Genomic DNA, 72089 nt, shown 5'->3' with positions numbered 1-72089 from the left:
ATTTGCCTGGTGTGAAAATGGGAAACCACGGAAAACCATCTTCAGGGCTGCCGACAGTGGGGTTTGAAGCCACTATCTCCCGAATACTGGATACTGGCCGCACTTAAGCGACTGCAGCTATCGAACTTGATCCTGGGACAATTCATAACGCGTCAAAAATAAATTACGTTTGCACTCTACCTGAGTGATCGCCAATAAGAATGATAGCAAATGGGACAACAGAGTGGTTTGTTCCGTAGATTGGCTACATTAATCACTAGAAAATACTTTCGTGTCTGATACTCAGTGCGATAATAATGCGTGGTAGCACCGACCTTGGAATTAATATTGGCTGTAATGCAGGAACAATACAACAGGAACTCGATAAACGAGTCGTAAATCACCCATCCTACACATGATAATAGCCCACGCAAAATTTAACTTGCGTAGGTCACGAACACGAGGCTGGATCGTTTGGTCAAGACAGAAACAGGTAAGGTAAGGGGAGGGTTATACTGCCCGAAGGCAGGTCCGAACCTCCGCAGAGGTGTTCCTGAGCCGGAGTTTACGTGCGGTAGGGTGGCCAGTTCCTTTCCGCTCCTCCATTCCCTTACCCCCCACCAACAGCGCGTGGCAACCCATCCAACTCCTGACCACGCCCAATGTTGCTTAACTTCGGAGATCTCACGGGATCCGGTGTTTCAACACGGCTACGGCCGTTGGCACAGAGACAGGAACTGCTTGAATTCAGACTCGTCAATCCTATTATTAGGAAACAAAGTCTATTCTCCCGCAAATTCAAGGACAGGATAAAGGAAAAGCACAAATTTTATTAAAGTTAATAGAAAAATGTAAATGTACATGACAAATATGAAGATTCATAATCCCCACACAATCCCGATGGTGTTGTCATGGCAACTTGCAAAGTTGGGCAATGCATAAGGATAAAATTATAATAAATAAGGGATCCCAGGACAGCGTGGAGCTGAGATTCTCATGAATTCTCCACGATGGCAGCAAACCTGAAATTTGGTTGACCAGCACTACAGTTCCTATCTGGAAAGGCAAAGGTGATATGGGTGAATGCGTATCAGTCCCAAAGGAATCTGGAAAATCTCCTGCAAATTTGGAAAGACCGTTTAGGGGAATATGGCTTCCGCCTTAACATCACTATAACCGAGTACGTGTAATGTGGGTTGCAGACTGCCGATACTGTTTGCATTGACGGGCAAGACCTAGTTAAAGCCAACCAATTTAAATACCTTGGATCACTCATCACCTCAGACGGAAAGACATTACCAGACATCCGAGCACGAGTAAATGCTACGTGTCTGAAGTGGCGTCAGCTCACTGGCAAGCTATCTGACAAGAAAATTCCCACCCACCTGAAAGGAAAAGTCTACAAATCCATGATCCGGCCAGTTGCACTCTATGGATCGAAATGCTGGTCTACAACTAAGAAGCACGAGCCGGTTCTATATGGTATGGAGATGAAAATGTTACGTTGGTCATTAGGTCTTACAAGACTGGACCATGTCAGAAATGAAGATGTCCGAAGGCGATTGGGATTGGCACCTATCCCAGAGAAGCTGCGAGAAGCGCGACTTAGATGGCATGGTCATGTAGGCGGAAGCCCTGCAGACTCAGTGATACATAAAGACCTCAAATTTTATTCTGGAGCTTCTCGATCCGGAGGTCGTTCCATGAAGCGATGGCTCGAGTGCGTCAAGGAAGACATGTGTCTTGTAGGCATCACTGAAGCTGATTCTCTTGACCGTAGGAAGTGGAGGATGGCATCAATGCGGGACTAAACTATAGGAAAGAAGAAGAAAAAGGGACAATAGCGTCATTACAGGCATTCAACTCACGTAACTTGAGATTCCCAGTAGGTATACAGAGAGTTGATACAATTACCAATCAAACGCGACTCCAGAACGTACATGAATAAATCCTTTCCCTTTTACTTGTAGTACTGTGCCAAATGAAGGAACACGCTGGTGAAATAAATGATTTCGTTAGTAAGAAACTCGCAGAATAAATTGCGCTACAAAATGCGTCCAGGACAGAATACGACAAGAGGAAAAGATGTAGTGATGTAAAAGGGTCATCAGAGAAAAAATAAAGCACAACAAAAGAAACAGCCTGAATAAAACTCATAGAGACATCGAAACAAATATGGTTGTTCCTCTTGGGTAGCGTCATAAAGAAACTTTAACCTGAAACATCAAGCAAAATGATAAGTCAAAAGAGGAGAAATTAAACAAAAATAACAAACCGAAAATAGTACGAGTAAAAGCGAAGAATGGAAAAGAATACACACAGAGACTCTCATCCCGCAAAAAACGGTGTATTCACTATTGGACGCGCTAAATGCAGCTTACGCAGACAGAATAATGTCATCTGCTATAACGTCGCACAATGCATACCTCTTCATTAGTGGCGCATGCTGGGATCGAGACGTGGGCTACAATTAGACTTATGTTACCCCTATTCGATGATTGGTTTAGTGAACGTTAAGCCTTCAGCGTTTTGAGCTGCAGTCAATAGCGAACGAAGAAGCCTGCTGTGTTGTCAAGGCTGCTTCACAAGCTACTGCCGTGGCCTCTGCTACTGTCACTACTCAACACCTGATCAGTGGAGACGACAGCCTTCTTCTTCTTTCTTCTTTTGCTACCGCTTTTTCCCACACCCGTGGGGTCGCAGGTGCGAACGGAGTCGTACATGTTTTACGGCCGGATGCCCTTCCTGACGCCAACCCTATATGGAGAAATGTAATCACTATTGCGTGTTTCTGTGGTCGTTGGTAGTGTGTTATGTTGTCTGAATATGATGAGGAGAGTGTTGGGACGAATACATATACCCAGCCCCCGAGCCAGAATAATTCACCAGAAGTGATTAGAATCCCCGGCCTGGCTGGAAATCCAACCCGGGGCTCTTTGAACCGAAGGCCCGTACGCTGACCATTCAGCCATCGAGTCAGACAGTGGAGATGGTAGCCTAAGGTTTAGCAAATTACACTGACTTAGCAAATGTCATGGGATAGTTACCTAATAGCGTGTGGGGCCTCCTCTGGCCCTGCGAACTGCAGTGCGACGCCGTGGAAGTGAGTCTACAAGTCCCTGGTAGTACTCGGGACGCAGCTGATACCAAATCGTTTGCAGAGCGGCCGCCAATGCTGGTCTGTTTGTGGGTGCAGGATCCATGGCACGGAGCCTGCGTTCCAGGATATCCCAGATATGCTCGATAGGGTTCATATCGGGGCTCCTGGGTGGCCATGGTAGTCGTTGGACCTCCGCTTCATGTTCCTGGAACCATTCCCGGGCGACGTGGGAGCGATGTGGCGGCGCGTTATCATCTTGAAACACCGCAGAACCGTCTGGGCGCTGGAAGGCCAAACATGGGTGGAGATGGTCTCCGAGCATCTCAACATACCGCGTACCATTCAAAGTCTCTTCCAGAACAACTAGGAGGCCCATTCCATACCAGGAAAATGCACCCCAGACCATAACAGAGACACCAGCGCCCTGGACCACATCTTCGAGGCAGGCGGGATCCATCGCTTCATGTGGTCTGCGCCATACACGGTGCCTCCCATCGGCATGGTGCAGTTGAAATCGTGATTCGTCCGACCATATCACGTTACGCCATTGTTCCAGTGTCCATCCCTGGTGACTGGCGACAAATGTGCGTCGTTGTGCCCGATGACATTGGGTTAACAGTGGCACCCGTGTGCGGCGCCGGCTCCCATACCCCATAGAACCCATGTTCCTACGGATTGTCCACTGGGAGACGTGTCTAGCACGGCCTGTGTTGAATTGAGCCGTGATTTGTTGCACGGTTGCCCGTCTGTCACTATTGACAATTCGTCTCAGATGTCGCCGGTCACGGTCATCGAGGGTGGCTGGACGGCCGGTCGTTCGTCTGTTGTGGACGGTGACACCCGCATTCAACCATTCACGATACACCCTGGACACGGTTGATCGTGTGAAGCCGAATTCCCGCACCACTTCCGAAATCGCACTTCCCATCCGTCGGGCACCGACCACCATACCCCGTTCGAACGGTGTCAGCTCACGACGACGTTCCATGTTACACCTGTCACATGCACAGCCACTGCTCACAAGGTCTCCTATACAACTGCCGCTGGCACAGGGGGCGTGTGCTGCGCAGACAACACACCTGCGCATCAGTGCTCCGCTACCCCATGACATTTGCTCAGTCAGTGTAAATTCTTTAATAAAAGTCCGGCTTTGTGGCTAAATGAATAGAATGCTTGTCTTTGGTCCGATGGCCCCGGATCAGTTCTCAGAATCAACCCTCTCGTATTAATTTCCCTGACTTGGGGACTGGATGTTCATGACGTCTTCGCCATTCATTTAATCCCCATTAGGTCACCACCAAGCCTATACAGATGACGTGCACTATTATTTTAAATAAAATTTTTGAATTTTACAGCTTTACCAGCGGTCGTATATATAGCTCACTGGTTTATTAGTTTTCCAGGGAGATCAGTGGTGGTGTGCGACCCATGATCACGGGTTCGATTACAACCAACCAAAGAGAACTCTACACGTGAAAGATTGCATTTCATTTAGCAGATCTACGTATAAAAAGGAAACTATTGTACTCCCATAACACCAGCCCTGCTGTGTCTTACTACACGGATGTAGAAGTAAACGGGAGTTAAATACCAGCACCCTGTTGTGTACGAGTTTGCGATGAGGAACATACGGTTGTTCGTTAGCAGTGGTGATCTGATGGAGCCCGCACCTATCGTACATGCAGTAGCAAGCCGCGCGAGGTGGGAGAGGGACGTAGAGCCTTGGCTGCAAGATCTGTCACGAATACTTTTCTATCAGAAATATGTGCGACTTTTTTTCTCACTGATTTCAAGCTTTGTAAATGGAACAATGTATCCGATGCTTACATTATAAAATCCATCAGATTTCTATCGTTCTCATTTGAGGCTTCACCGATACCCTAGACATCAGTATACGCCACTGCTCTCCATTCTCACCTCAAGAGGAAACACCTCTTCGTAGTGAACATAATACTTGTAAGTGAATATATGGAATTCCACAGTTCTTCTTCTTCTTCTTAATCCGTTTACCCTACAGGATCGGTTTTTCCCTCGGACTCAGCGAGGGATCCCACCTCTACCGCCTCAAAGGTAGTGTCCTGGAGCTTCAGACTCTGGGTCGGGGATACAAGTGGGGAGGATGACTAGTACCTCACCCAGGTGGCCTCACCTTCTATGCTGAACAGGGGCCTTGCGGGGGGATGGGAGGATTTGAAAGGATAGACAAGGAAGAGGTATGGAAGCGGCCGTGGCCTTAAGTTAGGTACCATCCCGGCATTTACCTGGAGGAGAAGTGGGAAACCACGGAAAACCACTTTTAGGATGGCTGAGGTGGGAATCGAACCCACCTCTACTCAGTTGACCTCCCGAGGCTGAGTGGATCCCGCTCCAGCCCTCGTACCACTTTTCAAATTTCTTGGCAGAGCCGGGAAGCGAACCTGGGCCTCTGGAGGTGGCAGCTAATTTCACTAACCATTACACCGCAGAGGCGGACCCACTGAGTTTCACCAACTAAAATCAGATTCAGTTGTTATATACACCCCGTTACCAAATCGTCCACAATGTAGAATATGGCTTCCAATCCGCAAAATTTCATCCGTAGATGAAAAACACATTCACACAAATAAGGGAGCATTTAAGTGAGATGCTAACATGAAAAGAAAAATGCCGCTTGAAGTAGCTGACGCACAGAGACAAAAATTGAAGGTATAGTAATACTGCTCAAACGAGACAAGAAGTGCTCGCTAGACACCCAAGTTAAGAAAATCTATAAACTACATATCATTGCTCCCCAAGAAAGGTCATTAAGAAAACGTTACATGGAAACACGTGTTAACTGATTACAAACGTTTCACTTACGGTTCTTCATTTATCCCAGTCAAAGACTCATGGGGTAAAACGTTGTAGGCCTAGATCACAAGAGTGATCCTATCGCCACCTAGCGGAAGAATAGTATTATTTGCAGAGAGTAGAAAATGTCACAGTTATACTCACCGCTGCTTTACTTCTGAATTGACGTTTTGGCCTATTTTGGCAATGTCTGGTGGTTATGCGCTGAAACACAGACATCCAACCAATCCAAGCTGCCATTCATATCGGCTTACCCGGTCTCGAAATCTAGTTGCCTACTGTAAGATTTACATTCACCACGTGGTTAACCTGACTCGCTCAACGTGTATGGTATTCAGTACGGTTCGCAACCTTTTGCATTTTTCTTCAGTAATGTGTGTTTTTCATATTAGTTTAGTATAGTACAGTATAGTAAAGTATAGGCCTAGCGTAGTATGCAGTTTAGCATAGCATAAGTTAGTAAAATATAGGTTTAGTAGTTCGGTGTATAAAAGTAGCTGTAGTTTTATTTACGGTACGTCCGTGTATTGGTCAGTGTACTTGATTCGTGCGTGTTTAGATTGTCTCAGTGTAGTTCGGGAAAGACAAGGGGCAAGAAAGTGACTCTGACATCAGTGGAGTGTTCCCTTTATAGGCCATAACCTCCTTCCTGTGTCACATATTAGTGGTGAGTGATGTGTTATTTCCTCATTCTCTTTTATTCATAATAATGTTGTTAGTATGTGTAGTTTTAGTGAATTTATTTCCAACCCCGACTCATTAGCTTTTCTGTGTACGGTATTACATTATGCGAGAGCTGTTTACCGCGGTCGTATTGTATCAGCTGTTCTCGTGGCGGTAACGCGCTAGCAACAGAGATATTGCGATGCTAATTTATTTTCGAAACGTCAATTTAGAAATAAAGTCGTGTGGAGAATAGGTGTAGTAAATGAAAGTTATTCAATGGAATCAAAACCAATGAAAGAAACCAAAAACTACGCAGGAATGGCGCAGTCGACAAGGCAGAGATTAAAGCAGGAAATATGACCGAAGGTCTCCGATAAATCCAACCCCTAGTCCACATCGTGCCTCAGGACAGCTACGGTAGCTGTGAAGGCCTTATAGGAACTCTGAAAATAGCGGCTAGCGGGACTCTGGTGAAGCTACTGCCTTGTAGGGGAGTTGGTTCTCCAAAGGCTAAGGGAAGAGACCCTGACGGAAAATCAACACGCCTAGATGCTTTAGTAGGCAGCCCGTCCACTGGGCTTTGGGTGCTGTGGGCCAATAACTTGCACACCCGAGAATCAAGTATTACAGAAACACATACAAAAGTAAACCGGACGGATATCTCGAAGACAACTTTTGGAATGAAAACTCGGACTCGAATTGGTTTCTGGAATGTGCGAACAATAAGAATATCAAAACTGTGGCAGCAAATCGAGTCAGATGGAGAGCTCTTGTATGTGCCCTATGCTCCACCCATGAGTAATAGGAATTAAGTCAGGTAAGTGATGACCGACCCGTCAGGAAGACGTAAAATTTAAGAAACGAGATTTCCACTTCCGGAAGTGCATATGGCCCTGAGGTTCACAGCCTACACCAAAAATGAGTACCAGGTGAATTCCTAGGGGCAAAGGCGGCCGGGCGTAGAGCTAACCACTCTACTCCATCACGTACCGAGGTTAACAATGGTGGAAGCTTTTACCTTCCACTCCTCCAACGGCCTTTATGGCCTGTACGGAGGTGACTTTACTTTGCTTTGTTTTGCTTTGAAGTGATGACCGAAGAAACAGAATCATAAAGAAGAAAAAGGAGGCTACGTTTGGATGGTACTCAGGGAAACAAAAAAAAAAAAAAATAGTGTAGTAGCGTGGTGCTCATCTGTGTCTCCATTTATAATGGTATTTTTCTTCCATACTTTCGATGAATTATACAGGGTCGTCGGAAAGAACGTGAACCGTGTATATGAGCGCTGGAGGTTTGACCATACTGATAAATAATGTTATGAATAAAACTACATCTGTTTCATTACTCTAATATATTTCAGGATGACCTAATAAGTGCACACACACACACACACACACACACACACACACACACACACACACACACACACACACACACACACACACACACACACACACACACACACACACACACACACACACACACATTTAAACACAAAAATTTCTAACCAGTTACGAATGGCCACACTAATTACCAGTCTATTTACAAATCTCTCCTCTGCACACACACGCGGGAGTCCCGGCCGGTTGCTACCTGGGAACAGTTATAATCCCTACTTTCACTTTTCCAAAGTCCAGTCACCTCCTACAGCCGCTGTGCGTAGACAGCTGGATTTAAACACAGTGCCACTGGCTATACAACACACGACGACTGTTCGTTGGTTCGACTCCACATATAGCGCAGTGCTTCACACAGTCCCATGCAGTGAACAACTAAACAGCTCAACAGTATTCAACAGCAGGACGATACTCAAAACAGCGAACATTAACGCAGGTCCATTTATCCTCGCACTCATGATAGAGCGTTTGCTCGCTAGTTCACGGCTATCCTCAGTCCACTGAATTACACGAACACACCGTACAGTCTACCGTTCTGTCGCCTCCAGTTCATGCACTCACTGGTCCCTCCAACACCACCACCACAACAACAACAACTCCAGGTTCAAACCTCGGTGGGATACTAGCGGCAGTCAACACCTCTGTCACCCTCAGCCCATTCACCGAACCCAACTTACTGAGTATCACACTGACTCCACCTCGGAGCCCAACTGTCACTCCGAGTCGAACACTCACTGACTGTCCGCGGCTAGCCTCCCTTTTTATAGCTCGCGTGATGTGGACCAGAAATTTCGCGATCTCACATTCCTGTTGAATCGCTAAGAAACTCGCAGTTAAGCCGGCCGCCGAGGACAATACACGAAAAGGCCGGCCCCTCCCCACAAGCCGGCCGGGAGGTTCCAGGTCGTCTGAGTTACCAGACCCTTCCTGGAAGTACCGAAAGGGGCTACCACAGGGCTGACACGTAACAATAATTAGGAAACATTAATGGGAATGCCATGTTGAGAATCAGCATCAAACGTAGATACATCGTGGGTTTGATCCGGTGTCACTGTAGCACACTTGCTACAATATGATTCGATCCTGTCAGCTCGGAGGTCCTCAGACAAACATCAGGAATGCGTGTTATGGTATGCAGGTGTACAGAAGGTTGTTCTTGAGAATATGAATAAATAATGGTGAAAACTAGGCTAGACTAGGATAACGAACAGTGTAGAAAAGTAAAAAAAGAAAACAAAAAACAAAAAAACAGCAAATCCGTTCCCTGACGAAAGTTTTTTCTTCGATTTATGCCTTCAAGCTGGTCTTAAGTCACGTGCAGATTTAGCAAAACCGCCTCGCAATGTTATTTTAATTCGACCGCGAAGCGATCTGATTGGCTTATTTAAGCAGCTTATAAAATGGCAACGGCTCTAGGTATCGAATTATTTTCAAATTACTTATTAGTATGACGAAACCTTTTACGCTCACATCCTGTATTTTCTGACAATAAAATAGTTTTAATTTAAAAAATATCAACAGTTCAGATTAGAGTTTACGGAAGTAGTGATTTAAAATGTTTCTGCAGATGTGGAAAATGTGAAATTGTGGTGAGAAAGGAATTTAGTGACATTCTATGTGGTGAGTGTCCTCAGAGAAACATCAGGAAAGGAATGTAAGGAATGCTTTTTATGGTGTGCAGGTGTACTGAAGGTCGTTCATGAGAAGATAAATAAATGATGGGGAAAACTAGACTAGACTATGCTAATGAACAGTGTGGAAAAGTAAAAGAGCAGCAGAGTGAAATGTACTAAGGGTTAAAAGTATAGGAGAGAAAGAATAGATCCACAAGATGCTACCTCATCACGTACATAGTTTACTATTTCTTTCCCCGATAGGTCTTGTCGAATGCTGTGAATAAGGCTGTCACACTTACGGAACAGAACAGTTAACTCCTCTTACAGGTAATTTTGTGTAAATTATGCCACAGCATAAATACAAACTGATTGCTAGTATAACGACCCCACTGTACATCCGGAACGCTCACTAATGCTGTATTGTGAACGAAGACGTAGCATCAACAAACACCCCTCAACCCTTGTGCAAAGCCCTGGCAAATCATATTGTAGTCATTGGTGGTATGATATTTTGAAAGGATTTTATTTTGAAATCAATTAAAAAATAGTTCTACAAAATTACATTGCGTATTACGTTAGAAAGTACTTACAACAATCATTGATTTACTGGGAAACCATTCTGTACCGTAATAGTATGATTGTCTATGTTTGTTTTAGAAAACGCGATGTTATAAAACATTGAAATAATTAATTTACAGAATTCTTTCTTTCTTTCTTAATCCGTTTACCCTCCAGGGTTGGATTTCCCTCGGACTCAGTGAGGTATCCAACCTCTACCGCTGACATGTGACAGCAAGTGATTTGTGCATCAGTATCACGGTTTCCAGCGTTTCCTGTGATGGGCAGTTCTCCTGCTCATTAACAAGGATCATCTCCACGTCAGTCGTATAAATATTGTCCGGCCAGTTTTTTTTTGTCCACCGGGCGAGTTGGCCGTGCGCGTAGAGGCGCGCGGCTGTGGGCTTGCATTCGGGAGATAGTAGGTTCGAATCCCACTATCGGCAGCCCTGAAAATGGTTTTCCGTGGTTTCCCATTTTCACACCAGGCAAATGCTGGGGCTGTACCTTAATTAAGGCCACGGCCGCTTCCTTCCAACTCCTAGGCCTTTCCTATCCCATCATTGCCATAAGACCTATCTGTGTCGGCACGACGTAAAGCCCCTAGCAAAAAAAAATATTTTGTTCACCTCTACATATGATAATGCCATTTAGCGGTCGTGAAAGTCTACGTCTGTATAACCTTCTTTATTATTTTTTGATATTTCCTTTACGTCGCACTGACACAGATAGGTCTTATGGCGATGATGGGACAGGAAAGGCCTAGGAGTGGGAAGGAAGTGGGCGTGGCCTTAATTAAGTTACAGCTCCAGCATTTGCTTGAGGTGAAAATGGGAAACCACAGAAAACCATCATCTGGGGTGCCGACAGTGGGATTCGAACCCACTATCTCGCGGATGCAAGCTCACAGCTGCGCGACCTTAACCGCACGGCCAACTCGCCCGGTCTTCATTATTTTAACATGCGCGAAGTTGCAACGCTACTGTCTCACTATCGTGCGTTCCTTTACTCACATTGTAAACTGAAGACAAAATACAATCAATACTGATCTGCATTTAGGGCAGTCGCCCAGGTGGCAGATTCCCTATCTGTTGCTTTCCTAGCATTTTCCTAAATGATTTCAATAATAAATAAATAAATAATAAATAATAAATTGGAAATTTATTGAACATCTCCCTTGGTAAGTTATTTCAATCCCTAACTCCCCTTCCTATAAATGAATTTTGCCCCAGTTTGTCCTCTTGAATTCCAACTTTATCTTCATATTGTGATCTTTCCTACTTTTATACACGCCATTCAAACTTATTCGTCTACTAATGTCATTCCACGCCATCTCTCCGCTGACAGCTCGGAACATACCACTTAGTCGAGCAGCTCTTCTTCTTTCTCTCAATTCTTCCCAACTCAAACATTGCAATATTTTTGTAACGCTACTCGTTTATCGGAAATCACCCAGAACAAATCGAGCTGCTTTTCTTTGGATTTTTTCCAGTTCTTGAATCAGGTAATCCTGGTGAGGGTCCCATACACTGGAACCATACTCTAGGTGGGGTCTTACCAGAGACTTATATGCCCTCTCTTTTACATCTTTACTACAACCCCTAAATACCCTCATAACCATGTGCAGAGATCGGTACCCTTTATTTACAATCCCATTTATGTGATTACCCCAAAGAAGATCTTTCCTTATATTAACACCTAGATACTTACAATGATCCCCAAAAGGAACTTTCACCCCATCAACGCAGTAATTAAAACTGAGAGGACTTTTCCTACTTGTGAAACTCACAACCTGACTTTTAACCCCGTTTATCAACATACCATTGCCTGTTGTCCATCTCACAACATTTTCGAGGTCACGTTGCAGTTGTTCACAATCTTGTAACTTATTTACCGTATCACTCTATAGAGAATAACATCATCCGCAAAAAGCCTTACCTCCGATTCCACTCCTTTACTCATATCATTTATATATATAAGAAAACATAAAGGTCCGATAATACTGCCTTGAGGAATTCCCCTCTTAATTATTACAGGGTCAGATAAAGCTTCACCTACCCTAATTCTCTGAGATCTATTTTCTAGAAATATAGCAACCCATTCAGTCACTCTTTTGTCTAGTCCAATTGCACTCATTTTTGCCAGTAGTCTCCCATGATCCGACACCAGTGTTCTAAGTTCGGTAAATGTTCAATGTGCCTCCCTTCTACTTTGATGCACGGTTCAAAACGGCGTAGTAGTGACCTTTGAACTCTGTTCAGGATGTGTAGTGTAGGCACCAACGACCTAAAAAGCTGCCAAGATCTTGGTACAAGTTAGTGTTCTCTTTTCTATGCGGTTCGAACACATTAAAGTCTTCACGTAACCCCACAAGAAAAAAATCATTGGAGTTAAATTGGCCGACCGCAAAGGCCATTTAGCTAACCCGTTACGGCCTACCCATTTCCCTGGATAATGACCATTTAAGCGCTGCCTGACATAGTGAGTGAAATGCGCTAGAGTGTCATCGTGATTCAGCTGCATTCCTATTCTCCTAATAATCCACGCAATGATTTTTTTTACTAGTTGCTTTACGACGCACCGACAGATAGGTCTTATGGCGACGATGGGATAGGAAAGGCCTAGGGGTTAAAAGGAAACGGCCGTGGCCTTAATTAAGATACATCCCCAGCATTTGCTTCGTGTGAAAATGGGAAAACACGGAAAACCATCTTCAGGGGTGCCGACAGTGGGATTCGAACCCACTATCTTCCGGATGCAAGCTCACAGCCGCGTGCCCCTCACCGCACGGACAACTCGCCCGGTCGCAGTGATTCTACAAAGATACAGTAGTATTCCTCACCCTACAGCCGAGGAGGAAGAACGTCCGACCCCAGTAAGTAGTCACCAACAATGCTGGCCGAAACACTAACACGACGATGAAATGTTCTTTGTTGTTGTTGTTGTTTATAGTGGTTTAACGTCGCACTAACACATCGAAGGTTTCCGGCGGGCTGCCAATGGTGGGATTCGTACCCACCATCTCCCAAATGTAAGCTCACAGCTGCACGCCCCTTACTGCATGGTCAAATCGCTCGGTCTTGTTGATAAAGTGCGATAGTATGTAGGCAATAGAGAATACATCTATTCACATAGGGTTGGCGTCAGGAAGGACATTCAGCCGTATAACAGGGCCAAATCCATATGTAGGTCACAGTTGAAACCCACACCATTCACCAGTGTGGAAAAGGCTGTAAAAGAAGAAGAAGATAAATATAAACTATACATTTGTAGTGCTTGTTTCTATTAAAACATGCTTAGAATAATAATAATAATAATAATAATAATAATAATAATAATAATAATAATAATAATAATAATAATAATAATAATAATAATAATAATAATGTTACTGGCTTTACGTCCCACTAAGTTATTTTTGCAGTAATCGGGAGATAGTGGGTTCGAACCCCACTGTCGGCAGCCCTGAAGATGGTTTTCTGTGGTTTCCCATTTTCACACCAGGCAAATGCCGGGGCTGTACCTTAATTAAGGCCACGGCCGTTTCCTTCCACTTCCTAGGCGTTTCCTATCCCATCGTCGCCATAAGACCCATCTGTGTCGATGCGACGTAAAACAAATAGCACTCTTTTAAAATGTTATTTGGAGACGCCTTGGTACCGGAATTCAGTCCCGCAGGAGTTGTTTTACGTGCCAGTAAATATACCGACACGAGACTGACTGTATTTGAGCACTTTCAAATACCACTCGATTGAGCCAGGGTCGAACCTGCCGAGTTGGGGTCAGAAGACCAGTGTCTCAACCGTCTGAGCCACTCCGCTCGACAAAACATGCTTAAAAACACAGTTATCGTCGAGTAATTTGTTCCGTGTCCGCCTCTGTGGTGTAGTGGTTAGTATGATTAGCTGCCACCCCCTCAGGCCCAGGTTCGATTCCCGACTCTGCCACGAAGTTTGAAAAGTGGCACGAGGGCTGGAACGGTGTCCGCTCAGCCTCTGGAGGTCAAACAAGTAGAGGTGGATTCGATTCCCACCTCAGCCATCCTGGAAGTGGTTTTCCATGGTTTCCCACTTCTCCTCCAGACAAATGCCGAGGGAACAAACTGCGTCGTACTTGTGGATTTGGCCCTGTTTTATGACCGGATGCCCTTTCTGACACCAATCCTATATGGAGGAATATAATCATATCGCGTGTTCCTGGCGTGGTTGGTAGTGTAGTATGTTACCTGATTATGAAGGAGTGTTGGGAAAACACAAACACCCAGTCCTCGAGCCAGAATAATTAATCATAAGCGATTAAAATCCCCTACCCGGCCGGAGATCAAACCTAGGACCCACTGAACCGAAGGCCGCTAGGCTAACCATTCAGACAAGGAGTCGGATGATATTAATATAGGTTATTTTCGATTACTTTTACATGTCATCCCCTCCCATTCCCCAACTTTAGCGGGGCTTGGGATGTTCCATCCGCACAGCTCTTTCTTTTCTCCTCATGGTCATATGTATACCAAGTTTCGTTGAGAGCTATTCTGGAACACACCCACATACGTCCATAATCTCGGTCATTTTCAACCCTTTTCATCCTCCAATCTGATTGCGGCTGAAGTAGTACTTAAACAGCATCCAGAATGTTACAGTTCAACTCAGCGACCTCGTAAAAATAGATTTGACATTAATATCAGTCGTTTTCGTTTATTTTTATATTTTACACCCCCCCCCATTTCCTAAGAGTGCTAGGAGTATTTCCCCCCCAACAGTATATTTTCAGATAGTAAGTCATATACGTACCAACACTGCATGAGGGCTATGCTGGAAGAATCACACATGCATGCGTAATTTCAATTAGTTTGGATATTTTCCTTCTCTCCCCCTCTCATCCTCATGCCAATGATGGCCAAACATGGACTTCAAAGACATCTGGAGTATCGTTATTCACCTCAGGGACCCCGAAAACTATGGACTGTACATTAATATTTGTCTTTGTTTATTATTTTCATATTTCACCCCTCTTTCCGTACTTTTTAATATTTCAACTCCGCCGCTAGCGGTGCTAGCTGAATCGCACCTCCCTAGTAATTTCTTCCACGTAATTCATATATGTACCATGTTTGGTTGAGAAGTATTCTGGAACATATACACACACGTCCGTACACTCGGTCACTTTGGACCTTTTCTTTTCTTCACTCGTTCTCACCCCCTCTGCCGTTTGGGACTGAACGTTGTCCTAAACGGCATCCAGAGTGTCACAATTCATCTCAGTGACCCCGAAAACTATGCGTTCGACTGAGATATCGGTCGTTTTCGATTATTTTTACATTTCACCCCTACCCTAGGTGGCTAGGGGTCCCTTACCCCCACAGTATTTTTTTCCAGATAGTAAGTCATACTTGTATCAATATTGATAGAGAGCTCTGCTGGAGCGTACCCACATATGTTCATAGTCTCGGTCATTTTGGAAATATTCTTTTTCACCTTTACTCACCTACGATGCCAAAGGGGGTTGAACTTGTATTTTAAAACATCCGGAGTGTCACTATAATCTCAGGGAGCCCGAAAAGTATGGATTCGACACTTTTTTCGAATACTCCTTTTTCTCACCCCTATACATGTATTTACCCGCTCCATTATGGGTACAATGTACACGATTTCAACTGTCATTAGGTACTGCCACCAATCATCCTTGCGACCCCAAAAGCAGTGGATTTAACACTAATCTCGGTTGTTTTAGACTATTTACTTTTAAGCCCATCTCAGACCCCCGTCTCAATGGAGGCTGAACGTGGACTTTTAACGGTACCCAGAGTGTAACAATAATTCATCTCAGTGACACATAAACAAGGGATTCGACAGGAATATAGGTTCTTCTACCACTTTTCCCACATCTGTGATTTGAGGAAACGAACTGCGTCGTACTTGTGGATTTGGCCCTGTTTTATGACCGGATGCCCTTTCTGACACCAATCCTATATGAAGGAACATAATCGCTATTGCGTGTTCCTGTCGTGGTTGGTAGTGTAGTATGTTGCCTGATTATGAAGAAGTGTTGGGAAAAACACAAACACCCACTCACCAAGCCAGAATAATTAATCACAAACGATTAATAAGGGTGCCAACGGTGTCTTACCCCCACGTGGTTGGTCTTCTGATAGTAAATCATATGTGCAGCAAGTTTAGTTGAAATCGGTCCAGTAGTCCACAGTCTTTTTTAGCCCTATTTAAATTTCACCTACCGAGCTCGATAGCTGCAGTCGCTTAAATGCGGCCAGTATCCAGTATTCGGGAGATAGTAGGTTCGAACCCCACTGTCGGCAGCCCTGAAAATGGTTTTCCGTGGTTTCCCATTTTCACACCAGGCAAATGCTGGGGCTGTACCTTAATTAAGGCCTCGGCCGCTTCCTTCCCACTCCTAGCCCTTCCCTGTCCAATCGTCGCCATAAGACCTATCTGTGTCGGTGCGACGTAAAGCAACTAGCAAAAAAAAAAAAAAAAAAAAAAAAAAAAAAATTAAAAAAAAAAATAACAAAAAAATAAATTTCACCTCTTCCCTTGGAGGTTCCAGGGATGTCTTGTCCCAACAACATTTTTCACAGATAGTACGAAATATTTTACCAAATTTAGTTGTCAGCTATGCTGGAAAATACACACATACATCCATAGTCTCCAATATTTGGGTCACTTTATTTTTTCACTCTTTTTATCCCCCTATGCCAAAGGGGCCTGAACTCACCTCCCCCCTCGCCCCCATCGAAGAGCGGGCAGAACTTGGGCTTAAAAATCCGGAGTGTTACTATTCATTTCAGAGACTCCGAACACTATGGATTCGACACTATTTTCGATTCGTTTGTATCTCACTCCCTCCCCCTCATTCCCTTCCCAAAAGGGGGATGAATTTTGGTATTAAAAATTTCCGGAGTGTCACCATTCATCACAGCGACCCCAAAAACTATGGATTCGATACTATTTTCTATCGCTTGCGCATTTCCCTCCTGTTCTTGGGCCTCCTTGCAAACGTCACCATTTGACGTACCCATGCTTAGGAATTTCCGGGGATGTTGTGGCGTTCCATGCAAATGTCAACACATTCCATCTCCGTGCAAGTGTCGCACCTTCCGTATCAAATTCGTTACGCTTCTGTTTTCATGCCCATAAATTAGTCAGTAGCGACACCTGCCCTGACAGCAAGACCATTATCACTGTTTATTGAACCATCAACATAATTTTATGGTTAATAAAGTTGTTGATAACGACCTGAGACATGTACTTAATGACCTGAGGACATTAAGAAAGTACGTACGTTTCACGATATTGTCATCCGTGAAATTAATGTACTTAATGGATTAGGCAATACTTCTTTTATTCTACGAAGATTAGCCGATTACTTGGTAAATAAGAAATATTCACTTTTTTTTGCTATTTGCTTTACGTCGCACCGACACAGATAGGTCTTATGGCGACGATGGGATAGGAAAGGCTTAGAAATTGGAAGGAAGCGGCTGTGGACTTAATTAAGGTACAGCCCCGGCATTTGCCTGGTGTGAAAATGGGAAACCACGGAAAACCATCTTCAGGGCTGCCGACAGTGGGGCTCGAACCCACTATCTCCCAATTACTGGATACCGACCGCACTTAAGCGACTGCAGCTATCGAGCTCGGTAATATTTTAAGTCACTAACTCCTTTTATAATAATTCCAGTAATAATAATGTATATATGCTAGTGAGTGCTTTACTTGGGAAGGCTGGCCTAAAAGACGATGAGAAGGATGAGAGTAAAATTAATCGCAAGATAATGGGTCCAAAATGGACAATATTGCTTAACAAGATATGAAGAATTGTATGGGGGAAATAAAATACTGAATGACACTATTAGGGAAAGATACTGACATTCTCTGGACACCTGTTCAAAATGGATAGAAAGTGATTGACAAAACAAATCTTGACAAGTAGATCTAAAATGTATGACAAATTGTTCCGGGAGGTGAGGAAAGAATTCAATAGGGTTGGACTAATGCGAAAGGACATCTCAAATCGTGCTCAGTACCGGTTACAAGGCAACAACTTCAAGAGCTTCCATGAACAACAAAAACAGAACAATTGTTGAGCAATGGGAAGACAACAGGCTACCAATGAAAGAATGCAGCGATTCTGGGCTGCAAAAGATAATTCCAAAAATCTGTAACAGTTATTTAACGTGGTCTTTATTGACCTTAAACGGAAAATAATAATAATAATAATAATTGTACCGGGAGGTGCACCTCAACGCCGCACATTCAAAATAAGCGCCTTAATATACTCCTCTATCGACCAAAAGGTGAAACTGATACCACATGAAGTTGGAACTTTAATCGGAATATGTCACTACTAAAATATTTAGTAACTGTGTTATTGTGAAGTTTCCTAAACTGATTGAATTTCTCCATGTTTTGTTTCGCTATTCATTAAGTTTGGACATTAAAGAAGTTTCGTATTTCTAGGGTTTCATAACTAAATCTATGTTCATTTACTTGTGGGTTGGCAACACTTCTTTTCTTTCCGCCAGTTTTGAATCAGGCCAATAATCAATTTTTGTAATTAATGTTCAACCAATCTCGCATTTCTTGTTCACTTTGAATTTACCAATAAAAATTGAGATGGGTGTGTCCGGATTAGTCCTGAATTCTCTCGAACCTTCCCTGAGGGTATATAAGTTGCGGCTCTTCGAAGTTTCCTTGTCAGTTGATCATGGTCTTCCTGGGTGTTAAATGTAGGCTAATTTCTGTCTATGTATTTGCAAAGTCGCATATCTGCAGTTATTGAGGAAGAAAATCTCGATTAATGAAAACTTGCGGAGGAGAAAATAATCAGAGAATACCAAGATTTTGTAAAAATTTAATTTGTTTGTGGAGAGTGCTAGTTGTAATAAATGCTAAAACCTATTTTTAGTGTTCCTTTCATTTGTCGCTAGTCCTTAAAATTTTTTGCATAGCCTGAAAGCGAACGGCCTACGTCTGAGGCTCTCGCTCTCCGGCTGAGCAGCCCGGTAAGAAGGGGGCAGTACATACATACATACATACATACATACATACATACATACATACATACATACATACATACATACATACATACATACATACATACTGTGACATTTAGGTCTAATGTAATTGGCAGTGGATTTTTTGTGACGGGACTATACGCCACGTGTTCAACGCCGAGTGCTCACCGGTGAAATCAAAGGGGTAACTTTATTTTTTATGTAACATGCTGAAGGGTGAAGACCAACGTTATCACCGCGAGAAGAGACGGATAAATTTATTAATACTGCTGGACTCTCCATTCACAAGAAATATTACATTTAAAACTTCCCGTAATATCAAAACTTCAGATTCGGTGTCTTAACAACCATTCCCCAGCGAGTGTGTATGAAAGATTTGATAACATATTTTAGAAAGATATAAATAATAATATTATGAAATCAAATTAAGTATGGAATTAATTAACTAATTAATTTATAAGGAACCATGGGACATGTTATTTACAACATTGAGGAATTTAGGAGATCAATTCAACCATGAGGTATGCTGGAGGTCAGAGCTCGGATTATATGTAGTACACACAGTGAAGGACCCTCTCACTTACCTACGTGTCGTTTAATTTGCTCACTTGCTGTTAGATTCAGCTGACCTGCATCATTCAGCATGCGGAGAAGAGGTCTTGTAGACCTGGATAGCTATTGCTCGCCACCACGAGGAGAACGGTCTCATTTCTCGATCGTTTAACAGACCGTCTAGATTCATAGCAGACGTCAATAGTGTTCATGAAGAAAGTACGTAACATTACGTGTCAATTGTAAAGCTACGAGTTGAGAATCAATACTAATATTTTCGTGTAACTTTCAGTGAACATCAAGAGGTACCAGTTCGTAACCGGACGAGGCGATGAAGACCAGCATTAGGAAATTTATTTACCCCGAAGACATCACCTACCTCATCATGCAGCACCAAGAAGGAGGACCGATGTCGACAGCGTCCTAATGCCAGGAATCCAGCCTAGAAGGAAACCAGGGTCATCAAGACATCCAAATTAAGCCAACAATTCATTTATGCTGGTATTATCTGTTCTATGTAGCTTAATTAGTTAACTTCCTTCTTGAAGGGATTATTGGTTGAACAGTAATTTGAGCAGATTTTAGCAAATTTACCATGTCATTTTCTTGCGTTATACGATATGAGTATGTATTTTCTTCAATTATACGATTTTAATATGCGTGATGACTGAATGTCTAGACCATCGACTGTGTGGGTTTCAGTAATTCATGGCATCGGACGAGTATCTGGTTTAAATATCAGCCATCGTCTAACCTTTAGTAAATATTATTTTTCCATTCAATTATTACGATATTGAGGAATGTGTACATGTAATATTTTATTCTTCGGAGTTTATTTCTCCTATATTTTCCCCGAAAGTGTTTGCTACATTTTCATAAGGGAGTAAGCCCATCTGACGTAGGAATGCTACGCTTGTGATACGGATAGATTTCTTTTGAATCCGATTTCATACTTGTAAGGGAGGACATTGTTTTATTATTACACTCATGCGTGGTTCAAGTCATTTATGTAATTTTATCCGTTATATTTCGGACGGATGTTGTGAATTATATTGATATTTTCCTCTCACATTGTGCCATATGGAGAGATGTTGTATTGGGTTATTATAATTTTATGTGCTATTTGGAGACGAATCTTCACGTCATTATGATCATAAGCACATGTAGTCTATTTTCTGCGATGTTGTGTATAATGATGAATGAATATTTAGAGATAATTTATCGGCATTTAATATGTCTTCAAGTGGTTGTCTTCCCAGGGAGAATCATAGACGGTAGCGTCTTCACAAAGTATTACCGAACCACGAGGTAAACCACATGTCTTCTTATAAAATAAAATTGAGCGTACGAGATTATACTGGATGAGCGTCATCACAATGATATTAAATCGTAGCTGTATGATACTACCCAATTCCTCGATATTCGATAGATCTTCGTAACCACTTGCGTTCGATGTAGGTATTGACGACCTTATCAGTCACTATTACCCAGACTATTTCCATCGAATTAATTACTGTTGTTTAAGGCCATCATTTATGGGATTATTTCACCTCCATTAAAATGGACGAAACGCGTGTGGACACGTGTTGTAATATTTGTAAAATAGTATTTCTAGTCGTAGTTGGTTTGCATTTCTTTCCTTGGTAGATGATGGTAACGGGAGATTTTTTACGTGCATTTTTTATTTCCACAGGCTGAGTGATTTTTATGTTAATGTAATTTATTGATGTGTGTGTCACCATCGTTGCCCTAAGTTTCGGCGTTGTGTTAAGGTTAAAGATTTAATTTTAATTTAGATTTTAACTTTTCTACTTTTGTCACGTGAAGTCACGTTTATTCTGAGGTTACGCTAAACAGATAATAACTGAAATGTCGAGTTAAATTAAAGAGACATTTAATCAAGCAAAATTAAGTGAAACTTAAAAAATTAAATATTTTGTATTCTCACATTTTGAACAGTCATGTAACTTAAACATTTAAAATAGTGTTCCAGATTTTCCGGCATGATTTGACATGCGAACTTAAAATTAAATTTTTTGTATTTTCACATTTTGAGCAGTCATGTAACTTAAACATTTAAAATATTATTCCAGATTTTCCGGCATGATTTGACATGCGTACGAGAATCATTCTCTTAACAAATAAAAATTAACATTCATTAAATTCGAAAGCGATAATTCAATGTAAAAAATTTGTCAGAATGAGTAGGAATTTATTAACTTGTACAGTCCCATTTGTTTTATGTTTGGATTTACATCAAGATTGAGTGTAACATTTGAAATTTTAGTGTTATTACATAATCATAGTTCTGAGGACGACGTAAATTTTGTAATAAATCATCTACCATTGATTTGTATTTGAAGGTTCGTTATTTGTCGATATCTGCCGATTTCCTTTGATCCACACTTTTTTTGGAACATGTCAATCTCTTACTGATCACCCCTGAGGGTGTCTTGTCTTCTGATTAGTTAGTCGCGGCATGAACGGGCAGAATACATACATACATACATACATACATACATACATACATACATACATACATACATACATACATACATACATACATACATACATACATACATACATACATACATACATACATACATACATACATACATACATACATACATACATACATACAGAAACTACAAAAAATTAAGAAGTGCATTTCCTTGTTATTGTGGACACGACCGATACATAAATACCATTCTTTTTCAATTCTGAACTATGTACAGACAAAACTCTTATTTATGTATATATAAAGTTTATAAAATACTTGAAAAATAAAACATTTAACAACAGAACAAACCTGAATATTAATTTTATTTCATTTAATTAACGTGTTCTTTTTCAGATTTCATGACTGCACAATTTGTTGAGATAAGACCATGTTTTAGCGTTTTCTAGAGCTATTAAAATTAAAGCATGAAACTATCAGTGAGGAAACAACTTAAAATTAGCATTTATCATGTTCGTTGATCATTTATTAATTTCCCATTGCCTAAACCATTGACTGTTATTTTGGAACTGTTTTTCGGATCATAGTATTTTTTTGAAACAGGAAAAACCGGAACTGTTCCAGCAAAAGAACAACTTCGCTCATCTCTATTTCTGAGAATTTCGGACAGCTAGGAAGCTAACCGATTGAATTCAGGGATTTCCTGACTGACGGACTGGTTGATGGCCTGCAGTGATGCAATACAGTGCTGTCATGAATGATTGAAACCCGAGTGTACTGAACGATGTAATTAGTAACATTTGTACCATTCTGTTAAAGGCCGCCCATCAGTTAAACATACAGTACGTCTCGAGTGTCAATCGCAGCGAGTATATTAAATCTTAAATCCCATTTAGAAAAGTGAATATTAAAAAATCATTAAAATGGGACAAAGCCAAAAAGGGATCACCTAACCGAAATTTATAGCTAAAAATGTAGCTAATGGGTAAACTCAAAATTTTGTAGTAAGTGAGTTTGTAAGACGGCTAGAACTAACTATAAATGGCCAAAGTGGCAGCACTGCCTGTTGGTTACTTTGCTGTACGGCACTAGAAAAATGCCGAACCGAAGTCGTAAAGCAGTAAACTGATAACATTAATGAGCTGAACGATGAAACTCGCTACTCGGTTGAATTTATTTCGTAATGTGATGACGTTAATGGTAATTGTTTCAGAAATAAGTTGAAGGCCTTCGCGATAACATTCCCTCTTATCACACGTTTTTCTTGCCCTTTCTTCTATTTCCTAACACAGGTTCTCGTGTCTGTGACCTGTATATAAGAGATTGTGTCCAGTCCTTCTCTTCATCAAGAGCACCATGAAGATCGCCACCTATCTCTGCCTGGGTAAGGAAGCTTTCTTCAGTCGTTGTCAAAACAGTAATACCTTGTCAAATACTCTTAAAATAATGGAAGTTTGGTGGGAGGTCAGTTATAACGATAACTAGTGAACAACCTTGCAAAGGCGTGGGGTGTGTTTGAGCAAATATCGTTCTTCGAAGAGAGAAACATCGTTATTACTCTCTTAACACTAATAACTGGAAAATAAAGATCAGTTCCGATTTATCAATGAATTACTGTACGGATAAGTGAAAAAGGGCTTGCAAACAAAAGATTTCCTACACCTCTCTGAAATATAACACTGCCAGGATCAGGAGAAAAAATATTTGACGGGCTGTACAGACCGGACAGCAGAGCGCTGGCTTTCTGGGACAAAGTTCAGGGAATCGATTTCGACTCAGTCAAGAGGTATTTGAAACTCCTCAACTACGCCTGAACTTCCATGAGAGGAACTAATAAGGATTCCTTTTTCACGCCCTTGTTGCCATTCTTTAGTTCTTCCAACTTCTTCATTCTTTCAAGATTCTGTTTCAGCATCTGATCAGACCGAATACGCAGATATCAACCATCGAATTATTATTATTATTATTATTATTATTATTATTATTATTATTATTATTATTATTATTATTATTATTATTATTATTATTATTATTATATGCGAATAAATTCATTAAGACTACTTAAAGAACGTAGAGGCGTGCATTTGCCTTGTCCTGTGCCCATATTTTAGCTTTACTCCTGTTTTCATAGAACTCGACTATTTGTTTGGTAGGTCTATCTGGATGCATTCTTTTAATTTATCCATAGAATCTTACCCCGTGTTTTCTAATTTCACTGTGAATATTAGTGTATTGTTTGATTTCCTGCTTGCCTCTAAGTTGGAATTGTCCGCTGGTGAGTTTTGGGCATAGAAGTTCTCTTATGATTTTGCGTTCCTTTTTCTCAGTGTTTTTAATGTCTGTTTTCCTGTTTAAAATTAGTGGCTCTGATTCATAAATACATTCTGGTTTAATGACTGTATTGTAATATCTTGGTTAGGTGTGCTTGGAGACACATTTTTTGTTATAGATATTTTGGGTTAGTCGATATGCGGTTTCCATCTTTTGGCATCTAATTTCATTGGATTTTGTTTCGAGTCCATTTTCGTGAATTGTTTCACCAAGATACTTAAACTGTGATACTCGTTAAATATTTCCGTATTTTGTTTTCATTAATTTTGGTGCATGATTGTTGCAGATCATGTATTTTGTCTTTTCAAAAGATATCAGAAGGCCAACAATCTTCTTTCAGGATTCCAATCTGATTTTGGGCTGCCGAAATGTCTCAGGTTAATATTGATAGGTCATTCGCAAATGCTAGGCAATCTATCGCTAGTTTTCCTCTGCCTAAGGTGATTGGTTGGTGAATTTTGAGGACCAATCAGTGTGCGCCATTCTTGTATCACTTTTTCAAGGATGCATTTGAAGAGTAAAAAGGTGAGATTCCATCTCCTAGTCTTACTCCCGTGTTGATTTCAAAGGAATCTGAGGTTTCCCCCAGAAATTTAACCTTCAACTTCGTGTCTGTCAGTGTCTGTTTTCTGACTGCAAGTGTTTTTATGTCTAAACTCTTGTTCTTTCAATATTTGTAAGAGTGATTTGCAATCTACTGAATCATACGCTTTCTTAAATAAACAAATGTGCAGACAAAATTTTTGCTACAAATTCTTTGATGTTTTAGGAATAGCTTTGAATCCTGCCTGATAATCTCCGATTTGTGGTTCTGATTGTTTGTTGTTGTGTTGTATCAAGGATATATTGGGATATAATTTTGTATGCAACCGCTACTAGTGAGATTCCTCTGTAGTTGTTTACATCTGTTCTGTCTCCCTTAACCTGGATCCGCCCAAGATTGAATTTTTTGAGAATAAAATTGTAACGTTTAGCGTTGGATACAGTGCGCGCGGTTACAATAATAAGAGTCCAAGAAGACTGTGTAGTTTGCCGTGCCATATATGGCACGCTGGGCGGATTCAGGTTAATGTGTTGCGGGTGAATTAATGCATTTTTGCGGTCTTCTGGAATTTGTTCCGTTTTCCAAATGTCTTGAATGATTTTTTCGTGATTTAATTTATGCTGTTTGGGCCTGCTGATTAAAGGACTTATTTTTATTTATTTGATTGATAAATGGGGTTCAGAGAGCAAGAGCTCTGTCAAGAGGAACAATACATAGATAATCACAACAATGGTAGATTAACGCATAAGGTCTAAAAGTGAAAGAGTAATAATAGTGGTTTTACATATACTTTAAATATCACAATTTACCTAATGGATAGGATTATATTAAGTGGATTATTATCAGAGTAACAATACAGGAGGAACAACTTTTTGACTTTTAAGATTTGGATATGAAAATATCAGAGAAATAACTGTTACACATTTATAGTGCCTAACAGGTACTTCTTAAGCTTATTACGAAATGGCACAGTTTTAGAGATAATTGCTATATTGTCAGGAATGCTGTTATATTAAGATATTAGTAAGTGTTGCACTCCCTTAGTGCCAAACCTTGTTGTATAATTTTGATGAACTTGTAATTTATTTCTTTGCCTTGTCTTATGTGAATGGATGTCAGTAACTTTAGGAAATTCAGAGTTGGTTAACATTTTATTATGCAAGACTTTATGAATAAGAAGTGATGCATTTAATGAGATTAATTTCTGAAGAGGTAATGTATTTGTTTCAGAGTACATTTTATTTCGAGAATATAGTTGATGAAATCCATACATAAATCTAATAAACCTGTTTTGTAAAACCTCCAAAGTATTTAAGTTATTTTGGGCTGCTTTCCCCCAAATGAAACTCAAGTAAGAAAGTAGAGATTGTATCATTGTGAAATAAATTAGACGAAGAGTGTCAATTGTTAGTAGGTACGTAATCTTGCCAATGATACCAACCAAGACAGAGATTTTATTTTTTACGTAAAATATAATAGGTGTCCAGGAGAGGGCGCTATCAATTATTAGTCCAAGATATTTAACTTCTTTAACCCATTGCATCTTTGTAGTGCCAAACAATATATTTGTAGTTGCATTTAGGTCATGTTGTGATTTATCGAACATACAGACAGTTTTTGAGTAATTGGCTGTTAGAAGATTTTTTCTCAGCCATTCATCTAAGATATGACAGTCATTCTGGATATCTGCAACTATTTCATCTTCAGAATTTGATGAATAGAACAGTGAAGTATCATCTGCCAAAAGTGATATTTTACCCTTAAAAGAACACAGGGCTATGTCATTAATATATATGAGATACAAAATTGGAACCAATATGGAACCTTGTGGTACACCAAAGCAGGTATTTTATAGTTCACTTTTATTCATGCCAATCTGAACATATTGTTGTCGATTCCTCTATGATTCCATCTTCACCCGATGCTTTATTGTTTTTAAGTTTTGATTAGTCTTGTGATTTCTTTTTCATCTGGTGGTAATAAATTTGGATTGGTATTTTCAGGTTTATGTTGAGAAAATATTTGTGTTGGTTCTGGACAGTCCAATGATTCATTAAAATATCTGCCGAGTTCCTCGCAGTTTTCTTGCTTGTTCAGTGCCAACTGCCCGTTTTCTTTCTTGAAACAGAGACTTTGTTGTTGATATTCTGCAAGCTTAGTTTTGAAGTTCTTATAGAAATTTCTTGTGTTGCTTCCTTCAAAGTATTTCTCGATTTCAAGTAGTTTCAAGTAATTTATTTTTGGTCTGTCTGTTCAATTGATCTGTCTATTTCCTCACTGCCAAGAATGTTTTGTAGTTATTCTCCGTCTTTTTGCTGTTCCAGTTGTTGTATGCCTTCTGTCGAGATTGGATTGCTTGTTAACATTCTTCATTCCTCCAAGTGTATCTCTACTTTTCCTGCAGAGGAATTAGTGTTTCTGCTGTTGTAATCAGTTTACGTTTGGGTTGTTGCCAATTTCTTGCCTCTTTTCTCTCTAATTCTTCTGTGAGATGCTCGGAGCCTAGTGGGGTCAAATTTTGGGATAGTGACTCCTTTTTTGTGTATCTCTCGGGTTTCAAGTGTAGTTTGATTCGTGTCAGGAGTCTATGTTTGCACCCGTCTTAAACATTCATAATTTCTCTGCGGTTTGGATAAGAGATTGCTGCATGTTCAATTTGGAATTCTCCGATGAGTGTGTTTGGTGATATTCATGTCATTTGTTTTGATGGTTTCTGTGTTCCAAAAAAGGTTTTGCTGTTTGGGGGAAGTTGGCCTGAGATCTCCGACTCTCTCTGTTTGCGTGTCTGTCCAGATTTCTCAGAAGCCGACAGTCTGGTTGAACTGTCCTTGAGAGCAGTGGATTTGTCATCACCTAGGGTAAAAGTTTGATTTCCAACACGCCTTATGGTACTTGCTTATCACAAGTTTGGACCTAGGTCTAGTTCTTAGGACTGGAGTGGTGAGTTTCAGAGCATGAATTTCCAGCCGCACCTCTGACGATCAGACGCTGACCATTTTGCCGCGTGCTGCTAATCAGACGCGAAGTGGATTTGAGTTGGCTCTTCCGTCCTCTCTGCTATTGGGATACGTCCTCTCCACCTTCGAGGCCATTGACCATTTTTCTCTTTACCTCAGTTGATCCGCGGATGCTAATTTGGCTATGCCTTATTCTCACCTGTCCTGCATATCTGCAGGAATTTCACTTATCAGCCATTGGGACGCGCCGTGTCGTGGTTGAGGGTCCCCACCCCCATGTCTCACGCAGGGTTATGCTTAGTTCCTACTTAATACAGGGCTAAACCACGACGTAATCTGACCAGACACGGTATTATTATTATTATTATTATTATTATTATTATTATTATTATTATTATTATTATTATTATTATTATTATTATTATGTCCGACTCGTTGGCTGAATGGTCAGCGTACTGGCCTTCTGTTCAGAGGGTCCCGGGTTCGATTCCCGGCCGGGTCGGGGATTTTAACCTTCATTGGTTAATTCCAATGGCTCGGGGACTGGGTATTTGTGCTGTCCCCAACATCCCTGCAACTCACACCTCACAAACCACACATAACACTATCCTCCACCACAATAACACGCAGTTACCTACAAATGGCAGATGCCGCCCACCCTCATCGGAGGGTCTGCCTTACAAGGGCTGCACCCGGCTAGAAATAGCCACACGAAATTATTATTATTATTATTATTATTATTATTATTATCATCATTATTATTTCCCTTTTAGCCAACTATGTGCTGCATAGAACTTAAGGTTTCCTGGCCTTAGTTCTTTTCTCAGAACCTCTTGATTATTTCACGTCGCATCTTTCTTTCTTCGGAAATGATCCGTTAGGTCTCTTTTTACGGATTCTTCTTCAAATGATTTTCAACTTTCGATACTTCTTCCGAACAATCTTATATTGTGGTTCGTCTCAAGTGTAATTCAGACTATTTCTGCGTCCCTCTTACCTCTTCTATCCACCTGGAGGTGGCGTATGATCCCCTGATGTATCTGAAGATCCTTTTGGTCAGTCATTTTCCATCCACTCTTTCTAGGTGTCCGTAGAATTTCAGTTTTCGTGTCCGCATCATGTCCGTGATATATATATTATAATTTCGTTTCTCGTCGCACCGACACAGATAGGTCTTATGCCGACGATGGGATAGGAAAGGGAGAGGGAAGGAGTTGGCCGTGGCCTTAGTTAAGGTACAGCTCCAACACTTGCCTGTTGTGAAAATGGGAAACCACTGGAAAACATCTTGAGGGCTGCCGATGATAGGATTCGAACCCGTTATCTCCCGGATACAAGCTCACAGCTGCGCGTCCCTAACCGCACGGCCAACTCGCCCGCTCCTCATTACTCGTTTTCTTCATGTCCTACCAGCAGCCTTACGCGGTCCCATATTATTCCTCAGGATCTTCCTTTTTATTTTCCTCGAGTTCTTGCAGCTCCCCTTCTTTTATTTAAAATAAGACACTCTGAAGCATATAATCCTTCCGGTTTTATTACTGATATTCATTATTATTATTAGATAGGTCTGATAGGAAAGCTGAAAAATCATTCAGGGGTAGAGATTATCCCTTCTCGAAATTCTTCTATATCCCATTAACGACTTGTACGCCGAGATGCCAGATTTGTACCTCTCAGCAGTTATTATATTCGTTATTTTATTCAAACATCACCAGATGTGCTAGAATCGAACTCACCACCTTCTGCCCAGAAAGCCAGGACTCTACCATCTGAGCCACCCAGCCCGGCTATTGTTTACAGGGAAAATAAAACCACTGTCGCTTAACGAAAACTAGAAACCAAAAAGTTGTAGGACCAAATTCCTAAGGAATGATGGTGAAATGAAAAGAAATGACGTAGGTATGGCTTTTAGTGCCGGGAGTGTCCGAGGATAAGTTCGGCTCGCCAGGTGCAGGTCTTTTGATTTGACTCCCGTAAGCGACCTGCGCGTAGTGATGAGGATGAAATGATGATGAAGACGACACATACACCCAGCCCCCGTGCCAGAGATTCTTTTTTTTTTTTTGCTAGGGGCTTTACATCGCACCGACACAGATAGGTCTTATGGCGACGATGGGATAGGAAAGGCCTAGGAGTTGGAAGGAAGCGGCCGTGGCCTTAATTAAGGCACAGCCCCAGCATTTGCCTGGTGTGAAAATGGGAAACCACGGAAAACCATTTACAGGGCTGCCGATAGTGGGATTCGAACCTACTATCTCCCGGATGCAAGCTCACAGCCGCGCGCCTCTACGCGCACGGCCAACTCGCCAGCGAAATTAACCAAGACCCTGTGAAGATATAATGTATAAATGTATAAAAATGAAGATATTCGTGGATTAATGAGGCACGTACAGGCATCTTAGAAATTTAAAACTTTGTACCAGAGAAGCGGATTAGCTCAGGATCCCTAAAAAAATCGAAAATTCTCAAAAAATCTCTGAGGGGGCTACGCTGGGGAGGGAGTTGGCGTTTCAAAATTCGGGTTCAGCATAAGAACGGACTCGGGTATATTTAGCCAAAGCGATAACCTAGAGGTTTTTCGAGCTTAAAATGTTAACCAAGAGGTTTCACAGACTTAAAAAATAAATGGCGGTGCAATCTGTCAGATGAGCTAGAAAACTGAAATTTTGCAAATTACTTTTCACTTTTTATCCCCGAAGAATATAGAAATATGGAGGCACTTTCAATGACGGTGCAGACCTTCATTTCGAAGTATTTGGTGGCTAAACGGTAATCCGTATCACAAAACAGATGGCACAACCTTCGCTCAATATGGAGTGATCTACATCTTTGGTCCTATGATAGTTTGTTGTATCTCTATCCCTTGTACATTATATTTGGCTGTACTTTTCAATTGTATGCACATTTTGTACCTTTTACACGTATATTTAATAGTTTGACACACTTATAGTAAGAACAGAGTCATCAAATTCGGCAAAAAGTTTGGCCCACCGAGTGGCAATATGTGAGCCAAGTGCAATATTTATAGCTGTCACATTATTATACGAAATGTAAAGCAGTGTGTGAAAACTGTACCCAAATTTTGTCCTTTTCAGAGTTTCTAACTCAGTCTAGCCCACGAAAAGAGCAGATACGAGAAAATGTCATGGTGTCATCCATATAGATCACTAAACGAGGCGTCTGATGGTGCAATCCGTTTTTCGATATGATGTACCGTTTGGCAGCAGTTAATCTGTAAAAGAAGGTCTACAATATTGTAAACATGCATATACCTTCGTTATCGATCTATATACGTTCATTAAGGTCAATTTGTAGCGATCTAAAAAGGGGATGTCTGCCATTATAATTAATACTTAACAAATCGGTAGTGACTGTCGGGAGGAGTGGCGTCTGCAATTATAATCAATACTCCCAACATCGACTTCGATTGGCAGTATGAATGGGGGTCTTCCCCAACTCCTGTTAAACTGGCATTAGAAAAGTAGGCCTATCCTTGTAATGAATAAGTCCCTCCTCGATTTGACTAGCAGAAGAAAAGGGAGCATGCAATTTTGTCCAAAACTCATCTACGAGATTGTTTCTGGGGGTAGGCAAGGGAGCCCGCCATTACAAACAATTGCCCATCTAAACATTTACTGGCATAGGCAAAGTGGCCTGCTATTATAATCGAAATTCACCATCTCGCGTGTGACTGGCAGTTAGCTGACTGGCATTAGGAAAAGGGGCCTATCGTTATAATGATAACAACACAACTCAAGTTTCATTGGCATTACGGAAGTTGCCTACCATTATAATGAGAACTCCTTAACTGGAATGTGTATGTAAGTAGGAAGAAGAACCTGCCATTGTAATGACAACTTCCCAAATCGATTGACCTGCAATAGGCAAGTGGGGGCTTGTCATTATAGAATAATGAAAACTTCCCAACTCAGTTGTGAATGTCAGTAGGCAAGTGAGCCTGCCGTTATCATAACAACTCCGCAACTCGCACTTTAGATCGGAAACAACGTATGAGGACCTCTACATGTTGTTTCTAGGAGAACGCTAAGATACATGTATTTTTAAAATTCTTCTTCACTGCTGTACAGTAATTTACTGCGTACAACGTAGAATACCGTAGCGAAACACAGTACATTTGCTAGTAATATTATAAAGGAAAGGTTTAAAATACATTTAGAGGATCAATTCGAACCTAAGATATTCCAGCACATGTAGAAATAGCCTAACTAGAAAACAGCTAATTTCAAAATGGATTTATCTTCAAATGTGCTGTCTAAGAAGATAAATGAATGCAGCAGATCGTCTTCACCTCGTTGTTTTACCATTTATGATCCAAAGACATGATGATAATCAGATCTCTTATCATTTACGTAACGTATATTAATTTAAGTATTAGTGGGGTGTTCATAACTACATTTTTCCAGATTCATACAGGAGCGCATATGAAAAAGTGAGGTACATTGAAGCTCACGTTGACTCCCTGAATTAGCCGGGGTTCGAGAACGAAAATTTTATTGTTAGGTCTTTCTTCATTGAAGACCAGAACGGAAGGTAAGCTCAAGATCCGTTCGATTCCTTTGCAATATTCAATTTAGAATATTACTGTATTCTGGGATTTGTACTCGTTAGATTTAGTCTCAATGAAAAAATTGTTCACATATATGGCAGAATAAACTATTGAATCTCTCATCCTTAAAGCCGCAGCGTTCCTGAGACATTTATTGTTATTCACTTATTATATTGTTATTATTTTCATTACATTATGAACAAAAAGCATATCTTTGTAAATATGATATATGAAATAAATGGGGTGATGATAGTTTTATTGGACTATAAATATTCCTTGAACCTTAAGAGAAGTAGATTGATGAATGCAAAATTGAAATTGTAAAATAAGTACATATATTTAATAACCTGCAACCTAAGGCATGATTCATAAAATCCAAGATAGATGAAATAAACTGTAGCAGAACGTATGTACACCACAGTAGTGAAACGGTTGGTGCCACTAATAGTCAATTATGGAGGTTCGGGTTCGATTCGCGGTACTGTCAGACTTTTAAGAATACCAGGAGAGACGGAAATTGTGGTTTTGAAAGAGGTGACCCCGAGAATAGCTGTACCACTTCAAAGAATACGATAACGCATGTTTTTATAAGCATTCTGTGATAGAAACTATTGAGTCAACACAATAATATTAATTTCAATTTATTCGAACCCCACTGTCAGCAGCCCTGAAGATGGTTTTCCATGGTTTCCCATTTTCACACCAGGCAAATGCTGGGGCTGTACCTTAATAAAGGCCACGTCCGCTTCCTTCCCACTCCTGTCCCATCGTCGGCATAAGACCTATCTGTGTCGGTGCGACGTAAAGCCAATAGCAAAAAATAAAAAAAATCAATTTATTTCTATGGGTGAAATACAGTAAAGAGCATCGGAGTTCATCTGGGATCGTGAACACGCGGTTTATACAATCAATATAACAATATTCGCCTGTTCGAGGGTTCCATAACACTAATGACTAGAAAGTTACCATCTCTTCCCTTTGTTGACCTGCCTGCCAAATACGGCGTTGCATTCTAATTTGTTAGTATATACAGACCCGGGCTATAGTTACAACGATCTCTTTCTTTAATCACAGTTTCTTTCGTGTTCCTGGCCAGCACTCCTATGGCCCTCAGCGAACAACTACTTAGAACTTGCTATGGATGTTCAGATGTTCCTCTCAAGCCTGTTTGTGGAGCTGCGAATGATGGCACGCGGGGGACATTCAGAAACGAATGTGAAATGAAGTATTTCAACTGTCTTCCTTTACAACGACGCAGTAAGTATTAGATTATACTAACATTTTTTGAGCGTTGGTGACGTTGATATTGTTTTAAGGGGAAGTATGAATGTGGGAGTGTCCGCCTCTTTGATGTAGTGGTTAGCGTGATTAGCTGCCACGCCCGGAAGCCCGGGTTCGATTCACGGCTCTGCCACGAAATTTTAAAAGTGGTACGAGGGCTGGAACGGGGTCCACTCAGCCTCGGGAGGTCAACCGAGTAGAGGTGAGTTCGATTCCCACCTCAGCCATCCTGGAAGTGGTTTTCCGTGGTTTCCCACTTCTCCTCCAGGCAAATGCCGGGATGGTACTTAACTTAAGGCCACAGCCGCTTCCTTCCCTCTTCCTTGTCTATCCTTTCCAATCTTCCCATCCCCCACCAAGGCCCCTGTTCAGCATAGCAGGTGAGGCCGCCTGGATGAGGTACTGGCCATCCTCCCCAGTTGTATCCCCGGCCCAATAACGCACGCTCCAGGACACTGCTCTTGAGGTGGTAGAGGTGGGATCCTCCGCTGAGTCCGAGGGAAAAACCAACCCTGGATGGTAAGCAGATTAAGAAAGAAAGAATGAGTGTGGCAGTAACAATCGAACCAAATGAAATGAAATGGCGTATGGCTTTCAGTTCCAGGAGTGTCCGAGGACTAGTTCGGCTCGCCAGATGCAGGTCTTTTGATTTGACCCCCGTAGGTGACCTGCGCGTCTTGATGAGGATGAAATGATGATGAAGACGACACATACAACCAGCCCCCGTGCCAGGGAAATTGATCAATTAAGGTTAAAACCCGACCCTGCCGGGAATCGAACCCGGGACTCCTGTGACCAAAGGCGAGCACGCTGACCATTTAGCCATGGAGCCGGACACAATCGAACAGCAACACAGCAATAAGAAAACGCAAGGCGCAAATCAAACAGGCCACCACGCAATAAAATTCTCTTCTGTGGTGTACAAATACCGGGTGGCCCCCCGCCTAGTTTTGCGATCTAGTTTTCGGCAACCTGCCGTATTTACTACAATTCTAATAATAATAATAATAATAATAATAATAATAATAATAATAATAATAATAATAATAATAATAATAATAATGTTATTTGCTTTACGCCCACTAACTACTCTTTTACGGTTTTCGGATACGCCGAGTTGCCGGAATTTAGTTCCGCAGGAGTTCTTTTCCGTGCCAGTAAATCTACCGACACGAGGCTGACGTATTTGAGCACCTTCAAATACCACCGGACTGAGCCAGGATCGCACCTGCCAAGTTGGGGTCAGAAGGCCAGCGCCTCAACCGTCTGAGCCACTCAGCCCGGCTACTACAATTCTAAAATACATCGGCCCCTCTCTCTAAACTGGGGTAATATAAAGGGATGTGTGCTTACGGGCTAGAGATAGCAGGAATAGTGAGCGCCACTATTAATTCATTATTGCTACGCCGAATGAACCCGTAAAACGAGCACATTTACGAAGAACATATACCTTACAACCGGAGGTGCACACACAGACCAGGGAAAGGTATTTTACAGGCTGGGAACAGCCCACTACATGTTAAGCCTCGGAATAGCTAATTTGGCAGAGGCGCGTTCGGAGATATGATGGTGGACAATGCTCGCAGGTACGGATGTTCGAATCCCACGCAAGTATTTACTTTTCACCCGCACCGCATCTTGTTATTGTTCCAATGGTGTGCGCTTTGCCCTACCTGTGTCCTACGAAGCTGGAGACATGATACCCACGGCCCTTTACGAAGCCAAGTAAACAAATCAGTCTGTGAAAACTAATAAGTACTGGAGTTTGAACTCATTATTCGCACGGGAATTTGCACTGGATTACACGTTTCCTTCAGGAATTCATGAGACTGAACATGGCTCGATTCACACGTTAAATGCGACGTCTTAAACTGATATTTTCAAAAGAAATCACGTGAAATATGATAAAGCTGAACGAAGTCGAGAAAGTGGATGAGGACGATTTCCGAATTGATTATATGGTGCAGTTCCTGGTCCGAAGTTGTGTGAAATTCTCTACAGTTACACTTTTAGAAATAGACGGACAGACACCAAAGGAAAAAAAAAATCTACCTCATGTTTCCTGGGTGTTCAGTTACGTTAGGTGGGGTTAATTTTCAAGACGAGCGAAATATTATGCATATTCTGATTTTCTTCTGTAATGGATCCTTCAAATAATTGTAGGTCTGCGAGGGTGGCCGTCACTGGCTGCAGAGCATGAAGCACTAGAAAATAGTAATTTTCTCCGTCATTTTAAGTGTAATCAAAATTATGCACATGACAACAATTATTTAAAATGAAGGAGTGTTTCACGTATAGTCCACATATTTTACACATAATCAATAGCTTAAGAGAATTTTTTAAAAAAATGTACTATTCTGGTCTTCCTATAAATCCCCACTCTATTGAGATATTTTTTAAATGATACGCATATAGCAACCTGTTTCTGGATGAGTAAACTATAAATGTGCAGTTTAGTCGAGATATAGTCAAAGGTGTAAGAAAAAATGGAAAAATATCCTTTCTGGTCTTCATTTTCATTGATTTTTAAATGATATGCATATCAAAACTTGCTCCTGGGTGAGTAGACTCAAAATATGAAATTTGGTTGAGATCTATTAACCGTGTACCCATCATGGTGGAACAAACAGAGAGACAAACAAACGAACACCGGAGCTAAAACTACTGATACAATCTTGAGCTGAGCGAAAACGGATAAGTATATCAAAATATGGCGATATAAATGACATTACAGACAGCGGACCCCCTACTACTTTATTATAAAACCAGTTACAGTACTGAACCCTAGTGAAACTCTGTGGTTCCCTTTAGTGCTGGGCAGCGGTGGGATTATAAGGCTTGGCCGTTAACCGTTTTGTTACTGTGTGGGCAGAAGGTAATGACACATTAGCTTGTAAGGCGAGACGTGACAGGGAGTTCTTTTTAAGAGAGCTCCTATTTCATGAACCTTTATCCCTGTTAAAACAGTTCGTCCCCTGCGTGTTTTTCAATAAATTACGTATCGTATTCCTACGGTGAGGGAGGATGGTAGGAAGTTTGCAAATGAATCGAAAGCGGCACTCTGACAGAATAATGCTTGGCGTAGCAAAGCGCAATGAATACACGCTGTTCTACTCTATAAGACATTCATTAAACGCTCATAAATATATTAGATGGCATCAGGCACGCGGTAAGTTAAGTGTAGCATATCTCAAACATTGCCACGTAGGCAACTTAATTGACATTTCATGTGTGTACTGGACTTTTCATTGATTGCCTCTCAGTGTTTTGAACTACGTAAAAATCCATTCTTACTCTTTATTAGATTAATGTATTCCTCTTACTATAGTGCCCTAATTTCAAGACATTTATTTTACATGCCCACTTTATTTCTTTCGGAAGAAAACATGTCCCATATGCTCTCGACCGAAATCGTTGCTCGGAATGAGAGTAGGGAGGACGGGACTTCGATGCCCGGGTATGGTTTTCCGAGGTTCTTCATCCATAAAATTTTCATCCATGGCATATTTGTGAGGCATGAATTTTATACTTGGTACTCTGTCGAGATATGCTACACTTAAGTTATCGCATGGGTGATGCCATCTAATGTCTTTATGAGTTCGTTATTCACTCCTGAAGTTCGTTTTTGACATTCCCAAGTCGAAACCCTTCAGAATCGCATATATTTCATTATAGTGACACATAGGTACTTAAAGTGATCCCCGTAAGGTTCTACTACACCGTCAAGGCATTAATTACAACTGAGAGTACTTTCCCTATTAGCGGTCGAGATAGTTTCCAGTTGCCCACAATATTGTAACTTATTTATTACTCTGCTAGGTGATGTGGCCGTGCTTCACTACGGGATTCTCAGAAAGGCTGTCTTTGTGGTTTTCCTAACTACAGTTAACTTAGGCCATTCAAAAACGTCAGCAGGAATGTAGGGATTAAAAGCAATGTTATCATAGAAAATACTTGCTCAAATGAAAAACCGCACATTTTCTCACTTTTAACGAACAGTGCTACGATACCTATCTAACAGTCCAATGTTCCAGCGCTGGAAACACCAGGCCGCAGTCAGCCGCGAACACTCCTCTGCCATTATTTCGTTAAATATACACACTGCTCATTCCAATCAATGCCTCAGAGTAGGGATTGAATAGCTCGAATTCTATGATGAACCACTTTGTTACGTACCAGTAGTATCAGAAAATTTATGAACCAGAGGAATGGCATGCTTAAGAAGAAAGTTATCTAACTCCCCAGCTACTTCCCGCCAATATTAAGGCAGGCTGCTATACTCGGTACGACCGGGCGAGTTGGCGGTGCGGTTAGGGGCGCGCAGCTGTGAGTTTGCACCCGGGAGGTAGTGGGTTCGAAAACCACTGTCGACAGCCCTGAAGATGGTTTTCCGTGGTCTTCCATTTTCACACCAGGCAAATGCTGGGGCTGTACCGTAAAATAACGCCAGGACCGCTTCCTTTCTACTCCTAGCCCTTTCCTATTCCATCGTCGCCATAATACCTATCTGTGTCGATGCGACGTAAAGCAAATTAAAAAAGAAATACTCGGTATACAGCAGTAATTCCAGCTATCGGACATGACTTGCAACAAAAGACACACAGCACATCACAACAAACAATGGTTAATATAATGTTATTGTTGTTCATTTTTATGAGCTTTCTGTATTGTAGGTATTCATATTAAGTAACAAGGAAATGCACTTTTTAATTTTCCGTAATTCCTGTCTGTCTGTCTGTCTGTCTGTCTGTCTGTCTGTCTGTCTGTCTGTCTGTCTGTACACGCATCACGAGAAAACGGCTGAAGAGAATTTAATGAAAATCGGTATGTAGTGTCCGAGAATAAGTTGCTAAAATCTAGGCCATGAATAATTTTATTCTCGCTGAGAGAAATGGTAGTTTAGGGGAAGGCCTAAAATTTAATTCACCGGGCGAGTTGGCCGTGCGCGTAGAGGCGCGCGGCTGTGAGCTTGCATCCGGGAGATAGTAGGTTCGAATCCCACTATCGGCAGCCCTGAAGATGGTTTTCCGTGGTTTCCCATTTTCACACCAGGCAAATGCTGGGGCTGTACCTTAATTAAGGCCACGGCCGCTTCCTTCCAACTCCTAGGCCTTTCCTATACATCGTCGCCGTAAGACCTATCTGTGTCGGTGCGACGTAAAGCCCCTAGCAAAAAAAAAATTAATTAATTCTGAAATATTTATATTATTAGTGGTCCTATCGAAAAATACTACATAACTAAAGTTATAAAGATTTAATTTCCGATCATTTATGACAAAATTTTTACCGTGTCGGCTATAACACAGGCATCCATGAATTTGATTTTTTTTATTGCTAAGTCCATATTAACGCCGAGCCACGAGAAAATGGGTTAAGAGAATTTAATGAAAATAGGTATATAGACTCGGGGAATAGGAAATTACAGTTGAAGCTATAAGCAATTTTATTCACCCTGGATGAAATTGTAGTTTAGGGGGAGGTGCCAAAATTTCATTTTTAAATACCTATGTTATTGGTCCTATCGAAGAGTACTACATAACAAAAGTTATAGAGAATACAATTTCCGGTAATTTAGGTTTTATTCCGCTTTACCGTACCGAGTGGTATTTCAGAGTCGAAAGGAAACTAAATGTGAAGGCCTACAATATCGAAAGCGCACAACATTGATCAACAATAACATTACATTCACCACTGTTTGTTGTGATGTTCTTTGTCTCTTATGCTGTCACCCAATTCCGATAGATGGGGTTACTGCTGCGTGATGATGATGATGATCATCCTTGTTGTTTATAGGGGCCTAACATCGAAGGTCATACCGAGTATAACAGCCTGACTGAATATTGCCGGAAATATCTGGGGGGTTAGAAAACTTTCTTCTTTAACATACCATTCCTCTTGTTCATACATTTTCTGATTCTGCTGGTACGTAACACACTCGTTCATCATAGTATTCCAGCTATTCGATCCCTACTATGACGCGCTGTTTTGAGTGAGCAGTGTGCATACTTTAGGCAGAGGCTCACTTAGCAATAGTACCGTATGACCTGGTCTAGAATTATAATTTAGGTCTATTCCAAATTATAGCATCATAGTTCACTAGATAACTCAAAATGTAACCCAGGAAGGAGTCCTTTCTTAAAAAAGAGCTTCTTCCTCTTCACTTTTATTAAATTATACATTCATTTTATTCCAAATTGGCGGCGAATTTGCCTCCAAGTCAGATAGATTTTTCCGCCGTCAGTGTATTGAATTGAGATTTTCCGACTCATCGGGTACTCCTAGGAAACAGATTAGTAAAAGGGCATAGTTTTTGCCCTGGGACTCTCCACTATTCGAACCCCCTTTCCCTGCAGAAAAGGACGAAGAATGTTCACGGATCACGGCTATCTGCGACTTGGTCATTCCAGCTCTGGAACTTTGGACTGTTACATTGGCAGCGTAGTATTGTTCGCTAAAAGTGAGAAAATGTATGGTTTTTCATTTGATCGAGTATTTCACATGAAAGGATTGTTTTTAATCGCGCCATTCCTACTGACGTCATTGTAATGACCTATGTTCTTTTCAGTTGGGAAATCCACTGAGACAGTCTTTCTGAGGATGTAAAAAGGCAGGTGTAGACTGATTGTCTGCCATTATAATGAAAACTCCCCAACCTGATTGTGACTGATGGTAGGCAAGGGGGCCTACCATTAAAATGAAAATTCCCTAATCCAGTCTTCATATGAGAAAAGACGTTTGGTGACTTCCCCGTCGTGTTTCTAGGGTAAAGTTAAGAGCTATGCAATTTAATACAGTCTTATATACAACGTGTAAACTACCTAACCTAGAATTCTGTACGCAATGTAGAATTCCGTAGCGAAGCACGGGTACATAAGCTAGTAATATATATAAAACCCTCCTACCCTTCCTCATAGCACATGAAAGATGCCCACTATTTACTGTGGCACTATACAAATCTCTTAGCCGCAATGAAAAATATCTCTTGCGTATTTCCGATAATAATTTTATGAGTGATAAAATAAAATAAAGGAACCAGTTACCTGATAATGCAACAGGTCTTGTACCAATTGCTTGTTTTAATAATTCCTAGTCTCAGCCGGTTAAAATGGCATAAACTTATAGTGTTATCTCCACAAGGTGAAGAAGAATTACTGACTTGTACCTCTAATGGGTACCCATAAACATCTTCACTCTAATCTGGTCATCTTTAAGACGCTCTCCGTGTGAGACTTGCAGTCTGTGTGCTTAAAATGCTCCACTTACACGTAAACGAGTAATTTTATGATAAAATCTCAGAGTTACGACGAAAATGCATTATGGACATACTTTTAGGAAGTTTAAACTTTAATCCCGCATGCACGATTCTTCCTTGATACGATTGTTAGTTCACCTGTTAGTTCGGCTAAAGCACGTGTTAAAACACACAAAGGCATTTTCTCTTACGAAAATTGCTAGATATAAAATTCTCTGTAGAGTTTTGAATTATAATTATACTTGGTGGGTTCTATGCCTAATAGCACTAATAGCTTAGGCCACGTATTCACTCTGAAGGATCCGCAAAGCAGAGTGTTTCCAAACTCTCCTACTTCTTAAAACTATACCTGCTCTCCCGATAAGTTGACAAATACACCCTTGTAAGTTATATTATTACCCTTATTGTTATAATTATTTTTATTCAGATGTTCATATTGTACAATTAAAATTTAGTGGTTTATTGTTATTTGAATTATTGCTATCTGTATATGTGACCAGTGTGAATAAATGGAAGTAAAATAAAAAATTTCATTTTTGAGATTTTTGTGGTTCCAAGATTGGGATAAGATACTGAGCATTTTTTAAGTTAATGTTTCTAGGTTCAATAATTCACAAGATATTAATTAATGACTTGCTGTTAAGAAAACTGCTTTTTTAGAGAAATGCAATCACTGATTTCACTAATTTTCTTACCAACTTACAATGTTTCCATGACGTCGAGTGGTGAAGACTCGAACTGCTGCATAACATAGTTTGTTAGGAAGGCGATAAGTATCGCAAAAAGTCAAAATATTGAAATGCAGTTTTTACACTCCAGACACGTTGGATCCCTTCCTGTGCAACTGGGTACATATTTTGCTGTTAGTACTACACAGTGGAAAGTGTACTTTCCAAGATCGTTGCACGCTATGAACGAGGATGACCCGGATCGAAGGATGCAGTACTGCGAGTGATTTGAGGGCATGCTTCGCGGGGATGAACTGTTTTCAGGGAAGGTTCATTGGTCTGACGAGGCACAATTCAAACTGAACCACCACAACTGCGTGTACTGGGCTCCTGAAAATCCTCACGTTCACGTAGAGAAACATGCTAATCTACCCGATGTTAAAGTGTGGTGTGGACTGTAATGGCGCGGTTTGATTGGCCCATTCTTCCTTGAAGGTATCGTAACTGGTGAATTGTATCTTCATATGCTGCAAACATCGATTTTACCTGTCATCCGAGGTGTGTTTGGAAGTGTAATATTTTACCTACAATAAGATGTTGCTCCGCTCCACTACCACAGAGATGTCAGAGCCTACTTGGATGAAAATCTACTTTGACGATGGATAGGTCGAACAGGAGCTGCTGAGTACCCATCACGGTCTCCAGACCTTACACCTCTACCTATGGTGGACCTTGAAAAATGAAATGTATCGACAGAAGCCAGCTACACTGAACGAGCTACGTGAAACCATCGTGGCGTCCAATGCGGCTATCACACCGACAACACTGACAGTTCACCGACATCGACGTTGTTTGGTTACTGATGGGGGTCACTTTGAACACATAACATTACCTTCCCCCGTGCAAGAATTGTAACGGTATGTCATTTTGTTCCATTACTATTGACTATCAAAGAGTATCTATATATTTCTGAACCCCTCTGTATTATTTAATTTTCTAATATTTCCTACTATTTCTTGCCTTCTATTACCATTTTAAAATTGTATTTTTTGACGTTGTACTTCCTAAATGCAACGGTTAAGTGTCTAAAGGACTTAGCCAACTTAGCTACAGGAAGAGAATTTATATATCTGTCTATCTATATATTGTGCCCTTATTAGGTTAGGAGAGAACGTGAGAAGGACACACATCGTACTGGTTAATAATGCATGACGAGAAAGGATAAAGAACACAGAGTATACTTGAAAGAATTTATCTCTTTCATTTATAATATCTCATACCCACATACTCACGCCATTCATTCATGGCTCTACACTAAATATTTACACATTAGAACCTCGATATCTTGAATCACATCGGGAGCTGAATTTTATTCCGAGTTATCACAATTTAGCGATACAGAGAATTTCTGCCTTTGGGGACCGCACGTAAACGAATCACGTGTAACTACGTGTTAATACTGCCTGGTCTAGTGACGATCTAGAAGGTGGATTCGTGCAGCTCCAACTACCTATGGTCCACGCACCAGGGTTGACCGCTATGGCATAGTAAATTTTGCTCAAAATGCGAGTTGTACAATATTTTCAGCGTCTATGGAGGAAACGTTTCCTATGACAAATGAAGAAATTCACGTTATCGAACTTCGAGTAATAGAGAAATAAATACACGTGAAGAATAGAAGAGACGGCAGAGAAATTTAAAGTATTTCGAGATACTGAAAGTTCGAGTAATAGATGTTCGAGATACCGAGGTTCAACTGTATCTCCAACTTACAATTTCATTTTAACAAAATGTACACGCAACCACAGAAATGGTGTCCCGATATAAACAAAGCATGGCCTCCTCCACCTCCTCACTTAACGCACTTCTGCAGGTAAACAGCCCGCTACAAGACTGTTGTGATTGAAATGGGTACAGTGGCGGATATATAGCAATACACACACTGCGCCTTCAGCACTACCCGTTCACTTCCTTCCCCTCGTCTCTGTACAGGAGTGGCCTACAACACTACTCCTTCACTCCCTCCCCTCGTTTTTAGTACTGGAGTGGGGCAGTGTTGATTGTTTACGCCCGGACACCATTTATGTGCATGCGTGTACAACTACTGCATTCATTGTCTGTCCTTGAATATCAGTTGCATGTATCCCCTTCTAGATGTATCACTTCCACTCCTAGGAATACGAAAAGTCCTTGAGATCTATTTAGAAAAGTAATTCTGTAACGATTGCGAAAAACCGGGTAAGTGACAATGTACTTTCTAACCATTATTGTCCTTAAGACTGGTCACGCCTCTCAGCCACGTAAGGATATGCAGTCCATCAGAACAAATGTCGTTGTGTTCATTTCCATATACATATGTGTACAGGAAAATGGACCTTACATACCTTTTAGCATAGGCCTGCTACAGAAATATATGCATGATTTCCTCCTAGAGTATAATGTATGTTTCATTTTCCTGTACACATAGGCATAGGAATTTGAACACAAGGACAATTGTTGTAATGGACTGCATATCCGTACGTGGCTGAGAGGCGTCACCAGTCTTAAGGAAAATAATGGTTAGGAGGTGCATTGACAGTTACCCGGTTTTTCACAATCGTTACAGAATTATTACTATAGTATCCATATCTCTTAATCTCCTTGTCATTCCTTGGCCTTGCTGTCTGAAATTAATAGTACAAACTCACACACTGATATACGATTTTTTACTCATAGGATTATTAATTGTCATTGCTAGAGCCCAGATTTCCATGCACTTTCAAATCTCAAAATATGCATCATATTGCAAAACATGCACAATAAACTGGAAGATATGCACTATTGAAATTCAGTTTCTCTTGAAACATTGCACAACAATTAATTTCTCCAAATTGTCTTGATTTAAGCTCATACCTTTATCTGTCAGCACATTCTTAAGCACACAAAATGACCTTCGTACGTCACAAGAAGTGACAGGCGCATAACTAAATAAAGACATTTGGGACAAAGTGAGTTCAAACTGTACGTCTTTTCATTTTCACCACAATACGTCTTTTACAAGCTTGATGAACTCAAAATCAGGATTTGAACGGATCACTTTGTTCACCTTATCTCTAGGTGCCGCAACTACTATTCCGTGCGATGATTGCAGACATTTGAAATTCCTCAATAACTACTAAAGATTGAAGCTGCGATAACAAAGACGTGTGTCGAGTGAGAGTTCCGGGTAGAAAATTTCAGCATAACAATTGAAGAGGGCTCAGTGCAAAACGAAGGAGCTATCTGAGTAATGCGCCGTCACATTAGTGTGATACAGGTTTTGTTTTGTTCGTCTAATATAGACGAAAAAAATTAGTAGTATTTAGTAATGCACAATTTAGGGTTCAATTTGTAAGTGGGGCACCTTATTCCTAACAAATTACACTGATTGACGTGGAGCCTTCCGACTTGCGTCAGTGTTTACTCAAGCAACAGATAAGAATGTGCTCGGTTAATTGGTTTATTGAGCCTCTACTGCATGTATTGCTAACTTTGGTTGTCATATAGGATGCCACAAATACATTCTCTCTGTCTATCAATAATAGACGTCAACACTAATACTACAAAGAGGAAAAATTTGTATATTTGTTTGTAACGAATAGACTCAAAATCTACTGAACCAATTTTAAAAATTACTTCACCTGTAGAAAGCTACATAGCCAGTGAGTAACATGGGCTGTATTTTATTTTCAAAAAAATTCGATGGGGGGGAGGGAGGCGGTGACGGGAGGAGATATAAAATAATAGGCTAATATAGGCGAAATCGAACTTGCCGTACAATTACGAGACAAAGCTCATTTTAAGCCCCTTGACGCAAAGAACAAAACTCGGTAAGCCCTACTGGTCCTAAAACCATGTTTTAAGGCCCTAAAACCAACCGTTATGGATATATTTGCACCACACTACCTCTGCTCTAGGAATCGGATAAAAGAAATGAACTGCCGTAACCATGGCAACGTCAGCTCCAGGATTCTAGAGAGCGAGATTATGCATGTACGTTTGGGCATAGCTGCCAACGTAAACTGGTACACATATGATTTACTATCTGGAAAAAATATACTGTTGTGTAAGACACTCATAGGACTCTTTTGGGAGGGGATGGAAAGGGGATGAAGTACAAAAATAATATATATGTCATTGCTTACTTTGTAAGTATGTGTTGCACTCCTCCTAAACCACTGGAGCGATTTCAACCAAATTTGATACACTTATGAGTATCAGGAGACAAACCGCGTGGGGTAAGACACCTCTGGCACCCTTACGGGCAGGGGAGAAGGGGGTAATGTATAAAAATAATCTAAAATAGTATCGAATCCGTATTTTTTTTGTTGCTGAAATTAATAGTGACACTCCGAATTTTTTAAAGTTCATGTTCAGCCCCCTTTGAGGTGTGTGTGTGTGTGGGGGGGGAGTGAGATATAAAAATAATTGAAAATAGTGTCGAATCTACAGTTTTAGGATCACTGAGATGAATGGTGACAATCGAGATTTTTTATCTCTTAGGTTTGGAGGGCGAGAGGGGGACAGTCACATTGACAGTTGAAATCCTGTACATCGTATCTATAGTGCGACGGCTAAATACATATTGTAATCACTTATTCATTTTTGACAGGATCAAATACTTCCCAGTCGATTCGAGCTTCCATAAGGACACAGTTTTACTCGAAAATTAAATAACCTAAATCTTAATATTATGCAATATACATATTATGCAATATAAACGTCTAAATATTCGCTGTTAAATCCAAAATCTACGAAATATGAATTATGCATGAATTTCTCCTAAAAAAAGGCCAAAACATGCAAACATGTAGGGAAAACAACGGTTATTTAGAATCATTAAGTCATAAAACGAATATATTCAAAGTCTAAGAAGTGCAAACAGTTTATTTAGAAACATGCGTTTTCATAGAAATCCGGCCTCTAGCTCATTACTCATTGTAATATTGTTGTCCTTGTGTGATTTCACGCATCCATAATTTATTACAATCATTGCAAATTCAGTTCAATTAGCTATATCGTGTATACTGAAGATTAATCTGATCCTATTTTTCGAACTCAAAATTAATTATTGAACACCGTATCCTTAAATCAATTGTATTGAATCATTTTCTTGATATAACCTGCACATAACCATGATCTTTCAATTCATACTGAATTATAGTTAAGATAATTCCTACTAAATTTCACAATCGTGCATATCCAAAGAAAATATCGCTTATTGCACAAGATGTTAATGTAATTAAAAATTTCGTGGCAATGTGAATAAATGGAATAGCCTTAGGCTACATTGTTTTTTGAATCTTCACATGTCTGGTTCAGTATTCTTATTGACACCATCGGACTCTCTCTTTATCTACTTAATGATGCATGTTGGAAAGTATCTCAGGAATTAGGACAACCAATTCCTTGGCCTTTGGCTGCACGTTGTCAAGACTGATTCCCTTATGGTGCTGGTCTGATGTTCTTCTTCCGTGTCTTCAAACAATCATTCATTTTAAGAAAACTCTTCTTCATCGTACTTCGTTTCACCAGCGGTCAGAATATCTATTCATTCATATATAAAGGAAGAAAAACCAATAATGTCACAGCAGCCACGAACTCGTGAACATGTGTTTACCTTCCGGAATGTTCGAACAGTCTTTGCACTGCAACAGACGATAAATCCTGTTTAATCGGACTGAATAAATGTTGATAATATCCTATAAACTGACCGATGCCCAAAATGTAATAGTATGGATTATCACTGAATATGAATTCTGAGTAGATAATTAGTCACCGCGTGTTTCTTTCCATGTTCGCAGTTTTTACGTTCCCTTTGTCCGGCTCCATGGCTAAATGGTTAGCGTGCTGGCGTTTGGTCATAGGGGCCCCGGGTTCGATTCCAGGCAGGGTAGGGAATTTTAACCATAATTGGTTAATTTCACTGGCACGGGGGCTGGGTGTATGTGCCGTCTTCATCATCATTTCATCCTCATCACGACGCGCAGGTCGCCGACCGGTGTCAAAATGAAAAGACCTGCATCTAGCGAGCTAAACTTGTCCTCGAACACATCCCGGCACTAAACGCCATACGCCATTTCATTTCATGTTCACTTTCACTTCGGCGAACAGATCTATCACTGTTTAAGACACCAGCACATGCAAGATATTACTAAATGAATTAACGTAAAAACACGTACCACGACTGTCCATATCCGAAGTCTTACTACGATTCAAGGAACAGCTCTTTGTGCCCAATTCTGTTATAGCACTGCTCGTCAAAGAGCATGGGTATCAAAGATACTTTACTTAACATTCTCCTCACAGTAACTTGAGTTTCGAAGATATCTTGCTTATTTCCGGCATGTTATTATTGTCAAATTTAATTTTGCCTTCGATAAACCTTTATCGCACGAAAATCATGGCACAATATATGTTTACCCATAAACAGGCTATTTAAAATCAAAACAAACAACGCCTATATTCTTGTGCGAGACGGTAAAATGATGATTTTTCAAGACGGAATCTATGTTCGGAAATGCGTGGATTAGGTGGTGTAGAGCGTCAAAATTTGGCAACGCCTCGTATATGAGGGAAGGTGTATGCCATTCAGAATTTGTCCAGAAACCTAGTCCAACCAACCAAGACCATCATATCGTGTATTCAATTTTAAAATTACGGATCCACTCACTGACCGAAATACCGACCAAAAAATTACATGTACGTCAATATATATTTCTTTTTTCTTATTTTACAATTTATTTTCCGTCGCACTGACACAGATAGGCTTTATGGCGAAAAGGGGATAGAAAAGGCAAGGAATGGGATGGAAGCTGCCGTGGCCTTAAATAAGGAAGGCTACAGTCCCATAATTTGCCTAGTGTGAAAATGGGAAACCACGGAAATACTGTACCTCTTCAGTGACGTCAATCTGCACACCGCCGATGTAAGTTTTGTAATCCAGGAGGAGTCCGGGAATTCGAAACTCTTTTGTAACTTAATGCACGATATGTCTTCATGTTGACTGGTAGTAGACTCTTGACAAAATTTAAAATACACATCCTTCCCATGGATCCGAGAATTTAACAAATGTTTACGTCCCACAGCGCCCAAACCAAACATACATCTCCGTTTGAAACAGTGGTGTAGCCAGTGGGGAGGGGGGCGGGTACTAGGGGTTAGAACACCCCTCGTGGAAATTTTACAAAAACAAAAAAAAACAGGAAATGACAAAAACAATGAATATGCAGAGAGAGATCTGTTGAAACTATTTTATAAGAAGCCTCGATAGTTGAACTGTAGATTGGGAACTAAATATACCATTCGCTGTAAAATTGTTAACCTTAACAGAAGCACCGTCATTTTGTTCTACCATCACTTTGTAAGTATAACCAGCCCCCCTTCACCTCACCCCACATTGGCCGATCCTAGCTAGGCTGCTGGTTTGAAATATGCTCACTTTGCCCTCCAACTCAAAATACTGTACCCTATTGTTCTTAAACACACAGTATATTCATCTGAAATAAATTAACTTTACAAAGTTTTAAGAATCACTCATAGGTTGGGTGGTTACTGACTTTACCCTCCACATACAACTAAACGGAGGAACATTCCCCCTTTATAATTTTAGTACAGAGAAATCAAGTAAAAAATTATCATGTGACCATTTTTCTTCACTTTTCAGGTTTTACGGTGCTCCACGATGGAAAATGTGGCCCAGATGAGCAATTTATAGATCCTGCCAGTTTTCTTGGACAGTTCAAACCACCATTAATATATACTGCCAAATGATTATAATTCTGTACTGACTTAAGGTTTTCATAATAATAAAATGCCATGAAACATCCGAGATTATAATGAATAGCCTTAATTAAAACCTACTGCTTTTCATCTAATGCTCAATCCACTTGCCTTTGTGATCAAGTACTTTTTCGTTTTCTTCCCCCACCCTGAAGGGGTGAGGCGGTTCACCAAGAGGGTTGCGCCTTCGCTCTGGCCGAGAGTTGCGGACGTATTGCACCCGACAGTGGCATGATCCAAGGATCTTTGATTAATACTGGTCTTTGAAATTACAGACGCAATGATCGTTGATGGAATAAAACCGAAACTAATTAATATCCATGTCATTAAGACAAGTAAAATGAGTCTTTTAAATTTATTCTACAGGATTTCATTATTTGCGATCTATTGCGGAATACCTTCCTTTGTGTAGCGGGGCCCCACATACGAAGTCAAGCCTATCTAGACCCGGGTGGGGCTGCAATCGGGGGTTCACCGTGACATAACTCGGGAGAAGACATCCCTTCCTCACGACTGAGAGAATGAGGGGAAGTAAACTTTTCGAAACGAAATACGGGAGCCATCTTGAATTCAGACTAGCCAACTTAATTATCTACGATATAAAAATTAATGAAATCCGAATTCTGGAGTCGTCTTCCGATTTAAAAGAGATAACTATAATTGGGACATTTATTTAGAGTGTCCTCTTACTCGATAACTTTCAGATGAAGAAAGAATACTCTGTTGTTTCTGTGTGGAAAAGTACCGGGGCTATCTGTTTTGTGTCATCACGCCTCCTTGAAGCGGGAGTTCACCCCAGCATGGAAGGGGAAACAAGACAAACTTTAATTAATTGCAGGAGATCCTACGAAGAATAATCGTACGGAGATGTCTCAATCACATCAGGTGAATACTGGTCACCTGATGGTCGTACTATTTGACCTCTAGAGGGCCGTGGATAAGCTCTATGCAGATTTGGAGTGGGAGAAATTCCCTCCTTGTAAAAAGTACTGCCGATGGCGAAGCGCTTCATTCGGGACTCTCAGCTTACTAAGGGCGGAGCTATGTTTAGCTAAGCTCTCATTGATCCTTTGTATAAGTGACTTGAAACTTAATTTTCAAGTGAAATAGTGTACTTCATGTAAATATTGCATAGATTTGATAGACGTGACACCAGTGGTAAAACTTTAAAAAACTGTGACGTGTCGCGAACACTCAATACGATTCGTATTATTATTATTATTATTACTACGGCACTACTGTGTCAGGTAGTAACAAAGGTACACGGAATCCAATACTGAACCGCGGATTACGAAGTAATATCCGAAATCGTGGCCGGACGTTCACGCTGAACGCAACTAAACAGATTTTGAAAGAAATAGTGACGTGTTGTGTGCTCAGGATTACTGCCAGCGGCTTCATCAACCAGGAACTATGGACTTCCAGCCTGAAGGAAGAATAGAACTACCAGTGATCGCCTTGGTGCAAATGGGTCAGCAGTAAAACCTGAAATGGATCTCCGAGCTTATCAAAGGTTCGTCAAGTGATGGAGATGAGTATTTTTCATATTTATATGGCCTGATTAGAGGGGACGGGAATTATTTATCATAAGCTGACGCTATCATGTTAGGGGTATAAATTTATTTAAATGTTGAAGTGCCGAAATGGGGCACGTAGTTTTTTCTTATTTTATTTAATAACAGGTCTGAGTGATTTAATTGTAAATAATGGAGACAATAATCTAATAGGTTTGCATGCGGTAGAAGATTTACTTAGTTTATTTTGGGAGACTTGTGGTCAGTTAATGCGTCAGGAGACTAGTATTTTAGTAAATTCAAGGTAATTTAAGCTAGGCTGTAGTTGATCCAGTATCAATAAATGCATGACTCGTAAGCAATATAAGTATGCTACGTGGGGTTCCAGAGTCACGAGAAATGTATGCGGAACTGATGCCTCAGGCCTCCTTTGAAATATTTAGCTAGGGAGTGTTACAATTTAAGCTGGATTATTTGATCAGGTTTATCATAATTTACTTACTATTTGAGTTAATTACGATGTGAATATTTAATTGAGTTAATTACCGTGTGGACATTTAATTGTGTTAATTACCGTGTGAATATTTAATTGAGTTAATTACCACGTGAATATTTAATTGAGTTAATTACCGTGTGGAAATTTAATTGAGTTAATTACCATGTGGATATTTAATTGAGTTAATTACCGTATGAATATTTAATTGAGTTAATTACCGTGTGGAAATTTATTTGAGTTAATTACCGCGTGGATATTTGATTGAGTTAATTACCGTATGGATATTTAATTGGGTTAATTACCGTGTGGAAATTTAATTGAGTTAATTACCTTGTGGATATTTGATTGAGTTAATTACCGCATGAGTATTTAATTGGATTAATCATCATGTGAATATGTAATTGGTAGTTAATTACAGTGTGAATATTTGATTGAGCTGATTAGCGTGTGAATATTTAATTCATTATTGTATTACCGTGTGACGATTTAATTAGAAATTAATTATGTGTTAATCATGAATTGATTAGTGTTTAATTATGAATTAATTGCCGATGGGTTATTTAATTACATCGTAATTACGAGGAAGTTTGGTGTGATCACTCAGTATGATCTAATTACCAGGTAAATCACGTAGGTAGATAGTGTAATGATGAAACCAATAATAATAATAATCGTTGTGACAGTAACCATGCAAATATTGGTATCATAAAAACTGGTGTCGTGTTGTAAGATAGGTGAGATATTTGAAGTCATGATTGGACCATGAAAAATATATGTGTTGAATCGAGGTGATTTATTTGAAGCCGATGCAATTTGTTTAATGAGGGATAAGCCTCAGTTTATTGTGAACGTACCTCACGAAGAGGTGATTTGTTTAAACAAATGGCTTGTTATGCCTGTGAAGGGCAAGGCTATTGACCGCCCTGGTAGGGGGCGGAAACGCTGGACCTTGCACCCAGACGTGTTTTTTTTGTGTGTCCGCCTCTATAGGAGCTAAGGATAGAAGGCCTGTACGAATCGGCTAATAATGGGAAATATTCAATACGCCAGAATGAAGTATACCGAGCTCGATAGCTGCAGTCGCTTAATTGCGGCCAGTATCCAGTATTCGGGAGATAGTAGGTTCGAATCTCACTGTCGACAGCCCTGAAAATGGTTTTCCGTGGTTTCCCACCAGGCAAGTGCTTGGGCTGTACCTTAATTAAGGCCACGGCCGCTTCCTTCCCACTCCTAGCCCTTTCTTGTCCCATCGTCGCCATAAGACCTATCTGTGTCGGTGCGACGTAAAGCAACTAGCAAAAAAAAAAAAAAGAATGAAGTATTCGCTAATAAATGACACGGTGATTGGTACTAGTATTTGTTAGATTACTATTGTTACTCATTTGAGTACAATTTAGTTGGGGATTTCAGTGTCATATTTTCATCCCAGGGGTTGTCAGTTCAGTTTCCTACGCCGGCATTGGCATTCCACAATGCTAAAATGAAGAATGGGGTGCCTCACGTGTTCATTGTATATACTATGTGATTCTCTATGTTGTGTTACGTAAAATGTTGTGGCTATAATTAGCGTCGGCGATGGTTCTAACCCATCGGCGCGGCGAATCGCATTCCAGTGAGGGTCGGTTCAAACCCGGGTGTTTGTTACACATTTGTGTAATTTCTTTAATGGTATTTCGTTGGGAAATAATTGTGTGATTTTAGAATAGGGATCGCTCAGACTTGTTGCATGAATGTTAATTTCATTTGTCAATAATGTCATATAGCCTCAGTGTTTATGGTAAATGTTTCCATTTCATGGCAAATCGCTTTGCGATAAACAATACTCGGATCTATCACACACGACTACAAGTCGATAAATAAACCACAACAATTGTTAATAATTAATGTTATTCATTTATGAATATAGATGCGTCATTCCCATCGTCATTAAGGTCTAATAAACCGCTTGTATTAATGTAAAATTTAATTTGATCGTGCCCCGTTTCTCCTACCCTGTATGCCATTATGGTAATGTTAGATAAGCGTCTATTTTATTATATTTTCAACCCGTTAACGCCCTGTAGATATCATGCCGGAGCTTTTTCTGGGTAGAGGCTGGCTTAAGTATGGGCGTTGTGTGGAAAGAGGAAGGTGGGGATCAAGTATTCACTATTAATTTCATAGGAGTGTTTCGTAAGCGCAGCAGTTCCATATGAAAATTTTATACAGGCCTTGAAGATCAAGTCAGCAGATAATTTTGGCATACACATTATTTGTTACACGGAATGACTTTTTTCTACTTGTTTAACGTCGCACTATCACATCGAAGGATTTCGGCGCAGAAAGGATGGGATTTGAAAGGTAGCTGCGTGGCCTTAATTAACGTACAGCCCCACCATTTACCTGGTAAGAAAGTTGGTATCGACGGAAAACCATGTTCAGCGCTACCGACTGTGGGATTCGAACCTACTATCTCCCAAATGCAGGCCCACAGATGCGGGACCCAGTCGTATGGCCAACTCTCTTGCTATATGGAGAGATTAAGGAAGAAGCCTTCATATAACAAACTGATATTCTTAATAAAAAATTATAGTTTCGTACTGAATTCTAGAAATTTAACTGCAGGAAATCTATTAAGGTTCATTCTAATCGTTAGTCTCTCACTAACTCATTCATTCTTTTACTTCATATCTTCTTATGCAGAGAGCTTAAAAAATACCTTACAGCGAACTCGGGTCGTTTGAAGTAAAGTAAGCAGCATCCCAGGACAAATTCCTTTCCTGCAGCGGGATGCTGGCTGTGATCATCACTTTAAGGGGAATCGCACGACATACAGGAGAAGATCGTGGTGGTAGTTACTGTTTTAAGAGAAAATAAAAGTGGGGAACTAGCCTCTATTAACACTTATCAGAGAGATAATGTGAAAGGGGTCCAGCTCTTCGAAAAATGAAGGTATCGGCCAAAGACAGATAAGGGCCACGAAAGGCAGGGAAATGAACCTCTAAGCTTCGCGAAACTAATACCGTCGGTTTCGGAAAAGAAGAAGTGTTGACCCAGGGAGGTCAGATAAAATCGATGAAAGTGAGGAGGCTGACAAATTATGAATTTCTTTGTTGGTTCCATACAAATATTAGAAATATTGAAAATTAATTCTGAGAAAGACTTTATAGTGAGGTTCTACCTATTGCATACTTAATATCTGCTATTTATAACTAATAAATGTTTGGGCCTTCTTGTGGCCATCTTCAGCTAGATTCAAATACTTTTTAATCACAGTGCAGTGACACGTTAAAAACAGGACATATACCTTAAAAATGTGTACAATTTAAAATAAACTTATACATTATTCCATAAAAATGGTTTAGTAAAGTGTGTTTCTTTAAAAACTTTATCGGATTAAATCTCGCTAAAAAATTCGTTGAACAGACGAAAACTTATGCTGAACTGGTGTTAGGCTGAATGACAATTGAATGATCCTGGAAAAGGTAATCTCTTGTTCTTGCATAATACAAAGTATTTGTCTTTGATGTCAATATGGATCTTGTGATGTTTAAACGTAAAGTTGAATAAAGTAGCTCTGTTATTTTTATATTACTTTTTGTTAAGAAGGAAGCCACACTTCCCAGTGTCGGCTCAGATTAATGCTACTTAAAACCTTCTCAGTCTGACGAACACACAAGAAACAATATATTACAGTATGTTACACTTCTTCTTGCTTCGGAATTTGGCCAACTGTGGACCGCTTGAAACTTAATACTTTCTGGCCAGTCTTCTTCTTTTCTCTTCCCAGAACGTCTTCATTCGTTCACTCCTTATTTTTCTCTGCTACTCAGATATTACAAATTTGGGCCTGTTCTTCCGCTGCTCTTCATGGAATTTGTGGTCATCTACTCGAGTTCTGAACTTCTTTCTGTTGAGGATAAATTCTGGTGTTATTTTAATTTCTTCTGCATCCTTCTTAACCTCCTCCACCCATTTCGTTGTCCTCCTCAATCCAATTATACATTTAAATATTCTTTTAGTCAGGCGGTTGTCATCCATTCTGACGAGATGTCCGTACAATTTCAGTCTTCGTTTTCGCATTGTGTCCGTGATCTTTTCGAAATACTTGTAGAGATTCTCATTCTCCTTTTCCTCCATGTCCCATCCGTCGTTTTCTGAGGTGCAAGAATTTTCATCAGAATTTTCCTTTCCTTCTCGATTTCTTTGAGTTCCTCTTTTTCATTTAAGATAAGGCATTCTGAACCGTACAGCCCGTCTGGTTTTACAACAACGTTGTAGTGTTTAATTTTGGCTTTGTAGAAAATTGCCCGTTTATTGTACCTGTTCTGTGTCAGTCTGTAGGCCAGTTCGAATTTTCTAGCTCTTTCCTTGTTTGCCTCCTTGTCTAGTCCAGTGGGTTGGAGACTTAAACTTTTCTAGTCTTCAGTATGTTACACTATGACATAGGCTACCTGTAAACACATTATTAAAAAAGAAACATATACGCAGTGTATGCCGGCAGGAGTTCATTAAGTTAAGGTATGTATTCACGTTTCGGACCAAAATCTGTACTATTTTATCAATGTTTTTGAAATTTACAATGAAATACTTGCATTTACGGAAGATATTTACACTATAAAAATTTCACACTTAAGGTACCGTTTCCTAAATAACTGACAAAAACTCCAAAATTTTGCATAAATTTCCCAAAATCATAACTTTCTGGAAAATAGTTCAATTCCAATTATTTTTGCCCATAATTCATCCTAATAATGCGTATATTGTGATGATCTAAACAGAATTTAAGAATTCATTGATATCATATTTTTTATAATATATTTTTCATGGCGGTCAAAATTTTAGAATATGTAGATTTGTTTTTTCATTTGGTACCTTTTTATTCTAGTCTTATTTATTATTATGTTTAGTTCAAAACATTCTACTTTTAATAAGCTTCAATTTGACATATCAATGTATTCTATAACTTAAAATTTGATGACGTTATGATTTTTTGAAATATAAAAACTCTGGAGAAATTCACTGTGTGGAAAATTGAACTTGAATCTTGGAAGTGTATTTCGGGATTGAAATTACTTACTTTGGCTGATTAAAACCCTCCTGACGCATAAGGGCCGGCCCAGTCGTGTGGGGGTAGTGTGCCTACCTCTTACCCGGAGGCCCCGGGTTCGATTCCCGGCCAGATCAGGGAATTTTACCTGGACCTGAGGGCTGGTTCGAGATCCACTCAGCCTACGGGATTAGAATTGAGGAGCTACCTGACGGTGAGATAGCGGTCCCGATCTAGAAAGCCAAGAATAACGGCAGAGAGGATGCTTCCTGCTAACTATACGACACCTCGAAATCCGCAGACCTTCGGGCTGAGCAGCAGTCGCTTGGTAGGCCAACGCCCTTCAAGGGCTGTAGTGCCAGTGGGTTTGGTTTGGTTTGATGCATAAGTAGGTCCCTCTTATTATAGTATTTTGTCCTCTTTGAATTGTTTTCTTCCTCAGATACTTTCAGTGGTAACTTCAGCCAGAATCTTGACATGTTCAGTATATAATGCAGGTGCGGGCGGTGAAGGTAAATTCAAAATATACGAAAATTTTCTTGCTTCACTTCGCCCACAACCATTGAAGCGCATCCCATACACAATTCTTCTATTACTTTCAGGAATGTGACCAATTCTCCTTGATGTACACTGAGGTTCAGATTGAAAATCACTACTACTACACTCCAAACTAACAAAAAAGCCCAATTTGTTTACAGAAGTTTTTCAGCGATATTGATCCACATTTCATACAGACAGGACATACCAGCAAAGATAACATTTTTTCTACACATTCCACACTAAATATAATGTTAAAACTACCTCGAGAATCACCACAATTACTGTCATAATGCGAAGTAGAAAGTTTTAGATTCAGAAGCACTACTGACATTGGGAAGTTTATTTTTATTGTTCTCATTTTGGACTACTGTCTCAGTAATATTTCGTTTATTCATTGTATACTTATTTCCATAGCAACGGCGCTTTCTTTTATAGCCACTATGTCTATTACTACCCATTATTCACCTAGCAGAAGTTAGTTACTCGATATAAACACAAATAACACAGCACATGGCATTCATAGTTGGATTGCACAGCATTTATGCAAGATTCAACATTCCTTCTCCAGAGATATATCATGTGACAACCAATGATATCTTTCGGTTAACAAAGGTACTACATGGGGAAACACCAGTGCAATGTATTGAAATGTATTTATGTAGAAAAATCTGCTTGAGTATGGAAAGCTAGTGAATGTTAGCACCTGACCACGCCCCCGGAGCAGAGAAATCATGAACGCAGTGGTCCATTTAAATGCAATTTACGGCCTTTCTATATGTCTCAGGTCAATGATACTTACATATTTGGAAACTAGAAATTCCAGGCTTTCATTTGACATCAAAAGCCAAATATTGATTATTTTGACCTAAATCGCAGTTTCAAACGTGAATACATACCTTAAGTTCCAGATTTCATATTCGTAGATGTTTGGAGAGAAATATTTCCAGATATTGAATGTGACTTAAATAGAACCTGATGATGTTGTTTTAAGAACATGTCATCTTTTGTTTAATAGTGTGTATTTTTGTTCCTTGTTTGATAATGTGTTTTTAAGAGTCATGTTATAGTGCAATATTTATATTTAACTCGTGTGTTCGACGGACTGAAAATTTTTTAAGCTGCATTGTAAAGTAGGTCTTGTTAAAAATTATGTCCGGTCTAAAATGAAAGGTACAAGAGAAGATGAGAGAGAGAACAAAGAGGTAAATGAATTGTCTGAGTGAATAAAACAAAGACTTGCGTTCTGTTTTCAGTCCCTGATGTTCATGAAGTTAAGTGAACATCTGAGTGACTGCGAGCTTGTGCTTGTTTCGAACTATTTCTGATAAGTGGTAACCGCGGCTGTGAGATGGAGGGAGGGGTGAAGTAGCTTGTTTAGGTCGTGTTGTGCTTGTTTATAAAGATATTTTATGTTCATAAATTCGTTAAACCATATGCTGGATTTTTTCTTTTATTTCATTCAGGTTTTGAATAGGATTGTATCTTTAGTCTAGATGTATGTGTAAGCTTTCAAGGATATTAAGGAATGTTCACTTATTGCGTATTGCAGAGATCTTTTCCTCTGGTGTCATTCAACTGTCTTTCAGCCTAACAACTGTTTATCATATGTGTTTCTTACTTCAATGACATTTTAGTAAAGTTCTAATTCTAGGACATTTAAAAAACAACTTTGTTACAATTTTTTTCCATTTTGCTTTACGTTGCACTCACACAAATAGGCCTTATGGCGACGACGGGATAGGAAAGAGCACGGAGTGGGAAGGAATTGGTCGTGGCAATTAAGTTATAGCCCCAGCATTCGCATGGTCTGAAAATGGGATACCACAGAAACAAAAAATTTATAGACTAATATGTACATTTGTGTTTTCTTGTACAAATTGTTGAATGTGTCACTGCAGTGTGATTAAAACTGTTTGAAATTAGCTCAAAATGGCCGCAAGAAGGCCGAAACATGTACTAGTTGCGAATAGTAATTATTATTATTATTATTATTATTATTATTATTATTATTATTATTATTATTATTATTATTATTATTATTATTATTATCATTATTATTGCTGCACGTCCGTAGGCATAACAATCAATTGCCTTACACGTGCCCCCTCGGGTGGTGCTAAGAAAACAACAGAGATAAGAGGAGACCAAAATATCGAAGTCCGGCTCCGCAGTGTAGGGGGCAACGCGTCCACCTGTCATCCGGCGGCCCCAGGTTCGATTCCCTGCTGGGTCAGGGGTTCTTAATTGTAAATTATTAATATACCTAGTCTGGGGACTGGGTATTTGTGTCGTCCTTAACGTTCCTTTCCTCACATTCAACACTTTATACTTCCGCCATTTACAAAATACACGCAGGTTCTTCACATATGTTGCAAGTACGGGCAAAATATCTTTCTAGGTCGACGCTCCGAACAAATATCATTTTATTGAAAAAAACTATCGAAAATCACATCTTGGTCAAAAATGAATAAGTAGATGTGCAATCATTTTCAGGACTTTCATGGTCGTAGAATTGGACCATGTATGCGCATTTGTCAACTGAATATCAAAGGTATAAGTCGAGCAAAATGTGAATATCTTTCCAGACTCTCACAGAAAAATGCGGTTGATGTCAACGTACTCCAAGAAAAGCACACAGCAGACGAACTACAATTACAGAATAGCTAGAAAATACCTGGCTTTAAATTGATGGCCTCTAATTACCATTAAATTTATGGCTTTGCAACCTACGTCAAGAATTACATAACAAATCATAAGCTGCTGTCAGTAAACTCTGAAAATGACATATTTACTGCTACAATTAAAATTGAAAACTTGACAATAGGTAATGCATAGAAACCTCCTGAGACTAGTGGCCTGTCTGTCTGTTAGGTCATCAGCCCAGAGGCTGGTTGGATCTTCAAATAGCACCACCAAAGGTTATGCGGTTATAAGGAAATCCCAAAAAACCAATGGCAGCACCAAAATGAGGCTTACTAGGCAAGATGGGGAGTGAGGTAGTTTGCCATTGCTTTCCTCACTGGGTCAGAAAGTACTATTGCAGCACGACGGACCCTATGAGCAGCACGTTTCATAACACTCAACTGCACTAGTCGTGCTCTGAATGTCATTACTCAGCACTACCCATACCCCAGCAGCTTCCATATTGTCACAGCCATGGATGTTGACTGGGACTTCGGTGGAAGCTACACTTTACACTGGCCTGTGCCAAGAGATGGATGAAAAAGTACTGTATCCATCAAGAAATGACAGCAGGCAGAACTAGTGGCCTAACCTACCTTAACTACCCCAGCAACATCCAACTATATTCCGCGGTAATTCTAACAGTCATCATCACCTTTGGGGGTATGACAAGAGTGATCTTAACTGTGAAGCTCTTGTGGGCCGGATAGAAACCGAAAGCTTGAAATTAATTTATGATGCTAAGTACCTGCCTACTTTTTACTCAACTCATTGGTCTCGAAGGTAAACTCCAGATTTACGTTTCACAACTCAACTTCATAATTTACTCATTCAAGTGAGACGCACAGTGCTCAATAATTTCCCACATAGTCAGCAAAGACCTGTTAGTTTATAGGTGGGGATGTCTATTCCTGGTATACGATCACATCCTAAACCAAGATGTAACTTAAAAAGCCGGCTGGAACGAATATGCAAATAAACAGACTCCAATATCAGGTGGATTAAACCAAGGTGTAACAACTACAGCAGATTTGTTGGGGTCATTAAAGGCGCAAACAGACGTTGCATCCCTAGGGGATGCCGTAAAGAGTACATCCGTGGCTGGAGTGCAGAGAGTGAAGAGGTACTAAGGGAATATGAAGAACATTCAAATTCTGGCAATGTAGTAGGTCTCCTCCAATCCCTGGATGAGAGTCGAAGAAAGAACTGGCGTGAAACAGTAGAATTCCTAGATTTCACCCACTCTAGCAGGAATGTCTGGTCTCTCATTAGGAAATTAGATCCAACAAACCCTGCAATTAAGAGATAAAAAACTGCCGTAGATTTGAATGATTTTGGTAAACATCTAGTATCAGTTTCTAAGAATGTAAAGACAAGCAAATCAAAACGAATATTAAATCACAGCTGGGTGCCAAGAAAAAACAGCTCCAAAGCCTTCAGAAATTTCCACTCCATTCCTTGGAAAGGAAACTAAAAAGGCAATAAGATGATGAAACTAGGAAAATCAGCTGGATTTGATGGAATATACCCTGAATAGCTGGCTCACTATGGACAAGCTTCAATAAAATGCTTAACCAGATTCTTTTCAACTATCCTCCAAACCGGTAACATCTCACTTCTGATGAAGAAAACAAATACATTAGCTATACTGAAGCGAAATAAATGATCCCTTTAAAGCGGAAAACTATCGTCCGATAGCATTTCTCAGCGTTACATACAAACTTCTCGAGCACCTGATCTACAACAGAATTTTTAAAACAATCAACAACCATATTCCTATAGAGCAAGCATGATTCAGAACTGGAAGAAGCTGTAACGAGCAGGTATTTTTCTCACTACTCGCAGCGAAAGTGGGTATGAGAAGAAATTAGTAAGTGTGGCTGCCTTATTGGACCTGCCAGCAGCCAATGATACTGTTTGGCGTGAGGGGCTTCTTCTTTTGATATTTGTGAATGCTATCCATGTCATAGCCTTACGAATATATTAAACAATATATAAGCAATATATATTCATATCTACTCCGATAATTTCAGATGTAGAGCGTTTAAACTAAATGGTGGTATACCTCAAGGATCTATCTTGGCTCCTCTCCTTTTCAATCTATACATACACGACTTACCGGAAACAACTTCAAGAAAATTTTGGTACGCTGATGACATTTGTTTGATGATTCAGCACTCCAACTTTCCTGACGCTGAAACTGTTTTATCTACAGATCTCTAAGCCGTCGGTATATATTAAAAAACTGTGCTCCACCTAAATCCCCAGAAAATAGTGGCACCTGTATTCCACGTACACAACAGACTGTAAAATTACAAACCAGATGTTAGGTTCAGAAACAAGGTACACGCATATTGTAGTTCACCAAAATGCTTGAGAAGAATGCTAGATAGAAGTCTGACCTTCAAGCGACTTCTCTCGAATGTAGGAAATAAAATAGAAACAATAAATAATTTTCTACACAAAGTTAGTGGTGCATAATGGGGAGCTAATAGTAATATCCTACGATCAACAGCCTTAGCTATATCGTATCCTGTTGCTGTATACTACTGTCCAACCTGGATCAATATTATTAACACTTTGAAAATAGAAGTACAACTCAACCAAGCCATGCCAATAATTACGGGAAGTATTCTGAGTACGAACACACTAGGGATACCAGTTCTCAGGAATATTCCACCTTCAGCCTTAAGAAAGTCAGAAGCACTTCTAAAGGTATGGAAAAACATTTAAAAGAATCCAGAGCTACTCATTCACCAAGATATTGCACCAACAGAACATCAACGTTTGAAATCAAGGAAACCACTGTAGCGCAAAGAGTTAAACTTGAAGGATCCTCCTTCAAAATTACCAGTTCATGAAATATCCCGTAGAAGCAGTCTTCAATAATCAATATACATTTGGTTGAAGACCCTTCTAAGTGTATACGAGGATTCGACCTTCCAAGACGTCAGTGGAGGGTCATCAACCGAATCCGAACCGGTGAAGTCAGTTGTAGATATCTGCTACACAAATGGGGATGGAGTACCTCTGCAAATTGTGACGGTGGTGCCACCTTACAGACTATCCACCAAATTATAGATGACTCCCTCTTGGTGCTTTCAGAGGAACGATAACGGACATCCATCATACATCACCTGAAGCAATAGAATGGGTCAGAGAACTAGACCTAGAATTGTATGATTGTACGAGCTCGTGACTGTACACATTTGTCCACAAACTTTGTATTAAAATGTATGTGTAAATAACTTTGATTCATCATACAATACATAAATCAATATTATTAATTCAACTTACCCCAGTAGAAGGCGGCCACAAGAACGAGTTACATCGATTAAAAAGCATTATGTCTACAAAGTCATTGTGGTGAATTTTGGTAGAATGTGTCAGACAGAAGTAGCAAAGAACACATTTCCAGAAATAAATTCGGAAATATACCGGTGAATAAGTGGGATGTCACAATAAATTGTAATTTAATAAATAAATAGTAAACTGTGAAAAGGCATGGACCTGATGTCCGGGAATAGGTTAAAGTCAGGTATCCAGTAACTTGTGGCACGTGGAAACCTTTAATTTGTTGCAGTAACCATGAGTTAATTATTATTTGATGATAACGCTTTTGGAAGACCCGATAATAATAAACATAATGTGATTAGAAGCAACAGAGGCAGTGGAGTACGATGATCATACCTGCTGAAGGCCCAGTGTGGGTTGATCCCATTTTTGCTTTTCGGAGGTCATAAGAGATAAAAACCCGACATGATAGAAAGTTGAGCCGTACTGATGTTGATGAAGAAATTGATGAATCCCGAGGCCAACGTCGATCCAGGTTCCGATGTGAAATATGGAAAGAATTCCCCACATCGAACATAAATGCGATATAAAATTTGAAGAGTTCCTGAGAGAAAGGGACTTCAAATGAGAAAGGAGGAATAATTTGGCACTCGCAGGGATTGGATGGAGATAGCCCAGCAGCAAGCTGCTATGGAATTTGAGACTTGTCTTGGGGGGACATGGCACCACCCATAAATGAATTGCATACGAGTGCAAAAGGGTTGCTTGACGATTACATCTATTGCGTCCCCATCGACGAGAATACGGAAGTCGGTAGTTCATCTGGGATTTAACATGGGTGACTCGATTCTAAAGAAGGGTAAACAAGAATAATAATAATTGCAAATAAATCATAAAAAACCGATCTCTTAGTGTCGAACACAGTTAGGATCGTATAAATTTAGGGTTAATAATAATAGTTAACTGCTGTGAGAATAAATAAAAATAATAATCGATGGTGACTATGGGTTAAAATAATAATAATATTAATAATAATAATAATAATAATAATAATAATAATAATAATAATAATAATACCAGGGATACACCTACCCCGGCTACTTAAAGTACGCGCCTTCTCAACGGCCATCTATACCTTTGAACATGAACTTTTAAGAACTTTCAAAGCCTTTCTCCTTCGACGGTTAGATGGCTCTACCACCTATTTATTAGCGACCTCTTATGTGTACCCGATGCATTCACAGGACGTATTAAAAATGGCGCCTACGGAAGGTAGAGGCCAGCCAAGGCAAAGAAATGTATAATCTGATATCGATATTGATGTATGCTAGGAGGCCATGACTAAATTAAACCTACCACTATGAAGGCGGTGTACAATGGTGTAGAATCGATAGAATTGTTTTTAAAAAAATAAGAAGGATCAAACAGATTATTATAAAAACTGACTTAAAATTGACGTGGAGAAAACAAGACGTTCCGAACATCACTCTTGAAAATAAGCGAGATTGGCAATATTTAGCGAGAAGTATTAAGCTGAGAAGACGGAAATATTGAGCGAATTGAATAGATAAGCGTTAAAATACTGTAAAGAGGGAATATAATCCTGAAGCTTTGAAAAATACGTCCAGATACTGAGACGCAAAGTCGTCTGAAAACCAGAACTTGATTGAGACGTGAGAGCTCGAGATTGAGCCGCATTTAGTAAAAATAATCGCAAAGACAACCTAAAACAAGAAGCAATCACCATAAAATATATATATTCTACGCAGAACCATGACGAATTTATATTTTTCAGAATCAACGTATATTGTCTACTGTGTTGCTGAACAGATGATGGCTTGCTAAATCGGCATAGACCAACCTGGAGGGAGATGTCATCCTGGCCGTTAAAACCACCCGACCCATGTGGAGGAGGTCACTCTACCTGAGATACCAGTGGGGGAGATCCTGCCCAGTTCCCGATCCAAGGACTACGACCACACCGAAGAGCAACTAAGGCCCGAGATATTGAATGGCGAGCTAAGTAATAGTATTAAGTAGTATAATTTCTTATGTAGAGTATTACCAGTATATACAATAGATCTGAATAGCCTAAGCGTGAGATAATTAAGTGTGCTGTGAATATAAGAAAGTGCAGTGTGAAATATTTAAGACGATACCTTGTTACAGAATGGTAACGTGTTTACTACATTATTTTATCCAAGGTTGAAGGAATATGATTTAAAAATGCGACGTAGTGTAACAGCTGTTTTCAAAGAATCCCGGTTAGTTAGAAAGATCCATGAGTGATGTAGTGCCAGTCAAACCCAGTTACGTCACAGAGGGATGCATGTTGAATTGGTTAAGTTAAGTCACCATACTCTTTGCTGTGTGTCTTTATTGAAAGGATAGACACTGAATTTGGGGTTATATACGGAATCGTATGATAAAAATGCGTTTTGAGGAATGAAATCTGCGCAATTGTGTTTAATTAATATTGGAGGTTAAACGTGGTAATTGTGAGTGTTAAATGAATTAAATATGGGTTGTATTGAAGGTTAATAGTGAGATAATGGAAGTGTGTATAGTATTTTAAATGATATATTGCGCAGATTAACAGAAAGTAAGACGTGTATAATATATTTTATGTGCGATGTTGGAGCACATGTAGTGCGACTACAGAATATAAATATGCCCCAGGGATGAACCATAGCAAGGTATGAACAATATAATTACGTATATTTTAATGAAGTGTGAAAGTGGTTTGACATTAATAACAACCGGTGATGGATAAATGAATACATGATTATATCATATTCTGAATGAATGCTTATTGCATGAAAGAACAAGCTTGTATGCAAGTAGTATGATAATGTAGTGTCGAAATATCTTTGTGTTGGCATTAGCACACCGATATATGAAAAATGCTTACTGGCTACATGTATATCGAGCTGGAATACGATACATAAGAAATTATTTAGCTAGAGTAGGGAAATTATTTGACATTTACGTAGGATATCATCGATGTTTTGTTAATCTGAAATATTATTAGAGCGAATACTTAGTTAGGAGCCGTAATTTAAGTGGCAATCAGACCGAGAAGCTTAGTGCGTCATTCAATATTTCATTTACTTCACTGTAGTCTGCACCAACGAACTCAGATAATTTTCAATGTAAATTAGGTCACTGATATTTATATTCAGGACACATTATTCAAATTCAGTTCATTTCCGCAGTTACTTGAACAACGTGATGGTTATATTTTCAATGAAGGTATATAATTAACACCGTGAGTGATGGAATAATTTATTGATATACTGAATTTAGACCATGATCTGAAGACTGTGATGTAATATACTTAAGTGACCAAATGCAATTTTTTTTAAAGGGAAGATAATTCATTTCAGGAATACGTGACCTACAATGTTAAGATGTAAACTTTGTTTAGGAATTAGGCAGCGCTGACCTTAAATATTTGATTCAATAATTAAAATATTTATTTATTAGATTGATAATTGAAAGCTTATAAGCCATATTTGACATTAACCATTTCTTTTGCGAATCTTGACAATTTAATAAATGTGTTTCTTGATTGGTTTTTATATAATGAAATGAGTTTTCATTTATACTGGTAATCAATAGTTGTACTTAGTGAGTAAGGTTCTCGTTGCGCGCATATTATTTTTTTTATTGGCTGACTGAAGTTTACGTTCACATAAAACTACTACTGAGCGTTGAGTTACGTAATTCTGAACCGCGTATGATATCGTTACTTTCTCTTCGAACACACGTTAAACTAGACATAGAAAAATTAACCATTTTTCTGGAGGCATGAATACCCTGAGATATATATATAACTGACTAGTTGGGAATTACTGTTGTTACCCTGACACGTAGGGTGCAGTAAAATTTTGTCGACCAACAGTGGGGCCTTTGAAGAGAAAGACACCGCGGGAACATCGAATAATGGACCGCCAAAAGTAAAATTTCCAACGTAGCGCGATTAAAAAGAAAGATACCGGGGAGAGAAACGTGTCAGTCACCAAAAATAAGGAAGTAAAAATTATCTCACAACAGTGAGGAAATTGAAGAAAAAGACACCGCGGGGTCGAATATTTAATTGAGAGTTAGACCCGAGAAAATAGCCCGATAACTTACTGCTGAACCAACATGGAGGTCAAAATAGAAAGATATTGCGGAACGTTGTGGGAAGCAAAAGAGCCCAACATGCAGTTGGTGAAGGAAATACTTGAAGATTTGTCAAGAAAATAGGCTGGGATGAGAAACTGATAATTAAGTATTGAGAAAATGATGTCTAAATATGAATATTTTCCAGAAGTAGATTGTTAGATGGAGTGATAGGAGGATATTTTATCATTTTTATTGAAGTAATTGTAAGTTTTTATATTTCATTTTTATTTTAAAATATGATTGAATTTACTCTTGATATTTGGATTAATAGTTAGTATGTAAGTAAATAATGAATACCACATGGTGGATAATTATTTTTCTCTTTCTGGGAAACTATTTCTGAAATGAATTCAAAGGAAAAATGATCTGATTTCGTTGGGAAGTTGCTCATATTTTAACTGGCAGGATGATATCGATCTTCAGGAAGGTCTATATTTCAAATAATTTGAGAAACTAAGTGAATATTTAGTATATAAGACTTGATTGCTAGCTTTAAGCATATTTTATATTTAGAAATTGAATATTTCGCATATTTATTGACACTGTGTGATATTAGAGTACTTGAAAAGTTAAAGTTGGTTAGGAAATTAGAGATTTATTCGAAGTATTACTGAAATTAACGAGAAAATGGCAACTCAGGGAAGAGTGCAAACCAGAAGGGAACTAGAAGAAGAAATGAAAAGAGCACAGGAAAGGCAGGAAGGAATACCGTTATGGTTTCAAGAATATATGAAGAAACAGGAGGAAGAAAGACAGAAGGAGAAGAAAGAACGTGAGGAGAAAGAAAAGAAACAAGAAGAAGAGAGACAGAAAGAAAAACAAGAACGTGAGGAGAAAGAAAAGAAACGAGAAGAAGAGAGACAGAAAGAAAAGCAAGAGCGTGAAGAGAAAGAAAAGAAACAGGAAGAAGAGAAGGATAGGAGACGGGCAGAGAAAGAACAAAAGCAACGTGAAGAAAGGAGGAAAGAACAGGAAGAATGGCAACAAAAGCAACGTGAAGAAAGGAGGAAAGAACAGGAAGAATGGCAACAAAAGCAACGTGAAGAAAGGAAAGAACAGGAAGAATGGCAACAAAAACAACGTGAAGAGAGGAAAAAGGAACTGGAGGAAATAAAGGAAGACAACACAAGAACTCGATTGGAAATACAGAATAGGCTAGCTGAAATGACTCAGAGTATGGAGAATAGAAACAAGCAGATACACGAAGAAATGGACAGAATTAAAGGACAGGTTACAGAAAGCCAGGAAATCATCAAGAAGTTGAAGGATGAGGAGATTAGCAAACTGACCAGCGATCTCCGAGAACTAAAAGTCAGTAATGAGAAGAAATGGGACGAATTAAGTGAAATAACAAGCGGCATGGAAGGATTGAAGGTCAGACATCAAGAATTGGAGGAGAAACTCGATCAGGCTGCTGGCACAGTGGCCGGTAAAATTAATGAGTTAAAAGAGAAGATCGAGAGCGATAAGAATGAGGCGGACCAGAAGATGGAGAAGACGGAAGAGGAGTTAAGGCAGATTAGGAAGGAGATGCAAGAACTTAAGATAGAAAACCAGACAACGAAATCCGTTATTTCGAATTATAGTGAACGGCAAAAAGCGATAGAGATTCAGATTAATGTGAGGGAGACTACACCATCAAGAACACTGGATCCAAGTAGGCAGAGCATAGATTTGGTAAACGGAAGCAATCAAAGTGAAAGTCCAACCATAATAAACGTCATAAAAACTTACGACGACCGCCCAAAGCATTTTGACAACACATCAAAAATCTCACCTAAGCAATTTCTCAGAGATATTGAGGAACATTTTCGCGAAGGTAGAATTCAAGAGGATAAGAAGCTGCGCGTGATAGAAAAACATCTAGACGGAAACCCGAACATCTGGTTCCAAGCTTTTAAATATACTTTTCACAGCTATGAGGAATTTAAGGCAGCGTTCTTAAGAAAGTTTTGGAGTCCAGAAATTCAACAACAACTAAGAATCGAACTTTTCGCAAGAAAAGTTTCGTCAACGGGTCAAACCCGATACAGTGACTTCTTCTCTTTCCAATTTCACCGATTTCAGGACTTAGACTCAGCTCCAAGCGAGCTAGAGGCCATAAAAACTATTCAAAGGCTATTCCCACCGGAGGTGCAGAGGTTATTAGCAGCCTCAGATGTTGAAACCGCAGTCGATATGGAGAGGAAGCTAAGGCAGATCGATATGACATCCTCATATCTATTGAATAGAAATATACGGAATACGGCCCAAAAAGAAGTAATAAATACCATTAGTCCCGAGGAAACAAACCATAGGGAAAATCACAAGTCAAAGAATAGACCAGAGGACCATGACGAACAAAGAGAGAAGGGCAGAAAGAGATGTTGTTGCCAATGCAGTGGAAATTCTAATGGGCAATGTGGACAGATTAATAGTAGACATAACCCTTATTATACAAATAATCCAAGGTTTCGAGGCAGTATGAACCAACAGCATTTTAGAAACAGAACATGGTTTAATAACCGGAAAGGACAGAATAATTATCGCAGGAACGAAGAAAACCGAAGGTATATACAACAACTGCGAGAGGAAAGACGAAATAAGAACAGATGGGATGAAGCAATAAAAGACAAAGATATAAATGGAGACGTCGAGGGAGCGGAGAGCCTCGAATTGCAATCATATAAACGAAGGAAAGCAGAAGAGGGGAGACTCAATCCAAATACTCCTGAATTTATAGGAAATTCGGAGCCACCTGGAAAAAACTCCGATTTCCAACTGAGAAGTGAGGAGATATCAAGTAGCAAAAGAAATGGTAAATTTGACAAAATTCGTATTTGGATAATTGCGCAAGTAGACCACTGGGATATTCGACCTGATGACCTGCTTGACGAAAATGATCATGGCAAAGAAAGAACAAAATTTAGGTTACCCGTAATCGTAGTAACAGTGGCCGACATAAAGTTGCATTGCTTGGTGGACTCTGGAGCAAGTATTAGTGTAATGGCATCGACGTTTTTCCAAGAGCTTACTAAAAGAATCTACATACCGACAATCCCAGTATCAAGAATTAAAATAAGAGGAATAATCCCAGATAAATCTGTTGATTGCAAGCTGCAAGCATATGTTACAGTCATGATAGGAAGGCACAGATTTGAACATCCATTCATGATTATGAAAAGGATAAAATATAATATCATCTTTGGTATAGATTTCATGTTAACGACACGAATGACCATTGATATGGAAAGACGAGAAGTCCGGTTCCCAGTAACAGAAAGTGGTGGAACGCAGTCTATAGAAACTATACAACTTAATAATCTTACGGACGAAAATGAACATTTGAAGATTATGGTGAAGAAAATTGATCCTGAAGTCATGGAAGGCCAAGGTAAAAATAAAGACGTATATGAACAAGAGATAGATTTAGAATTAATTGAAAGGCTCGAAGAAATAATGGCTATCGAAGAGGAGGAGGAAGAGAAAACTGAAATTTGGAAAACTATGGCCGAAGCTACAATATCATCCACAGAAAAGCGGAAAATCTATGAAATTTTGAAGAGACATATCGAAGTTTTCGACAATAAACCGGGTCAAATACCCAACTTTAAATACAAAATATTAGTCAACGACTGGACACCATATAAGGGAAAATTATACGATGTACCAGAAAGGTATTTAACAGAAGTAAGAAAAATTATTCAGGAAATGATGGCTGATGGAATAATAGTTAAGACAACCACGCCTTACTTGAACCCGCAGGTAATAGTAAAGAAAAACAACGGAAAACTCAGGCCGTGCGTGGATGCTAGGGTCCTCAATGAAAGACTTATCCCAGAGTACAATAAGGTCCCAAGGATTAAGGATATAATAAAACAATTTAGAGGTCTGCAGTACTTTTCAAGCTTAGATTGTACATCGTCCTTCCATCACATTGTACTGGAAGAAAAGTCAAGGATATTCACAGGGTTTATGTTTGATAACCAAACGTACGCCTACTGCAGATTACCTTTTGGGTTGAAGAACAGTTCTGCCGTTTTGATAAGGGCCTTAGATAAGAACCTAACAGATGAAGTAAAAGGATTTGTCAACTGTTATGTCGACGATCTAGTATTTGGCAGTACAACTTTCGAAGAACACTGTGAAAAATTAGAAAAATTGTTGAATAACCTGCAGAAAACCGGATTTAAAATTAACCTAGCAAAGTCAAAATTCTGCCAAAACCAAGTGCTTTTCCTTGGACATATAATAGACGGCGAAGGAGTTAAGCCAAACCCGGTAAAAATCAAAGCAATTTGTGATTTCCCACGTCCTTCTAAAGTGAAGCACATAAGACAATTCTTAGGTATGACTGGATTCTTTTCAGACTATTGTAGAGGTTATACAGAAATAGCTGCACCGCTACAGGAACTCTTAAAGGCAAATAACCGTTGGAAATGGAACGAGGAAGCCGAAAACGCATTCATAAGAATGAAAGAATTGCTTAGGCAAAGCATCAAACTAGGGTACCCTGACTTCGAAAAATATTTTATTGTCCAGGCAGACGCGTCAAATATTGGTGTTGGAGCATGTTTATACCAAGAGGAAGATGAGAGTAAGAGACGAACATACTTAGCCTTTACGAGCAGAAAACTGCGAAAACACGAGCTACATTATACAACGACGGAGCTCGAACTCCTTGCCATAATACATGCACTGCAGCAATGGAGACGAATTATTTATGGATACCCCGTGATCATCAGAACGGATCATAAGGCATTAACCTTTGGGTTAAAAGCAATGATGACCAGCGAAAGAGT

This window comes from Anabrus simplex, chromosome 5 (assembly GCF_040414725.1).
Source record: "Anabrus simplex isolate iqAnaSimp1 chromosome 5, ASM4041472v1, whole genome shotgun sequence".
In the NCBI taxonomy this organism is placed as follows: domain Eukaryota; kingdom Metazoa; phylum Arthropoda; class Insecta; order Orthoptera; family Tettigoniidae; genus Anabrus; species Anabrus simplex.
Note: the sequence above shows the minus strand (reverse complement) of the source record.